The sequence below is a fragment of the Strix aluco genome, chromosome Z (assembly GCF_031877795.1).
Source record: "Strix aluco isolate bStrAlu1 chromosome Z, bStrAlu1.hap1, whole genome shotgun sequence".
In the NCBI taxonomy this organism is placed as follows: Eukaryota; Metazoa; Chordata; class Aves; order Strigiformes; family Strigidae; genus Strix; species Strix aluco.
Genome location: NC_133971.1, coordinates 25,956,985 through 26,028,775, shown reverse-complemented (window position 1 = coordinate 26,028,775; position 71,791 = coordinate 25,956,985). Strand labels below are relative to the sequence as shown.

At 41.9% G+C, this 71,791-nt stretch overlaps 1 protein-coding gene and 1 pseudogene across 1 annotated transcript; one reads left to right on the top strand and one right to left on the bottom strand.

Annotated features, from left to right (window-relative positions):
* LOC141918715 (putative C->U-editing enzyme APOBEC-4) overlaps window positions 1-252 on the bottom strand; it is a 1,235-nt pseudogene extending 983 nt beyond the window's left edge.
* A 14,795-nt stretch (window positions 253-15,047) lies between these two features.
* Window positions 15,048-65,148, top strand: LOC141918770 (ral guanine nucleotide dissociation stimulator-like 1). The gene is made up of 14 exons (XM_074813637.1): window positions 15,048-15,136; window positions 15,203-15,281; window positions 16,329-16,439; window positions 31,732-31,937; window positions 42,940-43,017; window positions 47,178-47,362; window positions 50,640-50,764; window positions 51,473-51,688; window positions 55,559-55,662; window positions 56,830-56,914; window positions 59,315-59,404; window positions 62,471-62,503; window positions 63,991-64,112; window positions 65,001-65,148. Exons 1-14 carry the CDS (start codon window positions 15,048-15,050, stop codon window positions 65,092-65,094), a joined length of 1,617 nt encoding a protein of 538 aa, XP_074669738.1. The 3' UTR covers window positions 65,095-65,148.
* Window positions 65,149-71,791: the final 6,643 nt, after the last annotated feature.

Genomic DNA, 71,791 nt, shown 5'->3' with positions numbered 1-71,791 from the left:
GACTATGCTGCCTGAGAAACTCCTCAGTTCATAGAAGAGGAGGTGTTTGTTTCAGAGAGCTGCTGTTGATCTGTATGGGAAGCCAAAGACCCTGTCAAATTCTGCATAAGGGACTCTTGCTTCTTCACCAGTCCGTATGTGGTAGGGACACTTAGCGCAGATGTGGTTCTGTCTCTGCCAGCAATAGGGCTTTACCACAGTCCCCTGATTTGTCAGATATTCCTGGAAAATCGTTTTCTCTGCTGGATTCATGTTCTGTTGAAGAATCTCCCTGTTTATGTGCTACATAGCTGACAGTCCTGAATGAAAAAGGGAAGTAATATCTTAAGTCAACCCTTCGATTTATTTTGCACTTGAACTGCAAAAATAGTAGGGGACAGTCTCTTCGAAAAGGTACTGAAACTTGTAGCAGCATATAGAAACTTAGGGACACACAGAACAAAGCTCTCTTGCAGCCTAGGAACATTTCTACTTTTCACAAACTAGCCTTTTTGCTAAAAACATAAGTAGAAAATATTTCTCTGGCTCTGCTCTCTTACCCTAGACAGGACAAACTGCATAATAAAACCAGCCATGATTTTCAGGAACTGATTAGCAGATGAGCCTTATGAAATCTGGCAAAGCAAACAAGAAAACACCACCAAAACCCAAAAGGTATAATTACCATCTCAGCAGCTCCAGCTCAGTAAATATTCATCTGATTTCCTTCACGGGCCTTATAGGACGGGTTCAGAGTTTCCACTCCAGTGATATTGCAAGCTTTCTTTTCAAAATCATGTGATGAAGAAGAAAGTTACTATTGCCTCCCCGGTTTTGTCAGCTGAGCTGTGGCAGGATCTTTCCCAAGTACCGTAATGTTGCTCCAGCTGTAATGCAATGGCAGGCAGGCTGCTTTAGGTGTTTACAGGTGCCGAGTACTAGGAGACAAGAATACAAAAGGATTTTGTTCTGTATGGCCAGCCACCTGTGGTAGTTAGGCTTCTGTTCTTTGCCTGTCAATATTTGTTTGCTATCTTAAGTGATTAAGGTTCCTTCGCTTCTTCAGCGCTGTTTTGATACAAGGTTTTTACAGCCGAAAGATGGATGTTGTTCTACCGAATCTAGTACTGAATTTGTTTCCGGGTTTTTGTTATTTCTGCGTGTAGCCGACTGTTGTGCCAGTGGGGCAGAAAGCTCCTGTTGTGCTTCTGCTCTCCTCCGCAGGCAACGACGTTGTCCCTTCTTTAAGAAGTTTATGTGTCCCCCTCACTGCTGCAATTCAAGCAAGCAGTGGGCCATTTCATGAGTAAGCTAAATCACAGAATCACAGAATCATCAAGGTTGGAAAAGACCTTGAGGATCATCTAGTCCAACCAAATCGTGCCTGCTTTGCTTGGGCAGGGTTCCAGATAAGGGCAAACAGGTTGCCCAAATTAGTAAAGACAATTTGAAAAGCTGCAAATCTGGAGCAAGGTTCCCATTCCGTCCCTCCTGGTATTTTTGCAGAGGTGGAGCGGCCGCATGAGGGCAGCGTTGCACACCAGAGATGTTTCCCATTTTGTGCTGCTCGATCCGAGGCAACGGCTTGAACTCTGCTGCAGTGTGTTTAAAGGGATGCCAGCAGAGACGCTTACAGTGTTAGATCTCCCTCTAAAAGCTGCCTTTTTTTGTTTGCTTGTTCGGTGGTTTGACCTGATCAAAACCCAGCAAATATTCAGCCTTCTCAATTGATAGCGTCACATCCTTGCAGGATGGGAGTCAAATCCCAAACTACCCAGTTGGAAGGATTAATTGGAAGAGCGTTCCCACAGCCCAAGTGCATTTCTGTGTGTGCCGCGCCAGCCTTTGGCTCCTCTGCCAGCGCCGTCCCCGGGAGCCGGCTGGGGCTCCCAGTGACAAGGGCAGCTCGCTCGGCCTCCAGCCTTGCCAGCCCCCTGCCAGCTCTGTCGAGCAGAGAGGGTCGGGGAGCAAGGATCCCAGTGGGGCTGGGAAGAGAAATGGCAGAGGCTTCTCACTTGCCCTGTACGTCAGTCTCACAACCGATCATTTTGGGGGTGCAAAGAGGAAGGATGTTTACAAAAAGTGCGAGCCGAGCAAACTGGAAGAAAGCTGACCACTCATTATGTTCTCTGAATGGACCCATTTCTGGTTTATGAGAAAGCAGAAAGTTGGTTTTTCTTCCTTTTATTGCATGACCTTTTCTAAAGTAGAAAAATGGTGCAGATGTGTTACACAGAATCTCTTAAACTGATGTATGCATGCACCTACACATGGATGCGTGTGGATTAAGCAGCTAATAGGCCCACTCATCATTCAGCTCTCTTGCAGAAAAAAGTTTGTTCCCAGGCACGATTTTATTTAGTAATACTGAACAACTTGGTAGCATTTGTCATCTTCAGAGTAGTTTATAAATCTGATCAAGTGGTTAAAATACAGACTGGTCTAAATGGCTCTCTCGCTGGTATTTCTGCTGCATAGCATCACTTAGCTGCCCTGCAGGGAAATTGTTAAAGGGGCTTCTGACTTTCAGGCAGCCTCATTTGTCACAGTGATCCCGATGCATCTGCAGAGGTGGGAAATGCTGCAGATTTTAGCTGAAGTTAATAGTTTATATAAGTTGGAAATGTGGAATTCAGACGGTTTCAGGCTGGGAAGTAAAAAAAAGAAGGTACTCAAAATGACTTCTCCCTTTTTGCTAATTTTCCTCTTAATTTCAGTGTTTGCAATCCTGATTGGGAGGGAGGAAGAATTTTACCTGATCAGGTGCCTAGTTTGGTTCTGTAGTTTGTTATAAGGTGGCTCTCCTAGTGCCTGTCTCCAGTACCTCCTATTGGCACTAACCAGTCATAAAGTGCTTTGAGATCTTCGAGACACACTGTGGACTGTGGTGTATAGCTCATTCTGTTTCATTTTCTTTATCCTTTAAACACAACACACCAATCAAAATAGTCAATGCCCTGGTATAAAAGCGAGGTATCCAAACTGTTCTTTTGCTTTCTCAGCTTGTCCCATGTTTCTGAGCAGAAAGCCTGCCCACATCTTCTCTAATATTAACCTTTTTCCACACACAGCCCTTCGTGAGCTCATAGGCCGTTCCACATCTTCAGCAGAAATGCTTGGTTTTAAATATGCTGCATGAACCCAAGGGTGGGTCTTTTGACACTTGAAGTTGTTAGGAAAAATACCATCTTCATCTATCAATTTCACTGCATGAAAGCATCATCCTGATACAGAAGGTCATGTCTAATGGATACGATTAGGGGCTCAAAGCACATGTGAATGGATCCATGTCCCCCCCAGTTACATTTAAAATTATATCCCCATCCCTCCCAACTATCTTTGGAGGGGACAGGGATATAATTATAAGTTTAAGAACTTGTTTCACTTATTACTAATATGCAGCCATCTTTGGGGCAAAGGGCAGTAGCTGTTTAATAGTGCTCCACAACACGGTATAAATGTTCACAGGAGGAACTGGAGAGGAATGCTTTATCCAGTTAAAACCGCAGGGGAAACTTGTGTGGTCAGTACGTAATTACTCAGGTTGGAAGTTAGCCAGGATACAAGCCATATGTTCTGCTCCTAGGGAAAAAAAGTGTAATGATCAGGGCTGTGAATTTTTTTAATCCAAATATTAGCTAAAAGCTGGTTATCTCTTCAGTCTAAAAAGCACACAGAAATTCTGATACATCCCAATGTGGCCAGTTTGGACCTGACACTGATTTTACTAATTTAAACTTGGGATACTGTGATTTATGAAGATGTCCTCATTAGGCAAAAGCTGTTTTTTCTGACATGTGATTATATGGAAGTGTGATGATTTTTTTTATTCCCCAAACTAAAACATGGTCTACTTGCACAGTCTAGTATAAGTGTAGTTCTGTTTACGTGAGGGGATCTGGTGCTTCTCCCCAAAGCGCTGCACTCAGTACAAGAATGGTTCCCCTTATTCATATCAATGTTGCATTTGTGTGTGAAGCTTTCTGGTCCTGCTTCTTGCAGCTTTGCCTTTGAATGGAGTCAAACTGTATAGGTGAAAACAAGATAGATTTTGTCCCTGTATATATATACTTCCATGTGTTTGCTTTTAATGAACCTATTTCTTTACATTACACAGATTATTATATTTGGGTGTTTGGGGTTTTTCATTTTCTGTTGCTGCTTATGTACAAAATAACAGGCTAATTCTTTCCAGATATTGCTCTGCTGACTCCTGACAGCATGTTTACAATGCCCTGCAAGGTGATATAGAGGAACCCCTCTGTCCTATACAACAGCTGTGTATGTGTCTGATTGCTGAGTGTGTGGTGAAAAGGCAGTCAACGTGGTATAAACACATTACCCCTCTCACAGAGCAAACAGGAGGGCTGGATCTCATGGCAGTGTTGGGTGAGCTGGGAGAGATGGGCTGCTGATTTCCTAGTCCAGTCACCACAGTCTCAAAGGACACGTTTTTTTGGCAGTGTACCTCAAGGACATGCAATTCTTTTCTTGAAACACTGGCCAAGGGGAGGAGCTGTGTGCTTTTTCCTTTCTAAGTAGCACCCAAGTGTTCTCCTGATTATACCCCACTCTGCTTTCAAGATTCATGGTTGGCAGAAGCTGTGCAGAAGAGGAGGCTCTGATCTTTGCTGCCTACCTCACTGTGTCTGGCTGATACATTAGCAAAGTGGATAAAAACTCGCAGGGTGGAGGACCCTGGCCTTAGCAGACATGAATTCAGGTCCCAACTTGCCATTTGGGCTTAGACTTCCCTCTGACACTGTGCTGCGCAATGTACGTGGCATGGTAGCCTGAAAAAGAAAATTTTAAATCAACATTCCTTCAACTGTTAGCTCCTGATTGCTGTTCAGGTAGTGCTATGAAGGTCTTATGGGGAGAGGAGTGCCGACTGAACCTACTGGCTAGAGCAAAGAACCGCAAGTCAGTATTTCTAGGATTTATTCCTGGCTCTTGCACAGAGACAGTCCCTCCCAGTATTTTAGCTGCCAGTGGTTCAGTTCCTGTCTGTAATATTCATCCTCATAACATTCCACCCTTGCCTCTTAGAGACTTCCAGAAACATGTTTAGTAGTACCCATTTTCTTAATCTAGAGGTGTCCTGGTCGAGGAAGTCTTATCACTGCATTTACATATGCAGTGTAAAGAGAGAGAAGTAGATGTGCTGTCTAGGTTACTGGTTTAGGCCACTGCAATAGCGGTACTTACTCTAGTGTCAGAGAAAGCAGAAATTTAAGCGAGCTAGGAAGGGGGCTTGGGTGTATGTAACCATGCCATTGGTTAGATGCACTGCACCTAATCAACATGAATGAGCATCTTCCTCACCTGTGTAATGATTTTAGTCAATTGTTGTGATTCACAAGAAAGAGAGAAACATAATGGATATTAATAGTAAATGTATTGTCATCTGAATTTCAAAACTGCCTTTCTGTTGTTTTCAAACAAGTATGAAATTTGTTCTTCAGGAATCTGTTCCGGAGATTCTGGAGAAGACAGAGTAGAGTCGGACGTGAGCCACAAATTGCCGAAACCAAAACACCGTTGGAGCCTGCAGAAGGAGCAGAGAGCGGGCAGGAGGCAAGTCACTGGTGTACAGACTGTTATATCTGACTATGGGATATTTTAGAGATGATGTAAAAACAATCAAACAGAAAAACAACTCAAAAAACCCAAACCCCGGCCTCCCCAAAGCTGGGTTTTATTACACTGCACTTGAAAGATACCCTTTCTAATTTAGGGATTTCTGTGTTCAAGGCTGTGGTAGTTAGTAAAGCCCTGAAATTGTACTTGTTCAAGTGGTGTGTATAATGAAAAAACATTACATGGTTACAGAGGGACTAGTATATATATATTTCTCAAGTTAATTGTTACATATTTGTTTGCAATTCTCTTGTTCTTTGCTCCTCCCTGCAAATCTAAACAGAGCTCAAAAGCAAGCTCTGGAGTAGGAGTCTGATTTAATGGTGCCTACTTGGCTCTGTAGCAGGGCTGTAAGAGGGTAATAAAATCCTTGTAGGATTTGGTGAAATCAGATAGAATGAATGGAGCATTAAACAAAACAAGTAACCCACAGATAAGCCGAATTCTTGCTTCTCTTCAGGTATTTGCCTTTTAACTGAATGAAGAGAAGAAAAAAGATGACAACTATGTCTTACTGTTACTTGAGCACTGGGGAAAAGTTAGGGTCCCAAGCCAACTGGAAAATGAGATTCTTTCCCATGTCTTTGCTCTCAGCTGAACTGAAGCCTATGTTCTGTTTTCTGTTACACTAGTGGGAATCCTTTGTTGGCTTAGACTAACAGCATTGCGATCTGAGACCAGAGAATTGCAGAGAGTGCCCATCTTCCATGAGCGCTTGAAAGAATTTGTCTTAGATCTGATTGAGAAATCTGTCCATGGTGTTCAACAGTCTTCAGCATCCAAAAGACCTCTCTTACATGACTGGCTTCTTAAAATGGGGTCTAGGAATTTCTGAGTATTTTGAAATGTGTCCTGCAATAAAGGGGGACACAGTTTTCAAGTTTAATATGGGTCATTTCTAATAAAAAATGGAATAGGATCAACTATGATAGTAATACAAGGATTTGTGATTAATTTATCCCTGTTATTTTAATCATCTCTTAGAGGTTAAGAGTGTTGAGTTTGTGCACAACATTCAGAAATGCCAAACTTTGTTTTGAGGTTCACATTTCCCAAGATTGCTTTGTGCAGATTTTCCTCATGTTTTAAGTCTAAGCCATGGAGTTACTTTTGGACATTTTAATTGTGACCTCTAATATACATAATGCCACTGAAAACATGTGATTACTAGGATTTGTTGTAGGAACAGCATTTAAACTGAAACTTTAAAGCCAGAGTCCTCTGGGGAGTGCTTGGATTAAAGGATACCAGAGTGATACAGTCTTCTAGGGAAGGAAATATTTCTTTTTTAAGAGGAAAAATGAAAAAGACTCTAGAGTGAAAGTGAAGGAGATGAAAATCCTCATAGTCAACAGAGATTTCTACTGTTTAAGCACACAGCAACAGGGCCATAAAAGGCATATGTGCAGTATATCTGTAACCAAAGCAAACTGAAACAGAGCAGAAGGGAAAAAGAAAGTTATGTTGGTAAATGGGAAGTTCTGAGAGCTCATTTAATCAAATACTTACATTTCTTGTTCTGGAGACTGAAGCTTGCTAGAAAAGAACATGACCTATGGCAAGTAATTTGGGAATGAGGGGGAGGATTGAGTACCAACTAGCCAATAATATAAATAACAAATTTGTAAATGTATTGAAAGTAAGAAGCTTCTTACGGACAATCAGCCTGTTCATGGAGATGAGAGAGCAATTAGGGAAAATGAGGATTTTGCTAAATCAACCCAGTATCTGTTTGTGCAAAAAAGAAGATCTGAAATACAGAGAAGGCAATCTTTTGAGTGACACTTGTATATGAGTGCCATTTGATTCACAAATCAGGAAAGGGGTTTTCTTTTCCTTAAGTCAGCTGATGCAAACAAAATGACCTCTTTATATCACAGTGTCCATAGGAATTTTTTTCCTTGTGTTCGTTGGACTTATTTTGTGATGCTGTCTAGGAGCTGTGGCAGAAAACTCTGTGGTTACAACAGTGCTGATACTAAATGGAAGTGGGTGTGTATGTGTGTGTAAAAGATGGGAAAATCAGTCCTTTCCTTGAAAAAGGAAGAAATTGGTGATCTCCATCTCCCTGTCTTCTCCTTTACATCAACACTTGCTTATTCCTCTGTGAAGCAGTAATAAGATAAAGAAGCATGGTCCCATTGTTTACAAACAGAACGATCTCAACAGCACAGGCAACTTTCGCTTTGTTAATACCCCGCTATCCCCCAGGATAGCCTTGTTTCAAGCACTGTGCCGTGTCTGAACGCTTCAGTCACTGCCTCTTCGGGCCTGAACCCTTGACCTGTTATAGCTAGTTTGTACCATCTTATTTACAAAGAAATTACTGAGAGACATTACCATGTAACATTGTATTTAGGTTTTCTTTGTGGGTTTTTTTTGAGATATTATTGAATTATCATGAAAGGGTGGTAAACTCATGCAACCCATAGGCAGTTCAGGTATAACTCCATGCCTAAACTATCAGCTGAGCAAGATGTGGGTTGTGCTGGTGCAGAGTCTGCCGCAGAATCCAAATCTCTATCTGGCTGAAGTCACCAGGTTGTCCTGGATCTCTGCTGTGTGCCAAAGACCGGCTGTGTTAAACCTTGGCCGGGGAGGACTGATGAGGAGCCACCGTCCGCTTCAACCTTAAATGCTTCTGGAGCTCTCCCTCTCCACCGCTTTTCATGTATCTTGTGACATGAAGATTTTGGTATGAAGCTTAGAGGTTTAGGCATTTTGGTCTGCTCTTTTATGGTGCTCTTCTTACAGGTATATAACGCTTGCTGGGTATTTTAGCTTTTCAGGCTTTTCAGTCTTCCATAACTTTTTGTTGGAGAAGGGAGTAATAATTTTTAATAGTTCTGCGTAGGCACTGGGGTTGATTCTGGTCTCATGACAATGTAAATTGGGAGAAATGGAATTGACGTCAGGAGAACTACCCACAGTCAAATGTGTTATTGAGCAATGCTTTTTTATACAATTGAAGTATTTATTCTTTGCAGAAAGTTTTAAAATTGTTCAAATGAGGCCCTTGGACTCTGCTCAAAGGTGAATTTTTTGGAAAGTTTGAGTGAAAACATTTCATCCATGTGTGAGTATGAGAGTGGAAAACTATTTTTCCCTCCATAAAGACTTTTTGCTGCCTTCTTTTGAACAGCTCTGCAGCATGACTGGCTGAGCTCTGTGTGCTAGAATTTGGCATTGAAATAGCCATAACTATGAAGTGTCTTAGTTGTGGCTTTGATTTGACTGAGTTACAAGCCTTAGAAAACCATGTACTCAGCATGCACTTCAGGGTTTTGTTTCTTCCTTCAAAGCTTGTGAAGGGGGCAGTCAAGAGGATTTGCTGCGAACACCTGAGTAGCTATAGAGCACGAAACTAGAGAAAGATACTGCTTTGAAGCGGCAGGGACACGTGTGGCTGGAAGAAGAACAGAAGACCTGGTAAAGTGCTTATGGCTGAAGAAAAGTTTCTGTTTTGCGATCTGTGCGACTGAGACTCCAGTTCCTAGGACCTGCTGTCTCTGCTCCTCCAGGTCGTTTCCAAAGAAGCAAGAGAGGTTTCTGCAGGCTGAGCAGGGGGCAGGTATAAGACCAGACTCTGAGGTACGCTGGCACTACTTACACTCCTCTTGAGTGAAAAGGCTCAGGGGACAGGGAGTAAAACACGCTGTTGTTTCTCCATACGATGTTGCAGCTGGTGCAGTTTACCAGTGATGTGACCATGGTTTTGCAAGCAGCATTGCTTTGGAGTCTTAACAAATGGAAGGCTAAGGACTTGCTGTTCCTGAAGGAGATATGCCACCTAGATCTGAGATTATACAAAAGCATGCCATATCCTCTTGGACTGCACAGTTTGGGAAACAGTGCATGCCTATCTAATTGCAATCACATGTGAAAAGAGAGGTCAAGGGAAGGCTGGATGTGCTTCCTTAACTACATAATTTTTTGAATTAGCATTGTTAATTATGCAGCCTTGTGAATCATTAATTTAGTTTTATGTATGGGAGCTTTGTTGCATTTCCTCTGGCATTTTACAGTGAAGCTGGTTAATACTTCCAATTACTTGAAGGCATCTATTTAGTTCTAGTGTCAGCGAAGACAGATTATGATGAACTTGTGTATCTGGTTCTTTACTGAGCTGCTACGGCATTGTCACATCTTTCAACGCTGTTCAGAGTGAGCGGGGAGCATGGCTTTTCCCTTTTTGCACAGGAATAAGGATTGCAAAGGTTGCAGACAGTGGAAGATCAGACATGCAGTGTGTAATGTAACATTTCTTGTGCTTTGATTAGTTAGTGGTTTGAAATTCAAATTTAATTTTTGATCCCAACAATTTTTCTTACTGGCTGACATGCAGTGACAGGGCACTCATTCATTTAAAGAATATAAATATCCAAGTTAATTTATTTCCAAATGAGGAACATGGAGGACCTGGCTCCCCTCGGTTACCCTCTACATCAGCACGCAGCATGTAAAAGTATTGCCCCTGTGCTGATGGAAATGACTGCATGAGGTACGTGCCTGTGAGGCGCTTTGTGCTGTAAAGGACCTTCAGTGTAGGTGAGATTGCAGCACGCTGAATGTTAAGCAGGTCTAAAGCACTCTCTGACAAACTAACTGTGTAACTGAGTGGAAAGCAGGAACTCAGGTGTGCACAATGTAAAGGAGTACTACCAGGTGATTTTCATACGGTAACTGTGGCAAAGAGCTCTCTGCAGCCAAGCTCCAGGCCAGAGTCCACAGTCAGTAAAACACAATATAAAACTGATAAGTGTTTGCCTTTCTATAGTCCGCATTCTGTAGCTTTTGTGGCTCATCTGTGTGTGATTTTTTTTAATAGTTTCAAGAACTGTAGTCTGCAGCACCTGTTAGTTATCAAATTGAGGGCATATGCCGTAAACAGAAAGCAAGAACTAGATGTGGTTATAAAGAAACCAGACAAATAATAATTAATGAGATAGTCTTAATAGAAACAGCATTTATTTCCTTTTGTAAGCATGCACTTCTAATGCCTCATCCATTGCAGGGGTGTCTCTTTGGACAGGCTTTATTCTATATGATAGATTCTCGTATTTTCTACAGGATGAACAGACAGACTGTCTCGTGGAATCCTCTCTTCCATTTAACAGTTGCACATGTATAAGTAGTGTCCTTGAGGTGGTAGCCACTGCTTCTTAAACAAAAACCCCAAAACAGAAAAAAAAAGAAAAATATGTAATATTGTAAAACCGTTTAATGCAAAGGCAGGGTTACTAGGAGATGTCTGGCATTTCCAACATGCAAACAGTTCTAGACCCTGGCACAATCAAGCACCAGACAGTGGAAACTGCTTGAGCTGGCACTGCCATTGAAAGGAACGTCTTGAAACCATGGCCTAACTTACGGTTTTTGTAATGCAAGGAGTGTTCTCCCTCTTTTGGGAAAAAAATAAGGAGGCAGTTGTGTGTTTCTCTTTCCTATCTCCCACTGAGCATCCTTTCCCAGTAAGGCTCATTTGCATGCAGCTCTCTGGTACCTGGCTTCTTTCCTTTTAGGCTGCTCGATGCCTTTCTCTGGTAGCGAAGCTGTCTGGGACGATTCCTACATCACCTGGTTACTTTGTCCTTTTCCTTTGCTGTCCCAAATATTTGCCTTATATGGGTATCTCTGGCTTCTGTTTCCTCTTCTCCTTTTTCTAGGCCCCTAGCAGAGGCAGTAAGACTGGCTGTTCTTCATTTCCAGCTGGTTTATAGGTCTTTTGCTTTGTCTTCTCATGAAAGTGTCTGCATGCCAGCTGTAGCAACAGCTGAAAACAAGGAAAAATCATCACTCTGTGACTAACCTATTTCTCCGTGGACAGTCGGCAAGTTCTCATTGGGCTTAAGTGGTCAATGATCTGCAGTTTGAGAACTTTCCAGACCTCAAAATATTTTCTTAGATAACATTTCACTGTGAGAAGTGTAAGGTTGCATTCACAAGTGGATTTGTATTTCTTTCTTGTTGCAAGGGGGAGGGAATACATACTCAGATGTATTAGAGGAACAATTCTGATTCAGTAGAAAGGGCAGGCACAGAGCTTGATTATGGCAGGAATGTAGCTATTGCATGTGAACATGATTTGGAAAGAACCACATATTTAACACAACGTTAACCAGGAGTGTGGTTCATTGGTGTAGATCGATGTCATGATTAAAGTCTGTTAAAAGAGCAAAGCAGCAGTTCTACTAAACTGAGTTGCAGACTGTTCTAATTCTTTTTCATGCTGTTTTGGGTCCTTGAAATCTTTACAGAACATCTTTCAGATTAATCAGAGCCTGCTTTGTCTTCATGTTTTCCTGTGCATTCTGATCCTGTCTCTTGGTCTCAAATAAGGGGTTGAACACTATATAATGGTCTTAGAATGCAACTAAATGGAAGTTAAATGTTACATATACTTTTCCTCCTTTTCAGTATTAAATAATCAGTATTTGGCTATAAGTCAGATTTTTAGGAGCCTGGACTGAGCATAATCCTTTCTCTCTGAAAGATCAAATAAACACATACATGTGATGTATACATACACAGACATGCATGTTTTGGTAAAAGTTAATGACAAGAGTTGGAGTCAAAATGGGTCCTTCTGATAAATTTGGAGTCAGGACTGTATATTTCATTCACTTTGAAAGATTCTACCAGTCTGAGAGAAATTTCTTGTATTCCATGTAACAACATTGTTGTAGCTATGAGATCTGATGATATCAATATGGACAAGGTCTGTTGAAAGAGGTAGTATATTTAAATTGACCTCTTTGTTTAGCTGGAAAGCAAGCAAATACTTGTGGCATAAGAAAGGCACACTATGTTGGAAAACACTATCCCATCCCCTGTCAGCTGCTTTAATGAACAAACCACCCCAATCTACAACTCTCCCTTTCCCAAGTGAGACAGTTATCAATGGAATCCAGACTTCCAAGGAAGTAGAAAACTGCAAATATCAGAATTGGCACAGGATTTGGATAAACAGGTTTTCACTGAAAATGTGTTGCAAACGTGATTGCTGGGCTCTTGGCAATGCAATGTTTGATGTAATTCTTGTGGGGAGAAGACTCAGTCCCATGGAGGTTTGAACCTGCAACTCATTTTGATTTCAGGGTCTAGGCTCCGGTTCATCAAAGAATCTTAAGAATTTAGTTTCTTTGATGTGAATGTTTTAAGCTCATGCTAAAGTAAAGCTACTGCTTACATGCTTTTCTGGACTAGCATACTAGGTAGGGGCTAAAGAAAGATGAAATTAATTTGTCAGACTAAGTTGCACTGTGTATTGTCCTGGCCATCTTGCAGTTTTCCTCTTGCAGCTAAACTAGTTAATGGAAACAGTTTCTAGAAGCTTAATCATGTAAACTAATTTAAGGGATAAGTAAACAAAATAACTAGATTAGGATTTCAATCAAGTAAATACTGAAGGTTTCTACAAAACACAGACTATTTAATATTGGGTTGGGGTTTTTTTGCCTCATCCTTAAAGAGCAATAACTCTCAGCACAGACAATGAGTTTTTTCCTTCAGGCTAATCCTGATGCTTCCCTCCCGGACCAGCTGACTGAGGACAGTACAGAACCAAATATCCCATTGTAAATGTATCATCTTCAAGGCTCCCTCAGAAATCTCTTGAGCTGGGAAATAGCTTAAGTAAATCTGCCTTCACAAGTGCATTTAGCACCCATGACAGCAGAGGGGGGATGATGCTGGCAAAACCCAGATAACAACAATTTGCCATCTCAGGTGCATGTTGGCAGAGCTGAGATCTAGGGGTAAAGATTAGCATGTGTGTGATTTAGACTGTTGAAAGCTCCACTTCAGATCTGGAAGAGTGTAGGTAGCTCTTTGTTCTTGTAAAATACGTGTATCTGCTGCCATATAGACCTCATCACCTTGGCCAAAGTTTCTGCCTCCCCTTACCGCCCTGCGTGCCACTGTGCGTGTTGCAGGTTCTTGTTCAGCAGCCCAGGTGTGACCACACGCCCGGGGTGCAGTTTATACAGTATCTTGTTTGTGCAGTCCTTGCAGTCTGTTAGGGTGAAAGACAACGTGTAAATTCAAAATACTGTTACAGAAGTACGATGCAGTTTAATGTACTACAGAATCGTACGCCTGATTACTGTCCCTCCTGTAACCTTTCACTGTGATTTTGATTTTTTTTTCTTTTAGAAAGGTGTATCTGTGTGTAATGTTACAAAGTCTAGGCACCACATCTCACTAAAAATTATCTGGAAAATAGCCTAACTCTCAGCAGGACTAATGGCAAACGTCATTAATAAAAAGGTAGCTTTTTGCTGCTTGCTAAACTGGATGAGTTCATCTGGCACTCTTTCCTGACGGAGCTTCTCTCTGTCACTTGTCAGTGACCAAGAGGCTTCAGAAACATCATCCACGAGAGGGCTTGTGCCCTGCCTGGAATGAAAAGTCCTGAGCCTGTCTCTCCATAAGGCGTTCCCTAAGGATCCAGTCTGAAATGTGTGATTCAGCAGAAGCTAAATGTGCTCCTGCCCACTGTACTAATTCACTGCCATTTTCTTCTTTTTGAAGAAATAGTTAGAAATAATTGTCATTTTTTGGTGACTGCCATCCAAAGTAATGGTAGTGGCACAAGTGCACTTACTGCGGCAGCAGAACGTCATACCACGATAAAGCTTTTATTTCAGTACAAAAGAATTATTTGGCTTTAGTGTTACATTCCTTGTAGCTGGATATCCACTTTCGTATGTTTGTCCTGTTCAATAGCAATTTGTTCTGAAACTGCTTGCACACCTGCTGGGCCAGCTACATGAATTCAATGCAGATTCTGTTTTTTGCACCTAAAACTTACGATGTGGAAAACTGGTTTGCAAAATCTAAAGCATTCAAAATGCTCTGTGGGGGTTTACGAGAGAAGCCAAGGGACTTTGGAAAATCTAGACTTTGATTTGTATTCTACAATACGTTTTGGTCAGATTAATAAAGCTTGTATCTGCCTCAGCATATTCTGGATCACTTCAGTGTTACACAAATAAAGTAAATGCACAGCCTGGCAAATAATCAGATCAGTTCAACCGTGACAACACAATGCAATCTTGGTTTCATAGCTTAAAATAATGTTCCTTGCTTTCATATGCTTCCTCATGTTAACAGCTGCAAGTGATAACAGTCTCTCTGAACCAGCACTGCTCCTGAGATAATTGGTAGTAACACTTGTGTATAAATATGTTAATATACTGGCTGTTAGTGCGGAGGTTCAGGAGGTCTGAACTTTCTGGTTCAAGTCTTACTGCTTTCATTGACTTGCACAGTAATTTGTGCATTCAACTGCTCTGCTTTCCTTTGTAAGTCCAAAAAACCAGGTAACTAGAGACAGCTCAATAGGCAACTTAAGTCAGTGTTTTTAAGGTGGTTTGAGATCCTCGTGTTAGCATGCTGATGTCTGCAGCTAGTGCTTGTATAAGAGGATGGTCACGGTTCAGACAGGCTTGTGTGTGAGCAAGGGGCTTCCACAGATGAAAATTAAGGACATTGTGGGTTTAGTCTATGTAAAGAGGTAGGTGGGAAATGTGATAATCTATGGGTTACAGAATCAGTATGAGAAACTTTTCTTCTTCAATAGGAAGAGTCATTCTCTTGAGGTGAGACAGGTGAGAACAGTCAAGGTTTGTTTCCCAGTGCCAGCTGTACAGGTCCAACGGGTAGGAATACTTTCCCCATGCCTCCTGTTTCCCATCACCCTAAACCTTATCTCCCAAGAGCAGGAGCTCCGCCCCGTGCCCCTCCACATCTCAACCTGCACAGCCCCCGTCTCCGCTCCTCATGGCTCCCCTGGTTTTCTTGGGTTTCTTATCTGCTGCTGCATGTCTGCACATCCCCTGTCCCTGCTCTTGCATCTCCCTGGCAGGGGGAGGAGTTTTTCTGCTGACGGTCCCAGGGGTGCGGAGAGCCGCGGGGAGCCACGGCTGCCCCCCAGCCAGCATGGTGGGGGCTGCCTGCCCTGGCATGGCCTGCCTGGGGTGGGCAGGAGGAGGAGGAGGAGGAGGAGGAGGAAGGCCCTTGCTCTGCTCCTGTCTGAGCCCCCTGAACTGCCTGGTGGGCAAGTGCAGAGCAGGACCATGACAACCCCGGCAGGGGGGGGGCGGGTAGGGGCGGCTGAACCCACCGTCCCTTCTCGGCTGGTGGTAAACAGGAAGCCCCTCGGTGGGGCCGAGGCTGAGGCCGAGGCGGGGCCTGGCGCAGCTGCCCGCCCTCCAGCCTCCCACCTCCCGCTCCTGGGAGCCGAGGGGCCGCATGGCGTTTAAAGGCTGCCTGCCTAAGTAATTCTACAGTTTTAAAAAGTGCAATTCCTTCCATAAATGAAAGCCCAAAGAGATTAATTGCTTTAGAAAAGGGAGGAGGGGGAGGGAGAGGGAAGAGAAGTCTGCTAATCAAAACCAAACTATTTCCTTAGAAAAGACTTTATACAACTATTTAAAATATGTGCTACTCTAGAAAAAATAGTTAAATGGAAAGTCAGGGTATCTTGATACCACAGGAAAGGACAGTTTGCCAAGAATATCTCCAGTGTTCCCTCAATCTAAAAGTGTCCCGTATCGCTTGGATTGTTGTATTTACTTTGCGCAGCCCATCTTCTGCCCTCAGCTCTGTGTGAAGCAGCACAGCACCTGATATAGATTGTGGTTACAGAGGAGTGAAAATGTTCTTTTCTCTCTCTTTTTTTTTTTCCTTTCCCCTTTTCCTGGCAGAGCACAATTCAGGATGGAGGTGAAGAGGTAGAAGAGGGAGCTGTTTACCATGTGACCCTGAAAAGAGTAGAGATTCAACAGGCTGCCAACAAAGGAGCGAGATGGCTAGGCGTAAGTAAAGCTGGCGCGGTGGCATTTTGGAAGGCTGCTCATGGACTGTGGACCCTGCTCCAGGGAGCTGAATTCCACACGAATCATTATGATATTAACTTTTAGCACTGACTGCTCTCACTCTTCAAAAAAACCCAAACACTGAAGTTGTCTGCCTGGGTCATCTGAAATAACTCTCTCCTTGTGTTGACTCTTCCTCTTTTCTTGACGTGTAAAAAAGATTTGACCAGTTGTGGCAAGGGGGTCAGATGATACTTAGTGCAGGAATAAGGATCTTAGCTTATGGCCTGAGCAGTTGAACATTTAACAGTTGTTTCAGACTGGGCTGTGGCTTGTTTCTGCTGTTAGGAACCTATCTCAGGTCTCCCAAATAGGTAGTGATAGTATTTTGACTAATGAAGATCTGTCAAAAGTTAGCAGAAACTTCCTGAAAAGTTAAGTGAATATAGGTTTGGGTCTTATTTTTGTAGTGCTTTCTCAGCCAGATGAGAAATTAATTGTCTGCATTTCTGCAAGAATTACAGCTCTGTACTGTTTTTCAGAGGTATATTTCAAAGCACGAAGGCTTTAGTGGTAAGTAAAACGAGCTTAAATGCACATGCACTCAATTTGGCATGCTGCTGAGTGCTTCACCTTTGTCAGACCAAGTCCCCAGCTGATATAAAATGTCCTCACTTCACTGGAATCAGTGCAGCTGTGGCAGTTTGAGCCAGATCTTCAGGAGGTGGCTATAACTTTCATATTATTTTGTTATGTTTATATGTTTTCTTCAGGATCAAAGGCAATGGTGTAAGAACTTGGTTTGATGTAGTATCCAGATTGGTATTTTAAAGGCTTTTAAAACTGCCCTGAGATTTATACCAAATCATGTTCTTGTGAAGTTGCGTGACATAAAGTAGTGCAGCAGCGCTGAAACCACAGTCAAGAAAGATAAGCAAATTCTGTCCTGCATGCAGATAATGCTTAGAATCTCCCCTTCCCATGTTTCCAAGAAGTACACAGAGTTCCAGTCAGAACAGATAATTTCAAATGTGCTTCCTTCGAGTGGTAGATTTCCCATCTCTGCCTCCTGTTTTTCCCAGGAAAAATATTCGAAAGTATTTTTGAGCTCCTGTGAATTTCCCAGCTGGTGGTTTTGTGTAAGAGGTAGAGATGATTTTGAAGATGTCTGTGTCCCATAAACATACTTTAGAAAAGTAGAATTTTTTCCTGTGTCGGCTATGTTGTTCCGAGTCTGTAGAAGGAATTTGCCAGGTCTTGGTGATATTCTCAAAGGAAGAGTGCATCTATGTTCCTGAGATATCACCACAGCTGATGGTGCCAATCTTAATAGGAGGGCAAGGGACTTACAAGGTCACGGATGTGACTTTTAGCTTTCTGTGGCTAGCATTAGTTTTTTCAGGTCAGAATTGAGCCCTGTTTGTGGGGAAGGACGCAGCGTGTCAGAAGTCTGCACCTGTTCTGGGCATAAATTGGTGACTTCAGCTTCCAGGCTGGTGTCTTTCATGAGCAAAAAATCTCATGCATATTACTTAAACACATTTTTAAACATATGGGCTGTTTGTTTCCCTTAAGCTCTTCAGAACATGAAGTATTTTAAGCTTTTTTTGTGATCTTGTTTTATTAATGACTTTACTGTGGTCCTAAAGTCAATAAATAGCCTCTAACCCAGAACATTATTTATGAATAGCCATTCCTGCCCCCAGCAGTTTTGCCTTGAAAAGCCTAATTGTCTCTTTTATAATTATCATCAGGTGACTTTTTTGTTTTTTAATCTGGAGTTTATGGGGTTTTATGATTTTTTTTTTTTTTTCCTATGCTTTGAAATCCACAGCACTGAATTCATAAAGTATTGGGTTTATGTATGTTGGCCTTATTTTTTTGATGGTGCTCTAAGTCACGCTTAGGTTGAAGATGCAAGGTCAGCTGAAGAGTATGGGAACAACCAATTGTACATCAGCAAGTATTGAGCCTTTCTTGTAACAAATGTAGTACCTCTGTTCCTGATTATATGCGTGCCTGGATTTACTTTTTAAAAAGTTACTTTCTCAGTGTCAGTTAGTGTTCTGTAGAGGTCTACTTAACAGCTTGACCTTCACAGAGGCACTGAGCTTTTCGTCCTTTCTTGGTTCAGGTCAAGTTCCTTGTGACTTGGGAAGCCCAGGTCTTTTAAAACCTTGATGTTGCATGTGGCTTTTAAATATTGTGTGGTGTCAGAGCAGGAGCTTGATCCAGCGGTTCCAAAGTGCTTAGTTCTTAGTGATGCTGCGTTCATAAAGTGATTTAGAGGCTTTTCAGCTGAAAAGCGTTAGATGGTAAATTGCTTGATGTGTCTGAGAGAAATGCAGATCTAACTGAAAACTTACAGAACCTGTGTTGAAAGGAATATAACACGTCTTACTTATTCTGAGTGTGTTGGGATATATTACCAATTCCTTTAATTACTGAGAAGCTTGAAATCTTGCTCAAATATGTTTGTGTACAGGTACCCGTAAGTGAATGAACCTCTATCTTTTATGTCTCGAAGTCTAATAAACATTTCTTAAAATTCTCTATCCTAGGAACCCATCCAGGGTTCTTGGATGGTTGGCCCTGTTAGGAGAGAATGGTCTGTTGAAAAGCCAATCATAAGATTACAGCTTAAGCACTGTAAACACTTGCTTATTTACATACAGAAGTGTCTTCCTTGTGTTTCAAACTGCTACAGTTAATAAAAGAAAAAGACAAACAGGCTGTGACATATGCAGTCATCAGCAGTCCTATAACTTTCAAAAGTGTGAAGCTTTTGTATAAACACCAAATTTCTTAGCTTTAAATTTAATATTAGACATCAAAGGATGCCAATAATAGCTACTGGTTTTGTCACTAAATCCTTAGTCACAAAATATTTAGCGAAGCTTAAGACTTTAGGCGCTACAGTATTATGAAATATTAAAAGCTCTAGTGGTAGCTCAGTGTTGTGACAGATGCTGCACAAAAGCACTATCCTGACTAAAAAGAACTTACAGCCTAAATATCAAGGCTTGTCTGTACACATGTGTTGTCTCAACTGATGATTTACACCCAAGGAATTGGCTTTAAAAATAAGGCAGCTAGAACAGAGTATGGTACTCTACATGTGGTCTCATCAGACCTTTTATGCAGTGGAAGAATAATGTCCTTTGACTTGCTTTGGTACCCTTTATTTATACTTTGCAGAATTGTTTGCTTTTTGTTGCTGCTTCCAAGCGTTGTGCTGAAAGATTGAATGTTCTGCCTACTCTAACCCTTCAGCTCTTTTCTCTGATCTGTGTGCCACAGTGTGACCTTTGAGGGTAGTACTTTCAACAGACTTTTTTGCTGGCCTCTTACATTTCTCTACATTTAGTTGCATAAGCCATCTGTTGCCCATCAGAGTGCTTTAACAGCTTTGGCAATCAAAATTAAACTTTGGCAGCCTCCATGTTAGGTGTGAAGCTTTCGGCCATTTTGCATGGTAGCACTCAATAACCTTCTGTTCTGTCAGGTTACTGGGTTACAGTCTGGTGGAGATTGTACTTGTTCCTCTTTGCCACCAATTTGTGTCCAAATACCAATTCATGTCCAAATTTTTTGCAGTCATCTCTGTAGCTCAGCCCTGCATCAGTGCAGAAGTTATTGCATACTGCAAAAACCACTGAAATTTGTGGTGGTGGTCCTGCTGCTGCTCCACTTGTCTCCCATGGCTCAGAAATACCATGAAGTCTTCACTGAGAATAAACTGGTTGCTGCGTATGGTATTGAGCACGTGAATTATTATGTATAATGGCCCCATCATACCAATTTGAGCATAATCGTGATACTGGATTTAGAGAGGTACTGCAAGTCAGGAGTCCTGTGCCCAGTATTCATTTGTTAATGACTCGCCCTGGGGCTTGAACTGACCAACTTAACTTCTGAGGGTTTAATTTTCTCACCTGTAATATAGTCACAATTCGTTTTCAGATCTAGTGATCTGAGGAGTGTAGAGGCAATCTCTTGTGCTTTAATATGAATGTATAACATTCAAAGCTATGAGAGCAAAAATTATCCTACTCTGCTGGATATGCAAGAAAAGTTCCGTAGCAGAGCACGATCCTCCTGATGTGCCCTATGATTCTGTTGTCCAGTCTTTACTGTTGACATTTTGGAGAGCAATATACTCTGCTGCTTACAGAGGCAGGGGCCTGGCACTTCTAATCCCTTCTGTGAAGAGAAAGGGTGTTGGGTGAGACACTGGAGTTTACCTCCTTCTTCTTAAAACCTTCCAGCAGGACCCCGGGAGTGTGCCACGCAGCACGTGGAGGAGTGGGTTGCTGTATCGGAGTGGGTTGCAGTGGCTTTGAGTGCTGCGTGGGTCTCCAGCACACGGCCTGTGGGCTACAGCCAGTGATGCTGCCACTGGGCCACAATGGCACTACTAAGGTGTAGGCATTTTAAATGCTTTTGCAGAGTGATCCTGTTATTATATTCTTTTCTTTCCACTATTTTCCTCTTAAGTTCTTCCCACCTTTGTGTTGTGAAAGCAGTGTGAAGGGTTATTTTCTTTTCCTCTCCTACCCCCTCAGCTGCTTTGAACAGTTGCCTTTCTCCTTATGAAGGATCAACCTTTCTCCCAGTCAATAGCTGTTTCTTCCTTTCTAGGGAGTCCATGGACTCTTTGTGCAAGTAAAACAACATGTTTTTATTATAAAGTGTCATTTTCTGTTGAAAGGTCTCAGAATGATTGAACAATATGGAATGAATGAATGCTTTGAGATGTGTTCAAATTATCACAGCTATTGGGCTTCAAACTGAAGACTTGTGATATATCTCATGTGGTAGCTTAGACTTCCTGATCTCAGTGACTCCTTCTGACTCTTAAAAATCAATAAACTTCTGAGTATCTATATATCCTAAAGCAGAGATAGCCCATCGCATATTACAGAGCTATCTAGGATTTTATTTCCTCCTATATACGGTTTATGCCCCGCATAAAATCTTGCATGCATTGAATCATATTGAGTTTCTGTTCTGAGTTGAGTCAAGTGCAGAATGTCCTTCAGTTGTTTATAGTATTCATGCGGATAGAACTTATTAGATGAGGTTGGTAACGTTTCAAGGCTTTGTTGGTGTTGGGATGCAAATGACAAGTCAGCACACCCTTCAGGATTAAGTGTTGTCTTCAGTGCAAAAGAGATTAGTTAACTAAATGCTCCTGAGGTGCATTTGGAAGCTAGTTTAAATATTACATGCAAATATACAACAAGTAAACGATTATGAAGATATGCCTACGCATCCTTTTGTCTGTTTGCTTGGTTTGTAGTAATCTCTGGCTCTACCTGCGGTCCATTTTGTATTTTTAGAGTAGAAACCCTTTAGGGCAGGGATGGTTCCTTAACGTTTTGACATGGCAGCCATTGTGCTGCTGTTGGAAATGTTTCATAAGTAACAATAATATGTTTCATTTGGAAGTCAGATCTTACGCTTTTGCATTCCTCCCATTGAGTGCTTCAGACTGATTCTGGCTGTGCTTTCGGTCTGCTGGCTCCCTGTAGCATACAGAATGTGAATGAACTCTTGCACACTTACTTAAATCATGAGACTTGCATTCTTTGCGCGAAAACAGTCATTTTGTTCAGAAAACATCAGGTGGAGGACAGAGAAGAACAGAGCTGTGCTATTAACTCCTGATGGGTAATTAAACAACATGCACACACGCACACACAAAACCAAATCCCCAAAACCTCCCGAACCAAAACCAGACAGTAAACATGAACGACTTCTGTTTTATCTTACAGCCTGACATTTTTTGCTCTTTCTTTCCCCGTTACTTGTAAGCTATACTTATTTTGCATTGTGACTCAACACTTCCACATAATTGTGTGTGTTTTGATTTGTGTCCGTTGTCTAAGGATTTAAGTTCAGCTGCCACATAACATTCTTAAACTGAAATACAAATGTCTGCAGCGTGTTCAGTGCCAGCTCGTGCAACCCGTGCTGCTTTCTGCTGTGTCAAAAGAGGTGGGTTAGTGGCCAGGTGCTGTAGTTACAAGAATGCAGTAAGCTGTGTAGGTATGCAGTATGTTTATGCCATCTGCTTATACAGTTTGACATACAAAATGCAGAATTTGACATAGAGAAGATACCTATAGAATCGGCACAAGGATGTTGCCATCACAGGTACAGTACATACAGACACACATGTAGTCATACATAGACACTCTTTATATGTGTGTGTGTATGTGTACAAGAGAAGAATCCAAAGAGATTCTGTATCGGGTCCCCTGTGATGTCTAGATAATATAATAAAAATGAGTTGGGCCTGAACTAATGATTGCACTAATACTTTTGGTCTCTTTCTGCTCTTAAATAGATGTTCAAGCTGGTAACTCTTAATATTAGGTTATATTAGCTTATTATTACTGTTTTTTCTAATCTGACCCCACCCTGGAGAGGTCTCTTAGTTTCAAAACACAGGGCAGTAAAAAGCATAGCCATTGAAATGAAGTTTATAATGCAGTTAGGTATGTATTCGTGCTGTGGCCGTAAAAATGGTTACTTACTGCTAACCTATTTTTTTAATAAAAGATTAAAGAAGCTTGGCAATAGAGATTGCTCACAGTAATTATTATGAAACATGTAACAACATTTCCTGGATATTTTTTCTTTCACAAAAATACTTTATGTTTCAAGTTCAGTTTATTTTAAAATCTGAATTAGTCTTCTGCTAATTATTTTCTCCTCTGTCAGAATGTATTTAATCTCCCCGCACCTACCGTTTCGTTCTCCAGCTATTCACGCTATTAAAATCTATCACTCTTGCCTTGTTGTTTACACTGAGTGTGGTAGCAGTTTACACTGGTTTCCTGAGTCAGTATAATTTTAATTTCTGTGTGCTGTTTGAGCAAGCTTTGCAGTGTGAAAGGAGAGCCAACAATACAATCAGGATGAATCAAACCAGTTTGGGTTATATAATGTGCATTCATGCTACTGTTATGCAACAGAACTATTACTTGTGGCATTCTAAAATACATTTTGAGTTCAACAGTGTTGCCTGCTGTCTCATACAGAATGTTCTTTGTTTCTAATGACTGAGCAGAAAGTGATGATGAGCTCCACAATGAAATTAAATTACATTCCTGGAAAGGGAAAAGTAGTGTGACTTTTCCCAGGTACTGGTGAAAAATGGTCTTTATGGTTCTGAATGGTCAAAATACAACTTTTGACTGTTTCTGAATGGTCAAAATACAATTTGTTCATGTTGATCTATAATTTTCATAAACTGGTATGACTCTTACATGTTAAATCTGTCTGACTGTGTTAGTGGTAATATCAATCATCCCTTCTCTTTGCTATACCTGGCACATTAAAAAATGACAGCATCTTTTGGTTTAGCATTTTTCATGAAAGAAGCATAGCAGATGACTTTACTGATGAGTGTTTCACAAACAAAATTTGTATAATAGCTTTCCTCTGATATTTCTTAGGATAGACATAGAGTAGTTGTCATCTTTAACATCCAGACATCTTATAAATATGAGGATAATTGAGAATTTTCAAGTTCTGTGTGGTGGTGATGTCACTGGGCTGATATAATAGCAGTATGAAGTGGCATCAAAATTCAGTTGTACTGGAAATACTCCTGTGATGTCTAGCCTTGTGTCAGAATAATCAAGGGTCATATAACGATAAAATAAGGAATTAGGGAGATGGGAGGGGATGCAACATTAAAATTGCAGTTATGCAGTAACTGTAGCATAAGCATTAAGGTGTATGAGACCAGGAGATGAGTCTTGGGAAAGGGTTACATAGAAACACTTGAAGGACAAGGTTTTCTATTTCAAGGTAGACTATAAGTTATTTATGAGCTTGGACAATGACTTTAGCAGCTGTATATTTTTATATCTGGGAGGATATTGATGTGGGTGACATGGGGAGAACGGTCCAATTTTGTAGGCCTTCAAAATCTAGATTAGTTTACAATAGGAGAAAGTATTCTGTGTAGAGGCCACAGTGTTCTTACATGTCACTGAATCAGGTAACCTGACTTTTTCTAGCTTATACAGTCTGTCTTGTTGTATAAAGTTCTTTACTATTTGCGTACAAAAGGAGTCCTGGAAGGACAAAAAGGGACTAATATGTGCTTTTATGTCAGTAATTTAGCTTAAGATGCCTAGCTTATTAGGGTGAGGAAGGTTTATACCTGTACATGTTCGTGTTTGTTAGAAATGCTCTTAAAGTTGGGAAGTTGACATGGCCTTAGCCATTTATGCGACATTTTCAGAGTCTAGTTAGTTCTTCTGTAGGAGATTTACACACTGATAAGGGAATTCCATTATCTGTATTCAACCTGGCTACTTACAATGCATATCAGCATGTCATGTTATTTATCAAAAATATCACAATGATTTTTGACAGTATTCTTTATTCAAAGTGTTTGTTCATACCTGTGTTTGTCCTACTCCTTGCTTGCTGTGCCCTTAGTTGTTGGCTCGTGACAGTATTCTGCAATCACCCGGTAACAATGCAAAAGCTAAAGCCATGTGAAGGTCTCTTCTGGTGAACACTCTGGTGTCTCAACCCTCTATTAAGATCTAGACTGACTGGTATTGCATGACACCAGCAGGTGACTCTTCCAAAGGTGGTAAAATGTGTGAGGTGGAACTGGGGAGAAGTTTTCATTTTGGTAAGAGATGGTTTGTTTTCAAGTTCCCAGTAGACCTTACAAAGAACTGAGCTGGGATCTGGCCTTTTGAGCCGAATATATGAATTTGTCATGTTTTCAGTTGCCATTTTTAGCTTCCCTCATCTGCTTGTTGCAACAAAACTGGGTTGGTTTGGTGGTCTTTTACATCTTTAGTGTAGAAATTAGACTGCTTAGTTTTATAGAGTACTTGTCCATCTACGGACTCTGAAGTACTCTACAGAGGAGGTTGGTGTTAACTTGCCCTTCCATAGCTGGGAAAACTGACGCACACATAGGTCTTGCATAAGGCTCTACCCAGGGCTAATGTTACCATGGTGTGAATTTTCAGAGTTCTGAGACTCTCTTGAGCCACCTTTGAGGGCCTCCCAGGAGGGACTCTTCTTCCTGCAAAACTGTCAACTGAAGAGCCAAACTCCCAACCATCTGTAGTTAACAGATGTTCTGCTTTGTGCAGGTAAAATTTTTGAAATTAGTTAAAATCTCTAAGCAGAGCAAATAGTTGCACTTCTTGCAAAGGTTGGCCAGTAGTTCTGGCTAAACTTAGTGGTGGCCAAATGCATATTTGGCTGCATAATCTGATTTGTCTAATGTTTTATAGATATGGATGATGTTAACTTCTGGAGTGGTGAAGAGTAGAAACATCCTGCTTGATTATGCTGTGTTTTCAGATAATCATAATTAAGGTTTGCATTCTGTATGTAAATACAGTATTTCCTCTTCTGTGAGCTTGAACCTCTAAGTATTCCTCCTATGGAAGGTGCAGTATACCAACCGTTGTAATCTATAGTCAGGATTATGGAAAGCTGTTTCAGAGTCAAGTGAAGTTTTTGAGTTCTCTGCCACCTTTTTGTACTATTTTTCCCAGCTCAACTCCTTTTCCTTTCTCCTTTTGGTTCCTAATAAGTAACTCAGCCTGGAAACTATAAGCAGGCTTTGGCACCCAAATTTCCAGGCCAGACTGGAAGCAGTGAGAGTATGGGGAGGTAGGAAGAGAAGTTAACATAAGGGTTGTTAGCAGAAACAGTAATTATCATATATCATAAATTTGCATAACTTCAGAAGGTGTGAGAATGCAGAGCTCAGCGCCATGGTATGCATGTTGTTTCTTATTTTCCCCAGAGTGGCTTTAAGTAGCTGCAAGGTGCCTGAGTGAAAGGGTTCTAACTGAGCAACAGCATTTGTGTAAGAAGCTTTTTTTCTTTTTTCTTTTTTTTTTTTTTTTAACCTCTAAATCTGACCCACATCTTTTGTTACTGTTTGCCAGCTCTTCAGACAGATACCAGCCAGGCTGTGAGCTCTAAGGATACGAGAAAACGAGAATGCTTTTTGTATAATAATCACAGAATTAATTGGTCCTGGAAACTTTGGGCTGCTGCCAAGAAAGGTTATTTATGTGTTAAGAAAGCAAAGGAAAAGGGTGGAGCTTTGGAAATCCAGGAATACCCCTAGCTGTTGGATCGTAGGAAAGAGCTCATAAAGTTATTTTGGCTTCTGAGATTGGTGCAGTCAACATGCAGAATTGTGATTTTTCAGCAGCATCCAACATGAGGGAATGGGAGTTAGCGAGGTGGAGGAGCTCTGCAGAGAGCTCCATTGTCTTTTTATTTCCAAGTGCACTGTACGATACAAACAGACGCTCTTGCAAAGGCAAGCATCTACGCTGTCTGAAGTCTGCAGGCTGCAAGAGATCCTACCTCTGATCACCCAAATCCTGCATTTCAAGCCACGGTTTCCTAGACTGGAAATTCTGCTTCCAATCCAGAGTCTTATCTCATGCAGGCTGTTTTCCAGGCTGACAGTTCTGCAGAGTGGAGGGCAAGGACAGAGAGGAGAGTGGTGGGATGCAAGGCTCTTAAATACTGCCAGCATTGCAGAACCCATTGCAAGTGGAAGCACGGATGTGTACACCCAAATGACACTTGAAATTGTTGTGACTAATTTGATAAGCTCAGTCCTGTCACTGCTTTTTCTAATGTGCACTGTTAATGTGGTATTGTTAGTGCAAAATTACCACTTTTTCTTTTTTTTTGTGGGTTTTTTTTTTTTTTTTCTTTTAATGGTCATGTGCTGTGGACGGGGGAGTCAGCACATTGTGTGCAAGTTTGAGTCAGTTCAGCATGATTGTCAGCTGCTGTGGATTTTAGCTGTCAATATACACAGGAGGCAATCTTGCTTTCTTTTAAGGGGAGCAGGCTCAATTACAAAGTTCATTAAGATCTTTGTTGGAAGGAAACACTATGTCAAATAAGTTAATATCTTTGCAGTTATTTACAAAGAGAGTAGGAGGCTTACGTAGCATCTTGAAGACGTATTAAGTTTGGCGTTTTTGCCAAAGAATCCAGTTGTTCTTCAAACTTCTCTGTTTCAACTGTCTTGCTACTTTAAGTGATGTATGACTGCATGTTTAATGAAGGATACCTTAGCTTTTTCTTCTCTCAGGCTGGTGTTATGGATGCTTGTATTTCTGGAGTTTTTGAAGCTTAATCTTTTCATGACTTGATGATTATTCCCCCCCCCCCCCCGCCCCCCCCCAGTCAAAGATGAGTGTAGATATTAAAGGCTTATGCTAGAGAGCCTGTGTGTAAGAAAGCAATATCCACAAAATAAGGACAAAAGCATCTTACTCCTGTGTTCAGAAGGTTAAAGCTGATTCAGGCAAACAGTGAAATGAAACACTCTTGATTAGAGTGCCCTATTTTTAGTTAACTTATAAGTTACTGCACTTCAGACACTTTAGGCAGTTTTATTCCAGCATCAAATGTCTGTCCAGTAAGTTAATAAAAATAGGTAGAGTGGAAGACTCCCCATCTGGAAAAGCTATAGGTTTCAAGAAAAGTCAAAAGCATTTAAAAATCCATCAGAATCAGTTAAAATGGAGTCTGAGACACTAGCTAGGTGCTCTTGAAAATAATTTTGCAGAATTTCTAAATAAAGCAAGTCTTTAGTGAAGTGGTGATGTTTTAAATGACTAAGCCTGAAGAATATTTGATATCTCATTTACTTATTGTTCATCCCAGTTGTTTTCTTTTGGTATTTTTTTCCAGCCTGCTGCCTAATGAAAAACAATTCTACTGATTTCATTCCACAGTTCTCGCTTTCAGAATCTCAACAGATAATATTTGCGCTGGAAAAAAACTGCAGACCAGTGTTTTTTTGGGTAAAAGCGATTGCTTCCAGTGCTATTTCTGAAATAATGACTACAATTCTGTATGTCGTTATTTATGTAACAGCCTATTTTCGTACTGTTCAGAATTTGAATTATTTTTTTACCTTGAGTGTCTACTCCCTCTTGCTAGGGTGTATCATTAATTTAGGAGATGGTGAAGTTTATAATTGATTGATAATCCCATTGAAGGTTAACAGGTAGCATTTGTACCTTTGGCCCATGAGTCTGTGGGATCTAGATCTGTATTTTAGCTGTCAAACTGAGTGAAATACCTGGCAACTTTGGGGCATGTGGAGGTTTTGCTTTATTTTCCTGTCACTGGTAGGCAAAATGGCAAGAGATCAGCGTATCTTGGCCAGTTCTTGCAGAGAAGGACTGATAGGAAATGGAAACTGTGGTATCAAAGGTTGCACATGGTGTCTCAGCAGATTCATAAAGGAGTGTTGCTTTTACAAACCCAGTAACAAGCTGTGCTGGTAACGATGTGCTTGTAACTGAGGACCTGCTTACTCAAGCGCTGTATTGGTGGCTGTAGCAGAGAGAAGAGGGCTGTTGGATATTATGCCGATACTCGTATCTTTTCCTCATCCTGCAATTGTGCGCGTGGCTATCTTGCACTTTCACAATGCCTTGGTGAGTCAGTGAGATTGTGTGTGGGTTCAGGAGCCAGCCTGCGTGGGGCAAGGTCAGGACCTTAATTGTAACCAGCTTGGAACCGAATTACAGCTCCTTCATCACCAGGGCATCTGCAGCCGGTTTTGCAGTCGGTTTGTGTTTGAAGGAACTTTTTAGCCTGAGTGTTTTTAGTCTGCATGGATTGTTTCAACAAGAAGTGTATATGCGGGTAATGTTTTGTGCTGTATAGCAGTAAGACGATCACCTTAAAAGAGAGTGGGCCCCTCTGAAGGTACAGCATTGCAGAGGATTAGTAAAGATGTTATAATTACACTAGATCAGTACCTGCACAACCTCAAAAAATAAGGACTTGCAAGAATATACCTCAGTTCAATCTTTCTACATTTGCTTTTGAAAGATGCTGTCTACCTGGTAGGAAACTATGTGCTCATCAGTTACATTTGCATATTGTCAAGACCATAATCCATTGCCTGAAAAAATCAAAGTAAGACTGTTGAAAAACCATAAAATAAGTCAGACTATAAAATGCCATATTTCTTTACTTTTACCCTTGTAGAGGACCAAGAAAATCTTACTGAAGCCCCCAGATGTTAGGGTCTAGCATCTTTGTTAGACAGCTAGACACGTTGTTGGAAGAGATGAACAGAAGGAGCCGGAGAGCCCTTTTTGTCTTTTTGATGCACAAAACAGTGCAAAAGTTCTGGTGGCTTTAATTGGTACCACGTAACAGTGATCACCACGTGCTGCTGTCAGAACTTGCGAACAGCTTTAGGAACATCTTTTAATAGCAGTAGATACAGTATTCCTCTGATCAGACAAAGCAAAAGCAAACATGAAAACTCTTTGCCTTTGGGTAGCCTGGTTATGTCCGTGAAGAGATGGCCTCTTGATTAAATCCAGACTGAGCAGTTTCCTGTTAGCATGCTAACTCAGCCCACAATGTCTTATTCTGAAAGTCTGTTACTGAGCGGGTCTGCCAACTCCTTTCTCCTTTTAAACTTACAGGCAGCATTGCTAAAATAATACAAACACAGACAATCCCTAAAAGTCTCTTAAAATGTTTTCTAGCAGTTTAATGTTTTGCTGACAAACTCAGTTTTAGATTTCAGTGTTTGGTGTTGTTTTTTTGTTTTGCTTTGGTTTTTGGTGTAGGTTTGTTTTTTTTTTTTTGTTTTTGTTTTTGTTTTTTTTTTTTTTTAACATTCTCCCAAAATGATAATCTTGGGGAAGTTGCAGTGTTGCAATTAGCAGAAAAATTTGTGCATGTATCAGGCTTGGAAGCAGATTCTGCCCTTGTTTGGTACACATTCACATTAGCGAATGAGATGTTTTTGCACACACTGAGTAGGACATGGCCATAAATCAATACATCATGGGTTGGACAATCTGCTGGATAGAAAATTAATAGTTAAATACAGTGGTGCAGACGTTCTTCCCTGTTTGAAAGTGGTTGTATTGTGTAACTAGTTATTTTCAAAAGTATATTTTAATTGTAAGATGAAAAGTCAGCAAGAAAATTTAGTATTTTTTTTTCTCCTGAGCAAGTTTTGCTTAGGGAAAATTTGAATGGAGAAGATATATAGCACTAGTAACAGTATTCTTATAGTGTTTCTGTAATGGTGATGTCATATATAATTCTATATATACCTTAAAGTCAGGTATATAACAAATTATACACCTTTAAAACAGCCGTAAGATCCATGGAACAAAATTTTGCAAGTTCTTCTGGTGTAATTTCACTCATTCCCTGTGGGGTTGCATTTGGGGTAATGGTGGGGTTTGGTGCAGTAGTCCTGTGCATTGCCTTCTCTGTTTATAAAAGGCATTAATGGGTTCATGACACAAGCCCAAGTTACCAGTCTGTTTGAACAGATGTAAACCCACGGTGCTTCCAGAAATTGTCTTACAGCGTGCACCCAAGCTTGTGTTTCCTGCATCAGCCTGCGTGTTTCTGCAGCTGTGGGTGAATTTGTGTGGGTTAAACCTTCTGTTTGATTGCTCTTGTTGATGGTTTTTATTTATGATCCCATTTTAAAGTTTTTATCACACATACTTAACAAGTAAGTATTTAAAGTAGTCACAAAAATAATTTTCCGAACCGTCCTCTAAATAATGGCAGAATTTAAGGGAATGTTTCTAGTTATTTCAGACTTAAACCAGTCTGTAAGCATTAAAACCAAATGCTGTTTAAAAAACACACACACCCCCAACACCAAACCCTAAATTTGTTGACAAATATTGTGCCAAACGAAAACCGTAAGAGAAAATTGAAATGTTAGAATGGCAAGTTTGCAAGATGACGTTGACATCCTCCTTGCAAAAGTATCATGAAATGTTTCACATCCAAATGTGTTCATGACCTTGGGTTCTGTGTGGGAACCCAAAGTTGGTATTTTCGGAAAGGGAATCGCAAGTGCTGATGCTAAAGTTGTGGTCAGTTTTCATGTTTATTCAGAAGTTAATGGGGCACTGAGTTACCACTATTGTTCCTTCCAGTAATATTATTATTTGTGGGATAATGGATTTTCTTTTAGATACTAATATATGATGGGATCATAAGATAACTTAATAGCAGTCGGACTATAAAATGTTTTGTGGAGCGTGTCAGAGAAGTATCTGAAAGATAAACTATTTGGTACAGCATTTGGTGTTCAGATAGCCAAAATTGACAAAATCATTTAGTAAGTAAAGGTGGAGTATTCATGTGAAAAGATGGAATTTAATCTGTGTTTCATTGTGAAAGCTGTGTCAGGGATCTGGCTTCTGTCTGATTTTTGTGATTTGTTTTTGTTTCAACTTTGTAGGCTGAAGGGGACGAGTTACCTCCTGAACATACTGTCAGCCAGTATGAAACACAGAAGATAAGATCAATAAAAGCTGGCACTGTGGAAAAACTTGTGGAGACCCTTGTCACAGCTTTTGGGGACAACGATTTCACATATATCAGTATCTTTCTGTCAACGTACCGTGCCTTTACTTCTGCTAAGGAAGTACTGGAACTTCTTGAGAGGTAAGAGCCAGTATGTAATGGAAACTGAGCCATCATTTACGTGATAGGGGGATGTGGTCAGCATTTTCTTCCATTACTTTTAGGGGACATGGACTTAATAACCCAAGGGACAGATGTCAAGAGTACTGCAAAATTCAGAATTTCAGCATAAACATAAAATGTGTAAATACATGCTGCCCACATCCCAGCTGTCATTAAAGCATAGTCATCAGGCAGTAAAAGTGTGCCAGTCTGACTGCTAGGGAGCCAAACTAGGACCAACACAAGCAAATGAATATAGCTTCCCTCCACCCCCACCCCCCCCCCCAAAAAAAAAAAGAATGCATGGGCTGCAAAGTCATACCTAGAATAGATTACTATGTTTTTCGGGATACTGATATTTTCGGACCTAACTCTCCTGTTTGGGGGCTGCTGATTTGAGACAGGGGTTGTACAAAGATAAGAAAGAATTCACTATCCCCTTCTAGTACTTCACATGAGCATGCAGTCATAAGTTTTTGCAGACAGCACAAGAACTGGATAATGTTACAAGAATAGCTTATGGTAAGACTGTTAAATCACATCTGCTATGTCTGTATAAATGCTTAGAACCCACAACATTAGTTTTCTCACCCTAAACTCTAATTGACACATGACTGGGTCGGAGATGATCTTATTTTGGGAGGACTGTATTTATTGCATTTTCAAAATCAAGTGATGTACAGAAACAGTTATTCTGGCATATAGTAATTAGAACAGAGGAGTAGCATAAGAACTCCTAGCTTTTAATTTTGGCTCTCCCACCAGGTAGATAAGGAACAAGGCATGGATAAGCTATCTGTGCTTTTCTTTTGTATCTGGAAAGGAGATTAATAATACCGCTTGCTTTGTAGGGATGTTGTTATGTGGCTCAATTAATAATGATGTTGAAATGCCTAACTGCCAGTCCTACTGTGATTGTAATAATAGCTGTGGTTGCTCAAGTGCAGTAACTTCACAGCCAGGTAAGAAGTCAGACAAGGAAAGAGCAGCCACCCTGGGGAGCAGACCGTACAGTTAGATTTACTACTGTGAGCTTTACCTCTCAGTCCGTACTAATTCTGACATAGAGCATGAGGAGCAATAAAAATTGACAGTGCATGTATACAAGAAGGTAAAAGTGTTGAGGAATTCGTTCTTTTGAATGGGTAATTCTTGCTATACCCTCAGTTTTGGATTCTATGTTTTGGACATACGTATCTTTGAAAAATAAAATACGAAAGGACACCAAGTTTATGTGGATTCTAGTAACTTTAAAGAGGAGTTGACAGTGTGTCATGAGAATGTCTTGCTCCCTAAGCATGTAAATTGCCAAAGAGCCACAAATTTATCAGAGGAGCAAATAGTTGCACGCATATACATTGCCACTTTTAGCCAGTAGTATTTCATGTATGGTTTATTTTACTTACTTTTATAAAAGATACATTTTTAACAGGAAAAAGTTGGAATAAATAAATAGTAGCCTTTGCAAGGATGCTTTGCCTGAAATGGCTATTTTAAATACCATTCCCCTAACAGTGCAGTTTTTGTTGCTCTTTGTTGGTGGGTTGTCAGACTGCTCTTTTGGGGTTCTTATGTATTAACTGACATGCACCTGGGGAAATTTTCTTTCTGTAATCAATGAGAACTTGCGAGTAGCTCAAATAATGTGAATCAGGCAAAGGTGGCTCTAAACCTGAAGATACACACCTCGTTTTTCAATGAAAGGCTCTCAAGTTGTCTTAAGACAGCTTATTTTGTCTTAAAGTACATTCATATATCCTGTTTAAATGCCCAGAAAACATCTTTATGTGCATTCCCCACCCAGTTCGACAGTAGTTTCCATTCTTCTTTTTTACTGAGGTACTTCACTAATGCAAGCAAATGTCCCACCTGAGACTGTGACCATTTTATAAATCACTGTACAAACATGCCTAGAATTGTTGCAACAGCCCCCACCCTGAAGACACTCTACTGTCAACAGATGATAAAGAAAACCAGTGAGATGAATAGGCTATGATGCAGAGACTTAGGAGGAGTGTACTAAGGCAAAGAGAGACAGGCTTTAACTCACAGTGACAGTTTTGGAATTTGACCTGGGTTGTCACTCGTTCATATTTTTACATGTCCATTACTGGTTGTTTTTTGCTGTCGTCAGGAGGCAGAAGGCCATCATGCAAAGAGCAATTCATATATTGTGCTTATTTAATTTGTATAGTTATAAAAGATCCTGTGTATCTGACAAATAAGTTTAAAAGCTCCTATGAAATCTGTTAAGCTGGGTGATCACCAAAGTGATGTTTTTGGAGAAAAGTTCTTGGTGCTGGGAGGCTGCCTTGGGTCCTTGGTGTTGGGCTGGCTCTTTGGTCAGTGCAAAGGCCCTGGGCAGCTGTGGGGCTCTTTTGTCCTTCTGCACAGAGGACTTTGCATGTATAACCTTTGTGTGGGACAGGAGATTATTTCATGTGCAAGTGTGTGGATCTTGGTCTCCTTACCTGGCTGGATTCAGTGGGAGCTCCAGGTGGTTGTGCTCAAGAAGGTGAGCTGCAGGTACTGCTGGGGGTCTGGATGAGCTGAGGCAAGGGAAGGCATGTTCAGCTGCAGTGTCCCTGGTCGTGCCACTTAACAGGGGACATAGGTCTCCAGAATTGTCAATTCAGCCCTTCAGTGACTACTGAAATAATTAAATCTCTCTGTAATTGAGGACTGAAGCAGTTTAAACTTGGGTTTGGGGACAAAGGGGTAATCCATTGAAACAGCAGTCCATTTTACAGTCAGTTAGCCTTGTTACAGTTTTGATTGTTTTGTAGTGTTTCCTCACTAGCCATGAAAATGTTCAAACTCTGTTTGACTGCACTGTTAATAAGGATGATGAAAAAGTCTTTTGGGAATCTTGCTTTTGCACTGAAGTTTGTAGAGTCCTCTAGATAAATGGATGTGTTTTCTTCCCCTATTTTCCCCTGGTGAAAAGAATCATAGCAACCTAGAAATAGAAATGTACAAAATTAGTGAAACATTGAAGTTATAAAATGAGATTCTCAAAGATCAGGAATTTGAGAGGGGGAAGAACTCAACATCTTTATGAAGTCCATTATGGGCTTTAGTTTCTACTTCTGTATTGTCTTCTTTAATGTAGGTATTAATGACAGGATTAAAAAAAACAGCCTGAAGAAAGTAATTACTCATTCTCTGAGAATCATTGGTCATGAGACACTTAAACTCTTTGGGACCCTGTGAAAATGCAGCTCCATGCAGTAAAAGTTTCTGTAAATTGTACAGCTAGTGCAATTTAGCTCAGCTAACTCTGCAATTAAGTTCTTAATATTTTCATATCTGGGAATAACATCTGTAATATTACAATTGGATTGCAGCACAAAAGTGCAAGTCTGACTTATGAGTCTGTCTTACATTTTCTCAGGAGTGTATCAGAGGAGAGAAAACCAGCCTTGATTGGAAAAGAAATTGAGCAGACAGGACTAACTCAGCTCTGAAATGTGCACCTAGCCAGTTTATAAGGGATTTCATTTGAGCATTGAGTCAGGAATGAACAGGAAAATAGGTGTCCTCTTCTAAAGATGATGTGCTCGTTATTCACTGTATTGTTTGCTGCTGACTGAGGGGAATGATCTTGCGCCAGACTTGCGCACTGCTGTGTTCTTGTGGTCTTGATGAGAATGAGTTCCTGTCCCATTGGGTTTTGGTGACATGTTGGCATGGGAGAGGACCTGCTTTGGGAAGGGATATCCTCCTGTGGTTGGCTTTGAGGGTAGGAAGGGAGAATAAGGGTATTTCAGATACTGCAGCTTTACTTCAAACAAATAGCCTAAATGATATTTCTAGCAGTGTCTCAGGTAAATTTGGGTAGTCAGGTTGTTTAGAGCAGCAGCAAGTCAGGAGCGTACATGACTCTAAGGACGTCAGCCCTGCTCCTCTCCTCTGATGCTGCTTTAAAGAGGTGAAAATGTCAACAGAGGGCAAGAAAGCACAGGGGAAAAGTCTCCGTAGAACAGAACTTTCTTTTCTGAGCCCAATTATGATCTCACTGGCTTGTGTACCTCTCAGAGCAAGTTATAACATCTCCCTCAGAGGAAGGGCATGTTGTCAACATTATCCTCAGTCTTTTATAATAAATGATAGAATCCACAGGAAATCCTAGGAGGTCACCACTTCCTTCCCCTCTCACAAATCTGAGGAGTGTAGTGCTTAAGAATCCATAGATGTTTCTCTTGGCTTTTCGAATATCATGGATAATCTAGAATTTTATGGCTTGGGACAAAACACAGATGAAATTTAAGCTCTAAAAGTTGGCATGATTTACATGCAGCTGCGGAGTGTGGACTTGTGAAGAAAAGCAGATGTTATAAGGAAAAATAAAAGAAATGAATAGTAATAAGAGAAATGGATAGTAATTTAATTTAACCAGCTTAGTTTTCATTGGTGTAGCATAAGTAGCAAAGAGAGTGCATTTTTGCAACTTTCTTGGTAGTGATACTTGTTAATAGTAACAGTACAGAGACTAAAGTAGGTGTCAGTGCATAATCTGTGTTTTATGAGTACTTGTATTTTGTTTTCCAGTGAAGTAAAAAAGTAATGAAAAGGGCGCTCTTAAAAAAGCAATAAGATTTTGGCATTGGTTGTCAATTTTAGTTTCATGTGAAGAGCTTGAACCCTGTTTCTTATTCCTGGTGATAGAGCAGGATCGTAGAGTAAGGGAACAATCGTGAATGGCAGTGCTGAGCTCTTGTTTGGCTCTTGTTTGGTCCAAGGGAGAACAGTGATGTGGTCAGATCAAAAAAGGCCCTTTCATCGTTTTCCAGGTGAGCAGCCCCTTGACATAGAGTAGGAGAAAACAGCATCTCCATCTCCCAGTTGTAGGATGCGTTTTTTTGTAGGAAAGTACACATTGACAAACTTGCTTCAAAATTTCTATGTGTGGAAGCTGGGTTGCCCCCAGTGTATTCAGTTTATGTTGGATTTGCTTTGGATACACCCCTCACTGTGAGTGCTGCAGAACTGTCTGATGTATGCAAACACAAATTCAGATTAGACAAAGAGAGTCTGGGACTCTGGAAAAGTGTCCTTGGAAATCTGGATGTATTGTAGTCTAAGTGTGGGGGGATACCTGTTGGTCAGTTGATGTGGTCTGCAGAGTATCCTGCCCAAGCAGTGCAAGCATTAACTAAATTTGGGACATGAAACATTTATTCCATCCAAAAAAGGTGAGATGCTTTTCCCTGAGTGACAGAGGCAAATAAAGAGGCAGATGCTGTACTTAAGAGAAACTGAAGTGTTAGGGCGGGAAAAAAAAAGAACTTTATATAGGTGTGAATAATTCAGAATAATGCGTGCTTTTGTTAAATCAGTTCACATTGCGGTGAGGTGTTGTGAAATCTTCTGGGCAAAACCTTTTTCCTTGCTTGGACCTTACTCTGTTAAAATAAGCTGTGATCTGCCCTGTGAACATGTGAGGCCCTGCAGCCATCGGTAGCTCCAAAGAGCCCTTTCTGGGCTGCACGCTCTAATCTTCATTTCCTGCATGGCTGTGGAGGAGTTGGTAGTTTTCTCTCTCGTGGTGTGGCAGGATGGACCAAAGGGACACGGGTGTTGCTTACACTGCCTTTACTCCTCTTCACGTGACGTCGGGAAGCAGGAGGAAGTCCTGCCAAAGCCAAACACCCATGGCTGTGGTCATGTCACAGCAGGAATCGCACGTTTCACGGCGCTAGTCCTTGCTTTGTTTTTGACTCCCACAGCCCGGGCTGGTATTGTCGTCACAGCAATGCCCAAACCAGCAGGGCAGAGAGGAACAGGCCTAAAGGTGGTTTCTGCCCTATCATCTAGTGCAATGAGTGGACTTACAGAAAGTATCGAACGAGGCATGTGTAAAGGTTTAAATTGTTAATGTACAATTCAGAATATTTTAAGACTGATGTAGTTCCCTGTGGTTCAGTCGGAAGATACTCAGCGGATTTTGAGTGCTGTGCTACTTATTGTAACGGACTTTAAATTGGGACCTTTGATAACTTCTGTCTTCAGTAAAATCAGAGATGTGCTATTTGCTCTCTGAGTAACTTTTAACACTTCTTGGAGATTGTGAATAAATCTGTTCTTCCCCCCCTCCCCCGACTTCAAATTAAGCTTTTGCTTTTTATTACAATTGAGACTGGAGCCCTATTCATTCTTGTGGTGGTTTAGTCCCTGCCGGGGTCTGAGACCACGCGGCCGCTGCCCCTCCCCCACAAAGGGAGTGAAATACAAAGCCCCGAGACTGAGATAAGGAGAGGTTTAATACAGCAGTGCAACAGCAACACAACAAACAATAACAATAACAGTGATAACAATGAACAGAGCAAGATATCTACCAATACAGCAGTGAGAGGAGCGGTTGTACAAAACCACGTGCTCCGCGCTCTCACGCCAGGATGTGACGTCCGCATGGTATCTGAATAACCCGGCTAGAGCTTCCCCCCCACTGCTGGGGAAACTTAACCCTATCCTGGCTAAACCAGGACAATTCTTTTGGCTGGATTCAGCCTATAAAGGTTTTCTTTTAACACAGAGTAAATGTCAAACTAAACAAAATCTTGGGCATAAGCTGGTATGTTGAAAAGTGAGGGGGATGACTTGTATTCTCAAAGCTATTTAAGAGTGATTGGACATCCGTATCCCTTTAGTATTCATGGAAGTTTGGCGTCTAAACGCAGCAGACAGCTTTGAAAACCTGCCAATTCTTTAACACTGTATGTTCTGATATTTTCTCTTTGTTTGGTAGAAGTGGGTAATGAGATTTAAAAGAAAAAATCTTGTTGGCATTTTGATGTGAAAACACTTGATGGAAGTTCCTGGAGAGAGGAAGAAGAGACCAGCTCCTTCTGCCCCTGGGTGTGAGATACAGCATGGTGCCTCCTTGGAGATCCTTCGATATCCCCAGTGTCGCTGGGTGCACGCTGGAATTAACCGCTCACAAGCATGATGGAAGCCAAAGATGTTTATCTGTCCCTATGAGAGCAGAAGCAGGCCGATTTCCTCTCTTACATATTTTATTTTGCCCTGGTAATCACATTCCTTGCAATGGCACTTAAAAGTGGGGCCGTGCTGTGCTCGGAACAGTTGCATATAAAGTAGTAACCGGTCCCTATCTCGAGGAGTACAGAGAAGGGAATTGATACTGTTGGATGGGAGAGCTAGAGCTGGATAATGACTGTAAATAGCAAGTTAGTTTTACATTTTCAGTTCATGCCTTTTGCTGGAGAATGGCTTGATAGGGGGTAAATGGAGAGGAAAATGAAGGTAGAGAGGGGACATGGAAGGAATGGGTCCTTTGGTAGCAGAGCCACGTGTCCTGGGACAGCAGCTTTATATGGCATCTGGCTCACTGTTGTTGCTGTAGCATCTATTCTTTCCTCAATTGTTTTCCTCTATACCAGGTGGTTTGTCTACATAACCACAGAAGTAATTTCATTTCCATGATTCTGTGTGTGTATAATTCAGAACACCTTATGGTTCTTGCTGAGTATCTGTGCTGCCAAGTTGCTTGTGTCAATGCTTACAAGCCTTATTTAGGGCTTTGTTTGGGGCTTTTGCAGAGAACCACCTTTCCTTATTATTTCTGAGTTATTCAGAGTATTTTCCTCCCTCTTCTTCCCTTCCGTTCTTAACAGAGATGCAGGGGTGCATTTTCTACTCTATTTTTCAGTATTTAAATATTCAGTACTACCCATTGCATTCTGGTCTCTTTTGCTTAGTCAGTCCCTTTGAGTGGAGTTTATAACTTCCCAAACGCCAAGCAAGGCTGAAAAGTTCTGTGGGCTACAGGATCCTTTTGTTTCTCATGTCCCTTTTTGTATGCAAAGCATTCATACAAGGCTGGGTAGTGAATGGCTCTTTGTCCAGGAGCTGGTGAGAACAGAGCAGTGGAAGTCTGCAGCAATGCTGTTCTTTACATCAGATGTATCATTAACTCCTCCTAACCCGTATTTAATGACCTGTTGTTCATGCAGAGGTTTACATCCGGCAATATAACGAAGTGTTATATACTTACCCAATTTTGTACTGAAAATTTGCCTGCTCTTTATTACTGTTATGCATTTATGTTATAAGGATCAGCGTGTATCTCTCTAGTGGGATTTAAATGCAAATGCCTAATGTTCTGCAAATACATATTTTATATTTCATACAATACTAGGACAGTGACACTGAGTCATCTCAACAAATTTTGCTTGAAGAATTAATGGCAAGTTTTGAAAAATGAATATAAAACTGTAATTGTTATTCAAAAACTGAAGCTTTCTTTGCAGATTTCTCCCAGCAGGGGAAAAAAATGTCTTTTGTCTATTGGCTAAGAAGTACTTGAGTCATCTTACCTAGCAGATGGCAGTGGAGAGTGAAATCACTAGCAACAGGACAGGGGCAGCCATCATAGCATGTAATGTACGTCCTGTCAGCAGCATGTCTCGATTCTGTCCTGGGCAATCTCCACTGAGGAGGCGTCAGCATAGTTCTCTAAATATCCCTCTTTTGCTCTTTTTGTGTCTTCTAGGTAAAATGATATGTTACCCAGCATTATAATATTTAGAAATGCCGGACAATCTACAGGTCTGCAAGAGCAAATGTTGAAACCAATAGAATTAAATCTAGTAAAATTAGGCTGAACTTTACACTTCAGTTTAGCAAAGGGTTGGAAGCATTGTTCTTAAGGCTCTTCTCATGTATTCCATCCTTGCAGTAAAGCAGTGGGAAGTATCTCCAATAGTTAATTGCATTCACTTTGAATTGCAAACACTAGTAATGAGCGTTTAGGGTATGACTGAGAGCTGAGAGAGGCCAGGTAGGATCAAGTGGTGAATTTGGGCATAGCCGAGAGTTGGAAAGAAGGTATCTACTCAGATTTACAGCTTCGGTAGTGCTGATCCCAATAAAAAAGAAGTACAGGCAGGGTGTGAAATTGCTTGGGAGAATATAGGAGAAAGCACAGAGGCCATTGATTCACCAAAAAAATTTCAGAAGAAGATTGACAGCCATTCTTGTACCAAGCAGTGGTGGTTCCTCTGTGAATGCTCCTGTTGTGATTCACTGTGACCACGGAGGGACCGAGGTGTTGTTCAGCATGTTTGGAAGTGGATTCTTACCCCACTGTCAGTTTAGCTAAGCATATTTTTCTTTAGATGTTTGGATTAACTCTGTGAAACGGCAACGGCAAAATGGGTTATCCTGTATGTACCTCTAAGGACCCTTTCTGTTAAGTCCTTAAAACCTGCTCTTGTACTTCTGCTGTCTTATAGGACTAGAAGGACTGTTTCAGAATAACTGAGAATCTGGGCCCTTTAAAACATATGTTTGCAAGTTCTTATGCATGCGCTATGCCTTTTTTTTTTTTTTCTGAACAGATAAAATGCTGAGATTTCTTAAGTCTTCACCACTGATGTGGGAACTTGGGTTGAACGAGAGACAATGTATTGGTCAGACTAAGCTGTTGGGGTCAAGCAGTCATATTTGTCACAGATATGTGGTAACAACTGAAGCAAATAATTTTTTGTTATGTCTACCTGCAGTTTAGTTGGAGATGCAAGATCTGGTTTTAAATGAGCTGTTTCAGATAATTCAAGTGGTCTTAGCGCAGTATTCTCAAGGCTAAGTAAGCCCAAGCTGACCTCCTCATGACTGTGGCTATGCTGCTCCTATCAGAGGGATTACTTGTTTGCCTTCATTAGTTTGGGTTTACTCTGCAGTGCAGTGGAATGTATGCAAACCGTTGATCTCGCTCTGCCTCAGCTTCCCCATCCACAGTGGAATTGCCCGGCATTAAGCCCTTGTCATAAGATTGTTGAAATTTAAGTTCTTTTCTTTAAAGTATTGTGGAGTTCTGAGATTGTGAGCCATCGTAGGGTAGAATATCAGTATGAGGGTGATAGATGGTGGTGCAAAAACCTTTTATTTATAATCTAGCAGATCTGGTGTGAGCAAGCTTGAATTCAGTTACACTAGTTGACTTTCTGTACAGATCTGGGATTCTTGCATATGAAGCCTTGGACTGATACTTCAGCGGAGCATAACACTACCACCTCTTATTTTTGTCCTTTGAAACATCTTGGATGAATTTGTTACAGTTCTGACATGAACCTCCTGGACACAAACTGACAGCCTGCTCCATGTTCTCCGTCTGATGTTACCAGGATGTTGTAGCACAAACACTTAAAGATGCACTTATTCTCCTAACTATTCAGATTAAATTCAGGTGCCTGACACAATTAGTTGAGCACAGAATGTGTAAAATCAGCTTGCCTTATTCTGGACTGTGAGTAATTGTCCGCCCTCATTAAAGCTGGCTGTAAGGAACCATGAAATTCTTTATGGAGCTGTATATCTGAAGCAGTGGGCACTCCCATTGAAAGTGAAGTGCATAATCCTGCCTTCAAGGCACACGCGCTGCCTCTGTAGGTAAGAGATTTTGCTTTGCACTTTTGGATTTGTGCCCATGGTTTCCTCTTTCCCAGTGGTAATTTCCACAGTACCGTGGGCCATTGCCACTCGTGACAACTGTGTCAGTAGTTTTGGCACAAGTGGGCACTTGCCACCTAGAAAACTTTGTGTGAAATCACTCTTGGAGTTAGAAGAAGTGACAAATACTAGAGAAACAGAAGCTGTGTTGGAGAAAATGGTTGTGTTACAGCCTCATTGCACACTGGAATATGGCTCTGGGAAAGGATGGAGTGCAAACAGGCAGAAAGGGTCTTGGAGCTGTGGGCAAAGAACTGTTGATTCCTCCTGTGTGCAGGCTGCTTCATATAAATTAACAAATTAGGTTGGAAGATACTGTCTGTCTCTTTAGGATTTTTTTCCTCCTAAGTGAAATAATTTTCTAGCCCCTTAATTTCACCCAAGTGTTAGATTCTGTATTTGTAGTTTGAGCTTTTTAGTTGTTTATGAGAACTGTATATGACTTATGCTATTTAGGATTTGCTTTTATTCAGCAGGGGGTCCTCTAAACACCCATCTCATTTTTCAGGCACGGAAACCTGGAGACCCCAAGCTGTGAAGAAGATGGAAGCCAGAATTGCTCCGAATCCAAAACAGTACTCAGGACGTAAGCGTGGTTTTGCACTGTTATTTTGCACAGCAAGCCCCAGTCAGGATTCGGTACTGGGGGAGGATGTGGGCAGCATAGATGTTGTTTCCTTTGAAATTTCACAGGTCTGCTTGTTTAAACAGGCTTGTGTAAAGGCCAACTCTCAACTGTCTGGTAACATATCCATTCATATAACCCAGAGATCTTTCTGTCAGGGAAATTGTCTCAGAATTAAACATGAGATGAACACATCTAGGCCAACAGTTTGCTGATTAAACACAGGAGGAGTGTTTGTTTCCCCTGCTTTATCTGTAGTGGTAAATGATTATTGCTTATGACTGATTTCATTCTGCATAACAACAGTGTCTGCAGACCAAAGCTGAGGTTGTTTCAGGCAATGTGTGTATGCATGTATCTTTGCCATTAGTGCCCCTATGATTTACAGTGTTGCTTTTAAGAGTGAGATTTAAATTCTGAAGTCATCCTATTTGCAAGAAAAATAGCAAAGCTGTTTTGAAGTGCAGGTAAAGGGGAAAAAAGTGGTTTGGTTATCCTCCTAGCGGCATATGAAAGTGCATTTTATCTTTAGACATCGGGTGTAAAATGTGCCTTAGGTCATCAGGCTTTGTTCTTTGACATCCACATTCCTTGCGCCTTGGGATGTGGAGCTGAGCTGGCGCTGTTAGCTTCGCGGTGGTGGTCGTGGAGCACTGGCTGTTGTGTGACACCTGTCCTGACTGAGAAAAATAGTCCTGAAGCTCCAGATAAAAAGTTTGGCCACCACTGACCTAAACTATGAAGGCTGTGCTTGTTGCACGTATGGTGGAAGCTTGTCTGAGCAGAGTTGTGAAAATTCGGTCCAAAATGGGTTTCAGATGTGAAGAGAGTCTTCCAAGCTACACAATCTGTGTTTCATGTTTGCAATGAAACCTGAAATCCAGAACATGTTTGCATGTTAATTTTTGGTTGTAAATACTTTTTGTACAACTGTAATTCCAGACTTTCTCCTGAGAGCAAGCCTAACCAAACAGTATTACTGATGGATTTCCAAATACTCTAATTAGAAATTCTAAGTTGCCACAATATCAGGGAAAGAAACAGAAGAAGCAAGAGACTAAACTGGATAGGACTTCTAAAGTGATATCTATATGGGATTGAAAGTTAATTGAGTTTTGAGGAAAAACCAATACAGCTAAGATGAGACAAGGAGAGTGGAAGAAACTATCTTTACTCTTTCTTAACTATTGGTTTATTTTGAATGCCACTGAGCAGCTGAGTTAACCAGATATTACTGTGGTTTCCCTACTTGCAGAACAAACGTGCCAGTATTTGTTTGCAACTCTGATATGGAATTTTGTGGGTTGGCTTTTGGGTTCCTCGTTGTCTACATGTGAAATCTATGTTCATATTTGAACTCCTCTCATGATCTCATAAATTGAGGAGGGAGAGGTCCTCCTGGTATGCTTGTCCATGTGCAGCTATTAACACGATAGACATGAGCCACTCTATCTGTCTTTTTGAGGATTTGAACTTTAAAAGCCAAGTGCCTGATTGTCAGGAGCACAGAGCACAGATGTTCTTTGAGCTGACACATCAGTGTGTCTGACTGGATACTCGTGGTTAGAGGTTTCTACTGAGAGCGTGGCCCTTCTCTTCATGGAATATCATTGGGAGTATGGGATACTGTTATTGCACGAGGGTCTTGTGAAGTGGGGTTGTTGGAACAGGTATCGGGGAAGGTTTCTGTAGGTGTGAAAAATACGGTCATTGGAGGGCTGAGCTCTCACAGCTAACTACACAGCACGGCCCTAAGCATTTGTAGAAGTGAATAGGACCTGCTGCAAACCAGGACTGTTGTCACTTGGTCATCTCAGCTATTTTCTGGTGGCAGTGGAGCTCATGAGATCTGCTTCTCTATAAACCTGTTTCTTCTCTCCTAACATCTTCCCCCGCTTTCCACGACAGCAATACCTGTAAGTCACCTCTCGTGCCTGCAGCAGCATTTACGGCTACTGGCTGGAAGAGATTTGAAATACAGGGATGGTTTCAGTGTCACAGGGGAAATCGTCAGGACTTTCTTTTCTCAGGAAGTTTAGAGGTTTATTGTGCCTTTTATTCTGGAACAAGGGGCTTTTTCCCTTTCACTTTATGTCCTACTCTGTCACAGTAGGTGATTAAGAGACTGTGGCCGTGGACAGTGTGTCATGTTATGTGACTGCACACAAAAGTCCTTTTCCCTAATCTCTCTGTCAGCTCACGTGAACAAAATTCTCTTTAAAAAGTTTTTTGACATGCTGTTTTCCCAGCCTGTAATATGTGCTATGGCCAGTGCTCATAGTGCACCAAAATATACATGCTGATTTACCGGCACATTGCTATGACGAACCAAAGATCTCAGAAAATGCAGCAGGAAAAAAAAAAAAAGTTGATTGTTACTTTTTTTATCCAGGCTTGAAGTTTCTTAAAACTTGAAGAAATTTGGTTATTTTTGCAGACTTTGTCCAGTTTTTTTCACACTCAGTTGAAATTTGTCAACAACTGTAGGAGTCTGGGCCGCGCTGGGAGAAAGTTAGTGCAGACAGAAGAGTGCAAGGACTAAGACAAGGCCAGCAAAATAAGGCTGGCAAAAACACACAAGGTAGCAGATAAGTGAGAAACACCTGTGGTCAGCAAAAGCACACAAGTCTGAGCAAAACAGGGTATGAGATAAGGGAGTTTTGGCAAGTTTTGGGCTTTACGTGCTAATTGCAATTAACCAATGCAAATGCTTGTAGAGGCGCGTGAACAGCGCGTGTAGATGACCTGTAGCCTATTAGAAGATAGATGAGTGCGTGTACGGAACTTAGAAGAGTATAAATGTAACCAGAAAAGGAATAGAATACGATAATAATAATATATAATAAAAAAGATGGACGACCTGATCATCACATTGGTGTTGCGTCGTTTGTGTTCCCGCACGGAGAAATAAGGACCCCGGCTAATGGTGACTCTGACAAACAACATTGTGAGTTATTTCTGGAAAACCATGTTACGCATTTCATCCTGAGATTAGCAAGGCCAATCTGTCTTCTGGGTTCAGTTATCTTGGCGCTTCAAGCTTGATACTGGGCACTGGCAGCACAGTGCTGCCCATGCTGCACGTGTCACGATTAGGGTTTTATCTTCACAGATGAGGCAATCTCACTGTGTGTGTTCACAGGGGTTAGGTTCAGGTTTAGACTGCTTTTTCACAGAACCCAAGGTTTCAGTCTTTCTACTAAGACAGCAGATCATGAGTAGTACGGTGTGGAGGATGATGCAGCTTCAGTTTGGTCCCTAGACCTGGCAGCAGCAATTGATGGGAGGAAGGGCAACAAAGGAAGTGTTTGATTTAGCGCTTCCACGGGGAAGCTGCTGCCCTGAATGTGTCCAGAGGAGGGCAACCAAGGTGGTGGCAGGGCTGGAGGCATGTCCTGTGAGGAGTGGCTGAGGACTTTGGGCTTGTCTGGTTTGGAGAAAAGGAGGCTGAGGGGTGACCTCATGGCTCTCTGCAGCTTCCTGAGGAGGGGACGTGGAGAGGGAGGTGATGAGCTCTTCTCCCTGTGATCCAGGGACAGGACGCGTGGGAATCGTTCAAGGCTGTGCCGGGGGAGGTTCAGGCTGGGCATTAGGAAGCATTTCTTTACTGAGAGGGTGGTCAGACCCTGGAACAGGCTTCCCAGAGAGGTGGTTGATGCCCTAAGGCTGTCAGTGTTTGAGAGGCATTTGGACAATGCCCTTAACAACGTGCTGTAACTTGTGGTCAGGCAGTCAGACTAGATGATCGCTGTAGGTCCCTTCCAACTGAAATAATCTGTTCTATTCTATCATTATTTGATGTCCTGAATTTAATAGAAGAGTCTCAGTATAGCATAAGTGGACTTGATTCTTCATTAGTTTTCATTTGGGGACTATAATGGGATCCACTTGGAGGAGGGCAAATCAGGAGCAACTTCACTGAAGTCCCTGGCAAAATCTGAGTGACATCTTAATAAGATTCCATGCATAAAAATTAAATTCCTTGCTCAAAAAAGTCTTCATACTGCCTTCACGTGGGGTATGAATGTCTGTGTTTTTATTGTTGTATTAGATACCGATACATGCGATTGCATCAATACATGCTGTTTACAACCCATGTGTTCTTGTGTATTTGCTCTTAGTGCAGTAACATCAATCTTGCGAGCCTGGCTTGATCAGTGCCCAGAGGATTTCAGAGAGCCACCTGACTGCCTGTGCTTGATCAAGTTGCTGGATTACCTGAAAAGGAATATACCTGGCTCTGACTTGGAGAAGAGGGCGCAGAACCTCTTGGAGGAGTTCCAGAGCCAAGAAGTTGAAAATGACAGTAAGTTACCTTTCCCTTCTGCCTTCCTGTTCTCCCGGACTGTATGGTGATGCAGGGATTTGTGTGGAGTACACTTCATTAACTCGTATGCTAATTGATTATATCGTGAGGCTCACCAGTGACTTTTTTCTTGTTTCTTTCTTTAAAAAAAATATCTCTGTGAGGCTGCAGGTTCTGTGTGGGATGAAATAGTCCTATAGTGTAGGTGCCTATGCGTTTATTGTGGGGTGGATTGGGAAATCCAGCACTTCTCTAATAATTAGCCAAAACTTTGAGATTGCTGCAGCAATTAAGTCGTTAATTGTCAGCGCACTTCCCATGTCGTGGAATTAAAACACACAGCTGGTCTGTAGCTGGTCTTTTCATTTCAACCCCCCCACACATACACCAAGAAAAGCCCAAACCAACAAAAAGAAAAATACAGAGCTGCGACAAAATACAGCTTGAGTCACAAACCTTGTTATCGTGAAGCTTTTCTTCCTAGTTACCATCATGACAAAGGAAGTGTCTGTGGCTGTTTTTTCCTATTTGAGTGGTCGGCTGCTGGTATGCAAGGACAGAGGAAAAACTTACGTTATTGGGGGTCACAGACTACTGAAACAATAGTGAACTATAGTAACACAAATACGCTGCATGCAGCGTCAAGCTTGACGCATACCCTTATCCTGGTCAGAAAGCTTCCTGTGGCATAAGCTGAAAAATCATAGGAGCTCACGTAGTATGTGAATGAGAACTAGACCAACTTCCAGCTTTGGTAGAGGGGCAAGAGGGAATAATTCATGTAATAAAGGATAAAGGAAATGACAGCGAAAAAACCCATTTCATCCCATAAAAATCATGTCTGACGGATGTTCCAGAAATACCATGTCAATGCATAATGCTGTGAAATGCCAAATTAACTCGGTCATTAACACATACATGAAAAGAAGTACTGCAGAGAGCCCAGGCATTTTCCTTATTGAACATGGGTAAGTGAACAGGATTGCTGATATGTGCCTATTTGTGTCCTTTCCTGGGTTTGATTCCCCCAGGTCAAACAAGGAAAGCTCATGAGAGCTATATTTGAGTTCATCTGTTGTTCAAAGTGAACAGAAGTTCGCAGCAGCACTGCTTCTGCATTTGTTTCCTCACGTAACAGTTGAAAAGGTTCTTTTCTGAGTTATAGATGGGTCAGTTTGAATGATAACAGTTTCCAAATTGTGGCAGAAGAGAGGCTGTTAATTATAGAATAAAATAAAGAGGAGGAGAATGCAAGTAACCTGTGGGGTTAGAAGAGTTTTAGAATTGTCACTTACTGTATCAGAGCTCCATCTTTGCTCATTTCAGAGATTTCTTTCAAAACTCTTAATGTGTTGTCTGCCATCAAGACTTGCTGATAATTATTGTTCCAAAGCACTCATATTGTGCTATGAATTTACAAATTTGGGTCCTAATCCTACAGTTTGATTTGTGTAATCAGACCTCCATTCAGTGCTGCCGTCAGCCATGCCAGTAGATTAGACTGCAGTACCAGATACGTAGATAAAAGCTGTTTCTGGCCTCAATTCTTGCTGCTTGAGCAATACAAATCAAGGTGAGTCAGAGATTGCAAATCCAAAAGGGGCACGTGGTTGCTCTCAGTGAAGTCAAGAGGGCAGCTGGGCTTTGAGGGGGACCTAAATGGATCAGCAATTTGAAGATGATGAGATACTTGAGTACAAGAGAATTCCAGCTTCTCGGAGAGTAGGGAAAAGACTGGTTACACATTTATGAAGGTGAGGGAGAAAAGAGGAAAAAGAGGCATGAAAAAAGAAAAGGAAAATCTTGCGTAGCCTCCAGGACCTGATTTTAAAGGCACTGTGAGATTTTGAGTAAGGTTGCAACTTGGTGATGAGGATTTTCAGCTGAATTTCAAGGCTGAAGGGAAAATGAGGAGTTACATAGCCAAAAAGAGAGAGAAAAAAGCGTAACTCTTGTAACAGTTTGGTAGAAATCCATTTAATTATGCGCATTGTTACAAAACAGGCACAGAAAAATAATGGTGGAACAGAGGTCTCCATTTATTCCATTTAGCTCTGTCAATTGTGCAATTGGCATATACAGATGGAAATCTGGATACAGCCTCTGGTTATAATTTGTTGCATCAGAACTGTAGCAATTTACATTGATGATTAGGTTTTGCTAATTAACAAAGAAAGGAAAACCAAAGTATTTCGAAAAACAATGATAAAATATCACAGTCTGCTTTTGTCGCTTTAATGTCTGTTCTGCTTTAACTGGCTATGAAGTATTGCATAACATACTCTGAAATGCACTGGTTGTTTTTGTTAATGAAATCTCACTAGTAGTAAACTCAGTTCTTTCATTGTTAGTCTTCAACAAGTCCAGGTTTTTTTTTCTGCCTTCTTACGGAGTTACTGTCGCCTTACAGTAAAAGGGATTAGGAAGAGTATTTATTTTCAGAGATTTTCTGTTTGACTTTCTCCTCTACCATGGGAAACAAGGGCATATTTCATTGTGTTTTAATGTGGCTCTGTTCTCAACCTGTGGGAGCCAAAAGGTGACATGGGAAATTCTGTGAAATCCTTTCCCTTCTGCACGGGATCTGGTCCCTTGATGAGGACAACTCTCCTCTCTCACCTCTTCATTGCTGCCCAGTGCAAATTTAGAAGAAGCATTCAGCTGAATGCTGTAGGTGCTCACTGTTCTCCCTTTTCTGGGAAAAAATCCCAGAGAGGGAAGGTGAGGGATGCTGGAATAAACTCTCTTCAATATAGTTCATGTAACCACAAATGGTGCTAAGAAATCTGATATCTCCTTTTAGTTCCACACATGGGGGATGAAATCTGGCTATAAGAGCACTCCTAATGCAGTATTTTGGGGATATAACTGCAGTCTTGTCCCTTTTCAGTTTGATTTATTTTTGTTTTTTCAGATTATAAAATGCATAAATACTAAGAATTAGATTAACAAAATTCTGCAATGTTAATAAGGAATTTTTGTTGGGGCATTCTTTCAGAAGAATGGTTAGTGAATGGGTTAAAGCCACTTCTCTGCTAAGAGACCCTGAACAGCTCAATTCTCTCTATTTCTTTTTCTTCCACCTTTTCTTTGCCAATTTAATCTTCTGGTCATCATCTTTCTCACTAAAATATGCAGCACAGTGGGGCCATTAGGTCAGGCAGGACTCTTTGGGCGTTCTGCTATAATATATACAGTGGTGGTTTAAAATAAACATCTGCTTTGATTCACTGTTTGCTGTATAAATTTACTAAGTGGTGCTTTCCATCCTGGACAGATGGGTTCGGTATCACTTCCCTCTGTAACCTGTGTGATGAAGAGGAAATGGAGATCAGCAGTCCAGAAGAATTCTCTTTTTTCCAAGCAGACCGTGTGGCAGAACAGTTGACATACATTGATGCAGTACGTAGAGTACATATACTACTTGAAATGCTAGGGTAAATGGTGCTGGGCTTCTAAAAATCTTTTTTAAAGATATGTCAATGTAAGTATAGTGTTCCAGAAAGGGTCTGTGTTGGGACACAGAACACAGCTCTGCCTGGTTATCCAAACTTGCTTCATTCATTGGGCTTTTTCCTTCAGTCATTCCAAAGATTTTTTTTTTTTTTTTTTTTAATTAAAAGAAGTGTGAATGTATACTGTAGCCTTTTTTGCAGAGTTTAATATTTGACACCTGAGAAATAACACATTTTTAGGATATTGCTACCTGGCCTAAAGATGTATAGGTACTATTAAATGCAGTGCTCTGATTTGATTTGTCTGTATCAATCTCCTTCAAAATATTATTACGTAAAAAATTTTCCCCTTGGTTATGCAACTGATATAATGGTGTCTCTTATTTTCCCAGGACTGTTTAGCTGACAGTTCTTTTAGGGCATCAAGCCTTTTATAAAGTGTATATTTCTGCCAAATATATATTAAAGTATATACACTTTATATATAAAAAATATAAAGTGTATATACTGCCAAAGCGTATATTTCAAACAGAAAACAAATATTTACCTTTTAATACCATATTAGATTTAGATCCATGTAAACATGCATTTCTTCTTGTGAATAGTAGTGATTTAGGTGAACCCTGCTGACCTAGACACCTCTATTTCCCTCTAGAAACTCTTCAAGAAAGTTGTGCCCTACCACTGCTTGGGATGCATCTGGTCTCGAAGGGATAAGAAAGAAAATAAGCACCTGGCGCTGACCATCAGGGCTACTATCTCTCAGTTCAACGCAGTTACCAATTGTGTTGTCAGCACTATCCTGAAGGACAAGAAACTCAAAACACGGCAAAGAGCCAAGATTATTGAGAAGTGGATTCATATTGCACATGTAAAGCATTTATTCTAGACTGTTTAATGTTTCTCGTGTGGGTGCCTTGGAGTGAGGGAGTTGGAAGGGGAGGAAGGGGTTGTATGCATTGGTCCCAGGCCAGTGAACATCTTAGCTCTAATTCTATTTTTGACTGACTTTCTTTGTAACAGCAGATGAAGTATTGCCCTTCCTCTCCTTAGGTGCTTCCCCACCATGGAAATGGGGTTGCTGCTTGTCTCTTCACAGGTTTGGGAGTGCTAATTAATGGGTGAGGCAGATACTGTGTCTTGCAGATGGGGAGTGCCATATACTTGATAATGCAACATTTATGGTAAGATAGGTATCAATTCAACCAGTTCACTTCCCTAGAACTAAACACTGCTCATATCAGGGAAAGAAGAGAAGTGATGGTTGATATCATCCAAAGGTTAGACTTGTTTGCAGAAGAAGGTTTAACAAGAAAGGAGTAGGACTGGCAGTGGTGCAAGCAGCAGGCAGAGTCAGAATAAGCTTTGCACTTGCCTGCCTTTGGCCATTCATGTTCAGTCAATGAGCATCATGCTCCCTCTCCTGCGTCGATGAACGCCATGGAACTTGAAATCAGATGTGGTGGAAGACAGCACAACTGTTTGTGTTTTATACATTTATGTATGTGTGTGGACATATGAAAGTAAAGTAAATACGAGGTTTTAAGTAAGTGCAGACAAAGCTAACTTACTTCTAGGAAGTACTAGCCTCTTTAACATGGAAAAAATGAAATTATTGTTTGTACTCTTTTGTTTTGAAAAATTCTTGAGGCTGAAAGGTCGTTTGCCTACTGAGTTATTCATGGTTCACATCATGTATGCAAACCAACTGAGTTGGGAGGGGGTGAGAGGTGCAAGCAGTGACCAGAAAAAATAAGTAGAGTTACAATATGGTACCAGACTCCTCATCATCTTACCTTTCTGCTTTATCATTGTCGCACGTGTTTCTCTAACACATTTTTACTCTTGGCTTCAATTCCTTTGTCTTGTAGCAGATTGTGTGCTTCTTATCTTTGTGCGAAAGGGTTTTTCATGACTTCTTTACATAACTCTGGTTTGCTAATTTCTTAGATTTTATCTTTAATGTTTTACTGTAACCTTTTTAACTCCCCTCAGAGCACTGGGCAGCTGGCAGCAAACTAGATCTCTCTTTTGAAGAGAACGTTTAAAGCACTTTCATATGGCTGTGTGTTGACTTTTAAGAATCACATGGATTCTTTCCGAGCTATACAAAATAAGCAGTCATAAAAAGCTCAAGCCAAGCAGAGGCTTTCCAGCCTTGACAATGCACTTCTATGCTTCCAGCGGCAGCATTGCTAGTCCTGGCACCTAAGCTTTGGCAACTGCATGGTTCAGGAAACTGGTATGGGGAGGAAGTCTTTCACCTCTCTTTTGGCACTTACATTGACTCGTTTTTGTTATCATCTGATGGCTGCTTTATAGCCCCTGCGAATGGATTAGGAAGTTGGATTCCTATTTTCTGTGTGCAGACCTTTAAGTTGCAGAGGGTACGAGCTGAAGGGGCCTTTATGGGGCAGCCTGGGCTGCAGCCTGGGCGAGCAAGTACGAAGCAGCTTCCTGCTCGTTCCAGGGAGCAGGGAGGCCCGGGAAGCCAGGACAGGGACTGCTCTCATCATACTTGTTGTGTGAATGGAGAACTTTGTTCTCCACCTCTGTTGATTCAGTGCTTCTCCCTTTACTTAGTTCATACACATAATTAAATACTCCAGTCTTAGCTAAGCACACGAAAAATGCATGTACACGCTCTACAAAATAATTGCACATGTAGAACAGCTAGTTGCATGTATACTTAGCTGCCCACTTCTGAAGAAAGTTGCTTGCTTTCTGCATGCAAATGAATGTTTTGAATAGTTAGATGCCTCAATTAGAAAATAATCCACTCATTAAAGTGCAGTTATTCACTGACTGCTAACTCTGTAACTAAGCAGCATGGAGTTCCACGTTTGTTATTTGTTCGTGACTTTTGGATCCAGTTTCTTGGTTTACAAGATAAACTGAATACTTTTCCTAACTGCCAGCCCTCTCTGCTCCACCTAGATCTGGGGTTCCTGAGCAGGAGCAGCCAATTTTACTCACACAATATTTTCTTTAAAAATAGAAAGTAAAATTGAAATCGTTAATATCCTGTTATGCATAATCCTTTAAAATCAAAGTTGCTTCTGCACAGGATTCTTTCTGGCTTTCCTCTTGTGAAGGACACAGCATGAAACAATGTTATTCAGAGCAGTCTTAAAAATTCTTCTTATATATAAATGAAAGCTTGCTAAAGTTTAGTCTGCAATCAGTTAAATCATTGAGAACACAAAATCCAATATTGAATTCCTAATGTGCTTTAAATTATACAACGTGCAATTAAGTCAAGATGGTTCCAAATTGGATCTTCCAGTACAAACTCCTGTTGTATTTGAAAAAACTAAATGCTGAGAATTTGTGCCTCTCAATCCATGTTCTCCCCAGTCTGAATTTCAGGTTGAACTTAAAGAAAGAAGGCTCTTCTTCTTAAATGTGTCAGTCTCTGAAGAAGAGCTGTTATGTGGCTCCTTTGGCTCCAAAGTGTGCAAGAATAGCTTTCAGGTCTTGCATGTCCTACCACGTGATCTTGAACTTGGTCTTTATCTAGCCTAGCTGTTAACCTGCTTCAAGTGCTGTGTGTTTAGTCAGTCTTCTTAAGCCATACTTTGTTAAATGTAGCCTCCTAAGTTGCTCAGAGATTTTTTTTTTTTTTTTAGGTAAAGAAATGGGAGTAAATGTACTTGCCTTAGTTGTTCAGTCAATTTTAATGCAACTCACGAACAGAGTTGCTGATATACTAAGGTCTGACTTTTGTTTATGTTAACGTTGCTTTACATTGAATCAGTCCTACAAAGGAAATAAATTATGTCTATTTTCACTGTAAAGATCCTTTACATAATCAGCATTATTAGTGTAATAATCAGTCCCATAAAAATTTGCAAGGTGGAATTGTAGTTTGAATATATTCTCATCTACATGCAACAGTCAAATTGGCACGTGTTTTGTCTGTTAATGTTTTGTTTGCATGTACAGACACCTGCTAGTGAGAGCTTGTATTTGCAGGAGTGTAAGTCTGTGGTGCCCGGGCTCTAGTTCATGAGCCACCAACAGATTTACAGGAGTTCCTTGAAGAGTCACAGGCCAGACTTTCCCTCTCCTCCTTGCTTCCATCTGCTTTACCAGGAATCTGTGCTATTTTTTTGAGAATTAAGTTTTTCAGTATCCTTTTCCATCAAATCTTTTGCCCCAGAGAAGCTGTGTAAGAAATATCTATGAACCAGTCCCTCTGTTAGGATTTGATCCTGACTCTGGAAAAGCTGGGAAGGTTTTTCTCTTTAACAGTGTGCACGTACTTGAATAACAGGATATTCCTTTGCATGTGTCTATTTTTAATTGACACTTAGATGATTGAGGGTTTACATTTTAAATACCACACATAAAGAGGCAAAGCCTGTTTTTTCCCCTTAAGGGTAAAAGGGATTGGTAACTATAAAGAGCTTTTTAAGAAGTGTAATATTTGTGCTTCTTAGCCTGGCTTCATGGACTCAGTTCCACTTTTATTTTTACTGGGACAACTGGAAACTGTAACACTGCAACGTCACCACAAATACATGAAAGTGAGGAAAACAAGATATAAATGCCAAAGCCCATAAAGTGTTTGTTGGCTGGTGGGGGGGGGAGTGATATTTTTGATGCTCAGTATTTGTACAGCTGCCTGCTTAGCAGTGAGAATGTGTAGCAAGCATGACACCAGTCAAACAGAAGAGCACTAACATATTCGTAATGCTGACATTTAATGCTCCTGTATTTCTAACCGCTCCTTTCACAGGAATGTAGGATCCTGAAGAATTTTTCCTCCTTGAGGGCCATCACTGCAGCACTGCAGTCCAGCTCCATCTATCGGCTAAAGAAGACCTGGGTGTGTGTTTCAAAGTAAGCATCCCCCTCTGCTCCTGTGGCTAGCCCCAAACAAAGACAAAAAGCTCAGTGCTCTTTCTTTTCATCTTGTTCTTCTCAGTCTTCCTATTCTGCTCCTTCATGGACAAGTGCTCTCTTAGAAGATAACTCTCATTCCTGTGAGGCTCAGACCCCTTTTTTGGGTCTGACTGCTGTGAGCTCCTCTTTCATATTGATTGGACAACCTGCCCTCAGGGGTACTGGGTCTCTTCTGTCCTTTATAGCGTATTGGATCTTCCACAACCTATTTTGAAGAACTATGGGACTAGCTACTCACCCAGCACAAGCACACAGTTCTTGGAAGGTCAGCAAAAGGGCACCATGATACTTGCCAGTTGCCTACTCTACTGTGAAGTTGGAGGAGGTCCAGGCTGCTACAAACCCTCACTAATCATCTCTTGGTCCTGACATTTCCTTAAAATATATCCCCAAACTACAAAATCCAAGCCTGTATTGAAGATGATATTTCTTACAGGGGAATACCTTTTTGTGCAACTGGTATATTTACTGCATGCCAAACAGACACCAGAAATCTGTGTAGGAAAGATGGTGTTCTGCTCATTCAGTTTGTGAAGAATAGATTCTTTCCTTTGTCTTTGATAAACAAAGAGAAACGTCACTCTGCCACACAGTATACTTCTGCATTTCCACTAGGAGAAGTGGGTCTTTCCTTCTGCTGCCCCATGTTCCTGTTCCTGATCAAGATGTTGCCATCTTGTGTTTATAGTGTTGGGTAATAGAAAGGGGCTCATACACTTAAAGGCTTCTAGCTTTCCAGAGTACATGGCACAGGGCAAAAACGTACTACTTAGGATACCTCTCACGGCTATTTTTCTGTTTCTTTGTATCCATTTACCCGCTTTCTTACAACAATCTGATACCCCTCAGTGTGACTGAAAACCCTGCCCAGGTTCTGCGTACCTGTGGCATTCCTTGTGATGCTGTCAAATAAGGCTGGTGTTACTGGGGAGCACCAGAAGATCCCAGGAAAGTTCCTAGTTGATGTGCAGCATCTCACTGGATGTGTTTTGGTGGTGGTATCTTTTATATGCCCAACTGTTAACGATTCATGAGGAAAAAAAACAGTGATCTGAATTAGAGTGCTTACTGATAACCTAAATGATTTAATCTTTTCCTGTACAGGGACATGATGCTGATGTTTGAAGAGCTGTCTGATATCTTCTCAAACCGTGTCAATTATTTGACAAGCAGGGGGCTGCTAATGAAGGTGAGAATTAGCTTGAGTTGCAAGGCTTGTGTTCGCAATCAAAGCTGAGGTTAGCCCTTTTTCTAATGAGCTGTCAAAGCTCGTCTCTCCCTGAACTACTGTATGCACTGCTTCAGGGAAGAGAGGTCTGTAAAACCTTTTCTGCTGGGATGAGAGGTGATTCTGTTGCTCCTGAAAGCACCTATGCCCGTGTTAGCCTGCTGAGCTTGGATACCCACATACAGCAGGGTGCAGCAGCACAGTTTCTGTGTGGACATGTTCACAGGACAGCAGGTCAGGAGCCTTGGAGCCCCCACTGCTGTAGTTAGACATCTCTTGGGCAGGGTGATGTCTAGCTCAAGAATAGCTGTGATCGTACCTGTGGTAGTGGGATTTTACTGAGATGAGTTACAAGTTAGCTCTTTGGCTTTAGACTGGACTGTACAGAGAGATGAACTGCTAGCTCGTGCACCCTCTGAGCAGACCGGGAAAGGCTCTGGTTTGCACTGGTGAGTGCCGAGCAGCTCCAAATGAGATTCTCAAGTGGCCTGCACTGCTGTAGTGCTTTTGACTTCACTGGAACAATGCCACTCGGCTTCAGCCGAGGAATTAAACCAAGATGTTTATCCAACTGTCCCGTACCTGTCTTGGAACTAGAAAACAGGGCTGGGAATTTCGAAGGAACAGGCTTCCTGCTCTGTGTGTGGCCAGATGGACAACAAAGCAGGCTCTGTCTGAAACAGTTTGACTTGTGCACTCGCCTGGGCGAACCCCAACAAGCGCAGGATCTTGACAGGGGTGAGGAAGAATAGCAGGGAAAGGTTATATTCTGTAGAAACTATGGAATGTTTGTGGCAGTTTTTTCTGTCTGCATAAAAATATTTCTATAAACTGCCTGACCAGTTTATTTTTTGGCAGTTCTATCCAGTCAGTCTGGCATTTGTACCTTACCCCCTTGCCTTGGTATTTGACACAGTGTTTTGCTCAGGAATGATGGGTGAACACATTCAAACCTGTCAGTCTGTTTTGTTTATCATCCATTTATCAACATCTGTAGCTAAATTTTAAAGCAGGTGAGACAATAATAAGCATAGAGGGAAAATGTGTGTTCACAACAGCTTATTAAACTAAATATAAAAAAGACAAAACAACAACTCAATCTGAGCCCAGACCTTCTGGCTCCCAGCAAATCACCCTCTCCAGCTGCTGTAAGTAGATTTGCAAAACATTTTGAAAGCAGTGAGAGGAGAAAAATTCCACAGAATAGCTAGAACCTCTCTCCTACTTCTCCTTTTGGACTGTTTTGTAACAACTGGAGGATTAATGTCCACTGAATCCCTAAAGTCTTTGTTTTCTTTCACTATAAATAGTGTCTCTAGGGAAGCCGTGTTTGACCTTGCCTATCCATCCTACAAATTTAAGTGTAAAGCAGACAAAATGCCATATGAAACAGGTTGGTTGGCATGGAGAGGGAGCACTGTGTTCTCTCCTCCCCAAACAATGGCTCTGCTGCAGGCTGCAGTTTTAGCTCCTGTGCCTGCCCGCCGGCTGCTGTTAGAGGATCTCCAGTTTATCTTTCAGTATCTTGAAGACATTGAGACAACACTTGTTTTTCATTTGCTCCTGTTTTCCAGCCGAGGAAGGAAATACAATTTGAGTTTGATCTCTTCCTTAACTGTGACTGAGAGAAGTAAATGTTGTGATGAAAGGATCTTTACAAGTGCAGGCTGTTGTTTTGTGCCTCTTAAAAAGACTGATAATGATTCATGCCCCATCTGTCCAACCACTGGAGAAAATAACAGTAACTCCTAGCATCCCATATGGATGCAGGGAAATAAAGGCTACAGATCTATTGTGAAATAGCTCATCCATTCACAGGAAAGCTTGAATTGTGGAGATGAAAACCTATTCCTTTCATTTCCTGCATGTTTTTGGATTAGTCAATAAGCCACAGAGGGTAGTTGCTGGATCTCTGTTGCGGCATAAGAAAAACAACAAAGCATTACATAAGATAGAGATGTTTACTTGTAGCAGTCCTGATTAGGAAATTAAACAGAAATCCTGAGGTCAAGAGTGTCAGGATAGAGTTCAGAGAAGCATCTGGCCACCTGAAAGTACATCTAAGCTTCTCTGATTTAAACTCTCAGGAGATTTTCAACAGCGCTTAGCTTTGACCAGAGTAGAGCCACTTTGCTGAAAAAACTGCCTTATAGTAATTTTGTGGGATTTTGTCCACAATTCCCAATCAGTGTACAAGTCCCAGAAGTTTAGCACGTGTATGTACACGTGCATGTACCTATACAGCAAATATACTTGCTTGCCCCATTAAATGTATTTGCAATTATTTTACACAAACATAGTTGCCAGCTTATCACTTATAGATCCTTTGTTAATTGCCTTTAATTCTCTTTTAACTCACAGGAAGGAACACCCAAATTTGCCAACCTGGACAGCAGTGTGAAAGAAAATCAGAAAAGGACACAGAGGCAGCTGCAACTTCAAAAAGATATGGTGCGTTTGGGGTCCTTTTCCTCCCCGTTTTGAACTGATAACATGATTAACCCTAACTGGTGAATTATATAAGGAGCAAAAACTGGAAAGGTATTTAATAAAGAGAGCGTGCAGTAGGTAAAGCTCTTGAGTGTGCCTCTGTCAAGAAAAACAATCGTATCAATGCTATTGATTAGCTGATGCAAAGCAAGTGAAGCGAAAGGTTTAGACTGAACAGGCAGTCAGAATGTTTGTTCCTGTAAATATATGTCCAAAGCTGTATTTCACTTATGCTGTGCATCATAGTAAGCAGGTAATACCCTCTGTGTGTGTATATGAAGTGCATATATATGTAGATGATCCCCCCCACACATACATCTGTATATAAAGACAGTTCCAAAGCAGGATTCGTGCTGCACCCCGCTCAAGCTGTATGGCCTACGCTGAGCTGCCACGCTGTAACAGCGATGGTTTTTAGTGCAACCCAGCTGTCCTTCTACTCCAGTAACACCCGCCTGTGTACTGAAAGGCTGGAGGAAACGGATATGCAAAGCATCAGCATAGCCAGTGTGTTCAGAGATCTGATGCTGGGAACGCTCAGAGATTTCAGGATTGGGTGGTTGTACGCAGGGGCCACGTTATGTTTCCTGGCACCAATCTTCCCCTGTCCCCTGCAAGGGGGTAACTGGGTGGACAGGTTTGCTGCTCCCGCTTGCGTTTCCTTCCCATCCCAATCAGCTGTTGGGGGTGGACACTGAGACAAGGGTTTGGCCTCAGTTTCAGGTCTTCCAGAAATGTACTAAATCTGTCATATAGAAGAGTGATAAATGGTTGATGAATATAAACCTGTGTTCTTCGTTTTCAACTGTCTTGTTTCTGTCCTGCAAGAAAGAATTCCATTAACTACTCCTGCTACCCTTTAGAGAGAAATACAGGGAGACTTTTTCATGTAGTAAAATACATAATATAAATACTGGAATTCTTGTGATAAAGAAAATTAGCTCTGGCAGAGCAGAAATCTCATTTACTTTTAAGCAAGCTCATGAAGCTTCTGACATACCAGCTTGAAAATTGCACAGACTTTTACAGACATTGCTTTGTAAAATGTGTCCGGTTTCCAGTCTGCTGGTGCAAATGCCTTTTGTCTCAAAGTTGGCAAAGATTTAAAAGGACAGGGGGGAGAGAAATCTGGGATAGGGAGGCAAAAGTGCTGAATATGATTTTTTGTCTATTTGTTTGACTGGAAAAAGTATGGAGCCTTTTGGATGGTAGAAACAAGCGTTTCCTTCACAAGTGTAGAAACAGCCTGAATACTACAACTTCTAGCAGCCTAGAAAGTTTAAAATTTGAATAATTAGTATTAAAATGAAAGGAATGGCTGAGGAAGATGGTCACTTCTTAGAGGAGAACAAGTGTGACTTGATTTGACTTGACTGTCACATGGCATAACACCATTAAGGAAAAATCCACTGGAATGAGGCAGAGCGAGAAACTGCTTACACAGGCTAGCCGGGACCATTCCCCGGCTGCTCCTCTTGTAGCAGAGATCGTCCCTGCTGCTCAATGCTTCTTCTACAAGTGGGGTTTCCTGGTGACCCACTGTTAGAAACCAGGGTGTGGTGGCAGTATTGTAATATAAAACCACTTGGCAATATCTGTGAGAGCATCCCACTCTCATTAGAATTTGATTTGAATTCTAGATTAGATACTGAGAGGATGCAATGAAAGAAAACATAAGACCACTGTTTGGTTAAGCAGACTGCTTTTATTTCATTTTCCCACACAGGTGTATTCTAGCATTCTAATTATTACCATTTCTCAGTCATTTAATCCAACGTTGCTCTGATCATTTGCAGGGAGTAATGCAAGGCACGGTACCTTATCTTGGTACCTTTCTCACTGATCTCATCATGCTTGACACAGCACTTCAGGACTATATCGAGGTAATTTGAGGCAATTTTTTGAATCCTAAATATCCTCCCTGCCTTCCTGGCACTGAGTGTGTCTGTTCCTGTGTCTTCTACCGGGTTCTTCTGCAGTTCTTAAAAATGGAGGAATCTGTTTTCAAAAAAAAGGAAGCAATACGCAGTTTTATCAGCAACAAGAATCTTGTGTGAATTCAGGTGCTGTTATCTGAACGGACAAGCTTAGCATCGTGTTTTGTCTTGTTTTCTTAGGTTAGAAAATGTGAAGAAAGTAGTCTTTCCATTATTCTGTTTTATTTTTCTGAAAACAACATATTAGGCATGAAGATTTATGTGAATAATTGGGAAAATACACAGAATCAACAATTCAGCACTTCAGACTGATCACTGAAGTGCTTCCATGTTGACTCAGGTGTGTCTGAGCCCTAAGGTGATTGAGGACTTGGTTTTTTTCATTTGTCTTTAGCTGAACAAGCAGGGGGAACCAATTTACTATAGGAAGGGGAAAAGGACTGCGAGAGAGTCTGGTTGTTTAACAGAGACTGAGGATGGGGCCAATTTTCAAAGGTGTTTGAAACCATTAATAGAGAGACTGCAGCCTTCATTGTGCTGGTGTTGGTATTTATGATAGGAATGGGCAAATACAGTTCTCCCTGGGCTGGCAATCGTTGCTGGGGTCTTTAGTGGTGGTTTGTTTTGCAGAACTGCACTGAAGCAGGCCTGCGTAAGGTTGCTGTACATCCATTTTCTTTTTGGCAGTTTCCCTCCTGTCCATGCTTTGTGTTCGCTTGGTGTTTCTGAGACTCACTGGGAACACTGCTAAACTCACAGCACAGGCAAGAGCCAAGTTTGTTTCTTGCATGCAAAATCCCACTAGCATTCTTCAGACCTGATCTCAACACAGCTTTTATGAGCATTCTTGTATTGGGCTTTTTTTTCTCGGGCAGATTGCCATATAGGCCGTGAGGACAGATGTCCCTTGGAGACTCAGATGTATGAGCGCTGGGGTTTATACCAGATCTGGGAACAGGTTATTTTTAGAAGGTCCTTGCTCAGGGCAGGTCTGCGCTTTACATTAGCCTTGCGACTTCATCCTGTTCGTGATTAAGTTCAACTAAACATGTGTTCCTCTATTCTGATCCCTTCTCTTTCCTTCCAACAGGGTGGCCTGATCAATTTTGAGAAGAGACGAAGGGTAAGTTGAATGTTCTGTGATTTTTAGTTTACTGATACCCTCTTCTAGAGCGTTCTCTTGGCGAGGCCATTTGTCATTGCTCAGGCATATATAACAGCTGTGAATTTTAATGCAAGTTCATGAGGAAAGAACATATCCCTGAAATGCTGTGGGCTTCTGCCAAACTGTGAACAAACTGCAGAATGAGAACCTACTTTTTAGATGTGTGCAATAGGGGAAGAGGAGCTGCAGGCCACTTACTTTCATGGGAATTACATCCAGGGCATGCACACTCCCTCCATTTGGTGTTCATGGGAATACGAAACATGCGTATGACCTGTGTGTTGAAACAGAGCTGGTGGCATGAGACCTTTGCTTTCCAGAAGATAGAGTTCATAAGTATCTTCCTTCTACTGCAGTAAACTATTTCTAGGTGAAAGGCTGCAGATGAGACAGAGGAATAAAAGCTATCAGTCTTCCCTTTCAGCCTGATCCTTGTTGGTCAGAGATAAGTAATGTTATGTAGGAGTAAAGGTTCTAGGGTTTCATCTGTCTGAATGAAGTCATGCCAAATCTCCCTTCTGGGGTCTGAAAGCAGACTTGGACTTGGCTGGGATGGAGCCATTTCCTTCCCTTAACTGCTCCCAGCTCTACAAACCACCTCTTGGACTTGCCTTGCATGTACAACTGCAGGGCTCAGGATACTAATAATGGGATACTGGAGCTTCTGGTTGGTCATCAGTCCAGCTTCATACAAACCAGTGGCAAAGCTGCCCTCTGAACCATGCTGAGTACTCAGCTCCATTCCCACATCCTGATTCTATACCCTGCTCTAACACGAGGGGGTATTAAGAATTATTGTGGCAAAGCGTGTGTGCAAGTGGAGTTAGAGAAGAGCTGCAATTCCAGTCACACGTATTACGGGTAGCATTTTATGTTCCTCTGGTGCAAGTGTGAGTGCACAACGTGAAAAGCCGGGGAGAATCAGACTCTCTGCTTTCATCGCAGGCCCCCCTAATTATTACCCTCGCTTGCTGTCTGAGAACCACCTAAGCACAGAGCATGATTTTTCTCTCACAGCTGCTCTGGCCAGAGCAGGGGTCAGCAGGTAGGGTAATCTGAAGACTTTATGACCCTTTGCTACCCTCGTTCCTAGAGGAACAACCAGCAGTGCTGCCATTCGGCGGGTTTGCACTGGCGTTCCACTTCAGTTAGTACTTGGGAAAAGCGCTGTGGTGAAGTATGATTCCTTGTGTTTGTCTTCTGATTTGTGCTTGTCTGAAAATGTTCACACTTCAATAAACATTTCAGATGCTGGGGGGGCGGGGGGGGGAAGACTTCATTGTTTGAAAAACTGGTTCTTGAAATAGTCACTCAACTGAAACTGAACTTCAGGTCAAATTAAGTTTGTCCTGGATCTGTTGTTGCATGTGTTTAGTATATGAATGAGTGAATTTGGCTTTATGTTGTTTTCTAATTAGAATTCCCGTTTGATTTTTTTTTTGTAGGAATTTGAAGTAATTGCCCAAATTATGCTCTTGCAGTCTACATGTGACAGCTACTGCCTGACACCAGACCCAAAATTTATCCAGTGGTTCAGGAAACAAGAGCATTTAACTGAGGAGGAGAGGTAGGTTCTCAGTCCAGCTGGCAAAGCAGGCTTTTCTTACCCCACACCCACCTGCAGGTGGGTTATGTCAGCCTTCAGCTGTCCTCTTACAGGAACTTACATGTACTGCTGCTCCAGGAGGGTGGAAATACCTCTGTCTTCTGCTAAACAGCTGTAGAAACCCTGTTGAACATTTAGCAGGGTTGTTTTGAGACTGGATTTTTTTTTTCTTTTGAGATTGGAAATCAGGCTCCTGACTCTGAAATCTGATAGTCTATTGTGTCTGGGCTGTCTGTATGCCCAGACACACGCTCAGAGGTCGATCCTAGGGGCCGTCAAGATGCAGGCACTGAGCGTTCGGCTGGTGGATGCGGGCAGCAGGTAGCCAAGGCAACACAGAGCTCGCTGAGCGCTCACCAGATAAACGTCTCCCGGGTGTTTGGGGTGGGTTTTGCAGCTCTGCTGAGTTTTGTGCTACGGCACATGCTGCTAGACCAATCCAAGACAATTTCTTTACAGCATTTTAATATTTCCACTAGGTATCTGAATACCACTCTGCTGCACTAAGAGTGTAAGCATAGATACATACTGCATTGTACTGAGTCATAGTAAAAAAAAGTCAGCTTATCCAAGATTCACATGCTAAGTATTTTCTTGACTATTTTTTTTAAATGAAATGATGAATGTCATCCAAAAAAGCACTGATTTTAAAAATTATTATAAAGAAGTGAAATATCCCCTTCATCAGGGTAAAATGTAGACAGAGCTATGTTCCTCTTTGTGGGGTTGCAACCTTCGGTGAAGTGGGAATAACTGAAGGTTTCTCAAATTTCTTGAATATTACTGCTTTGAGATACATAATTAATAGTATTGCCTGTAAAAATTAACCCAGTGCCCTCTGTTCTGCAGTTACAGCCTTTCACGTGAGATCGAAGCAGCTGCTGACACCAGCACCACACTGCCGAAATCTTGGAAAAGTGTGGTGAAGAGGTTGAGCCAGTGAATAGGATGGGGCAAAGTCTATCTACTGTGTTAATATGAACCTGAATAAATCAAATGTGAAGAATATGGTGGTGATTCGTGTTAAGAAAATATAATGACTTTAATGTATTTTGCAATGTATATATGTTAAGGGAGATTTGTCGTGGTTTTATGGTTAAAAGGGTTTGGGGGTATTTTTTCCTCAGTGACTGTTGTTATGCAAGTGGAAAATTACTGGAGAGACCCCTGTCAGAAGTCCCCAGCAACACCGGATTGCGCAGGTGGAAAATGATTGGAGGGACCCCTGTCAGGAGCCCGAGCAACACCAGAAAGCCCGGGGAAAGTTTGAGGGGCCCTGCTGCGCATGTGAAGCCCAGGATGGGGCTATAGAAGGGAGTGACGCAGCACCACCTGGTGTCCGTCGGTGCGGAGCAGAAACCCCCCCATGCTCCCCGGCGTACCGAGATTGTTCTTATTGCAATCAATTTATAAAAGTTATTTTCGGCTCTGCCTCTGCATTTATAACAATTTGGTGACTCCGACGTGATACTGCGAAACCCGTGGAGTATTGGATTTTTTCAGGGGAGGCGCCCCACCTTTTAGGTGGCCCCTGGACTCCGGTGCTCTCTCGGACCGGCAGTATCACGAACAAAAAGGCAATAAGAACAAGCAAAAGAAAAGCGAGATCCCAGGAGAAGCTCCCAGAGATTTCCCCGTAAAAGATCCAGGTGAAGACCTCGGACTGTGAGTGCTGCTTGGTGGGGGAGGGTATCTGCCTGAGTGTGCCTGAGTATGCCTGAGTGAGCGTGGTGTGACTGAGATGTGACAGTGTCACGAAGTGAGTGCGGAGCCCTTCTAGCCGCGGTTCCAGAGTTCTGCGAGGAGCCTGGCCAGTGAGGGGCGAAGTGAAAGGAAAAGTTTGAAAGGACTCAGGCAGGTTTTGGACTCAGGAGGTGCTCGGGATAGGTTAGATCCCAGGACAGGGTACTTGGGATAGGTTTTATCCCAGGGACTCAAGCAGAAATACAAGGACTTGAGCCTAGGCAAGTCTTGATTATGGGCCAGAGGGGAGTAAGTCCCGCAGCTCGGGGAACCCACGGAGAGGTTCCGAGAAAGGGAGCGATTTACCCGATATTCCCCAGGACAGTCCCCTGGGTTCCATGTTAAGAAATTGGGCTAATTGGTCAGAAACAAAACGAAAAAGTAAAGAAAAAATGATTCAATATTGTATGGTCAAATGGACCAAAGAACCTATTAAATCTAATTATTTATTTTGGCCGAAATTTGGAACTTCTGACAATTGGGCATGTCAGGCACTAAATTTATATGTAAAAAATAAAAATCCTTATAACCAAGAGGAATGTGACTATGCACATGTGTGGAGAGATTCCCGGATCATATCAAAAATCCTATTATTGAAAAATAAAAATGCAGAAAAGAAAACTTTAAAAGACAAAGAATGGGAACCTTTAGAGAATCTTCCTCCTCCTTATGAGGGAAGCTCAGAGGATGAAGAACCAAAACCAAGCGCTCCTTCCCCTCCACCAGCTAGCAGAACCAGTAACCAAGAAAAGCAGAAACAAGTAGAAAAGAGTGGGGCAGAGGTTTGGGAAGGCATTGGCGGCGGCGGGCGGCCCCTAGGACCGCAGCATGACCCCGCGCCAGGACCCGGTCCCCCCGCGGCACCGCAGGGAGGGGGCCCGGCCGTGGCTGCGCCCCCGCAGGGGCTGCGCTGAGCGCTCCGGTCTGACCACGCTGCTGGAAGAGCCTGGCCAGGGAATACAGCGGCAAGCGAGCAAAAGATTTTACAAATGTATTCGGGAGTAGACCCTGCATCCCCGGTGGGGGAGGCTTTATTAAAAACTCAATTCGTGACCAAATTATGGGGAGATATTAGAAAGAAGTTAGAAAAATTCGATGATTGGCAAGAGCAGGGTCTACAGGAATTGTTAGGAGAAGCGCAGGAGGTGCATGTTAGAAGAGACGAGAATAGGTTTCAGAAACTAAAAGAAACACTGGCTGAGCCTCCAGTGTTAAGTTTACCAGATGTTAAAAGGCCTTTTCAGTTGTTGATAACCACCTCAAATCAAACTGCTTATGGGGTTCTAACCCAAGATTGGGCTGGAAGTAAAAAACCAATTGGATATTTTTCAAAATTATTAGATCCCGTAAGCAGGGGCTGGCCAACATGCTTACAATCTTGGGTGGCAGCCACCTTACTGATTGAAGAGGCACGAAAGGTAACTTTTGGAGCTATTATCACAGTGTTTTCCCCTCATGATGTGCGTGGGGTACTGCAGCAAAAGGCTGAGAAATGGCTCACTGATAGTCGACTATTGAAATATGAAACTATCTTAATGGAAGCACCAGAATTGGAACTGAGAGTAACCGGTGCTCAAAACCCTGCTCAATTTTTGTATGGGGATCCTAGGGGTGAATTAAATCACAATTGCATCGAAGCAATAGAATTACAAACCAAGATAAGGCCTGACCTTGAAGAAACTGAACTATCTGGAGGCAAGAGATGGTTTATAGATGGTCCTCTAGGGTTATAGAGGGGAAACGAAAATCAGGATATGCAATAGTTGATGGAATCAAGTTAGTAGTCAAAGAATCAGGCCCTCTCAGTCCTGCATGGTCAGCTCAAGCATGTGAACTATACGCTTTATATCGAGCTCTTGAAATTTTAAAAGACACAAAAGGCACTATATATACCGATTCCAAATATGCATTTGGGGTGGTTCACACATTTGGAAAGATCTGGGAAGAAAGAGGAATGATTAATACTCAAGGAAAAGATCTGGTGCATCAGGAATTAATAGTTCAAGTATTGCAGGCACTGAGAGGCCCTGAAGAAATTGCAGTAGTACACATAAAAGGACATCAGAAGGGAACAGGATATCAAATCAGAGGTAATAATTCAGCAGATGAAGAGGCAAAGAAAGCAGCTTTAAGGGAACCAATAAAATTGTATGTAATGGAACAAGAAGTAGATTATGGGAAAAAGATAGATAACCCTCAGGAGTTAACTGAGATTCAAAAATTGGGGACCACTGTGGTAAATGGGAAATGGATCCTTCCAGACAATAGGGATACAAGGAGAATTGCAGAAGACTCTGCAAGCCAGACCAGAATTGAAACTTTTGGGTGATGGGTACAGTGTAAAAGAGATTAATGAAAACCAGTTAAGTATTCAAGCCACAAACAATAAGAAAGATCTTGATGGCTGTGCAGTGCATACCATTAATGGCACATCATGGATAAAAAGCAGGCACTCTGATCTTTTACCTGGTGACACAAATGTTAATGAATGTGACCCAAAAATCAATATGTTTAAGAAAACTGAAATTATGTCATGTATTTCTACCAGCAAAACAATTTCTGCAATGAATGAAAGAAATGAATGAATTACCCACATAGCCAAATCAGGTTCAGGCTTTACGAGTCATATAAACAGATGTAGCAGAATACACCAAGAGAACAAAGGCTCCCCTGATCACCAGGACCCCGTCGCTCATGGTGCCACCCTGGCAGCTGCAGGCACAGGGGTTGCTGGCTCTGTGAATAACACGGACACTGGCTAATTAAAGCACAGCAGATCCCTCTCCAGCCTTCTCCCCTCAATGCTTGCTCTCTCCACAATGTGTGGCAGGGACAGGAAAGGAATTTCTGCAGGATCCTGGGGCACTAGCAGTGTCAGCAACCATCTTTCTAGTTCACTTAAGGCCCTAGCAGAAAAATGTGGTGACCAAGCAGGGCAGGGGGAGAGCTGCCACAGTAAGGACACAGCACACATGATTTTCACCACCCCTGGACATACCTAGCTTGGGCTAGATCCCATCTGTGAGCTGGCTCCCCCAGCTGCTCTAGGCTCTCCAGTGCGTCTCTCAGGTGAGAGAAATTGTTCCCTTCTGTCACTGGAAAGCAGGAGAGGTTTCCCAAAAGACCAGTTTTTGTTGCAGACTGTCAAGCTGCTCTGCAGAGTCAGATGTGGAGGAAATAGCACAAGAACTGGGGAGTTAAATAACATGTTTTTCAGCCTCACTTCTGTCATCTCCTCCTGGCTGGATTAAAACATCCATATCATCAAGGCAGGAAGCCCAAAGATTCGCTGGGCACTGCCCTTGCACACAAACCTGCACTTCTGAACAGGACTCTTGTACCAGCTACTAAGTGCCCACAGACCTGACTGGCCTCATTTCTCCACAGCAAATGCCAGAGGGAAAGAAAGCTCCTTGAGCCCTTTCCCTTCTGCTTCCCTGAACTCGGCAGAAGCCCTCCCCACAAAAGGATGTCCAAAAAGTTTAAGTCCAAAAGATGAGTGATTGGGAAAGAGCTAACTACATGAAAAGATAATATATTCCAATGGAAACGGCTGGAAGCTCAGCTACAGGGAGAACCCAGGTTCTCGAAGTGATAAATAGGAAGACAAGACAAGACAGGGGCAGCAAAATAGGTTCCTTACTTCATCAAATCCCATCTTGTCAGGATTCTTCGGAGGAACAGAGACATACTGAGAGGGTTCAATGGGAGGATGGTCGACTGAAAGAGAGGAAAGATCCCCAGCATCACCCTCATGTACAAGCTGCACTGATATATCTGCATGCGTTTTCATCACGGGATCTAAAAAGCCCCAGAGAGCTGGGTTATGAAGTCAGTGCAGGAGTGGGTGTAGCAGAAAGCGTCCATGTTGCAAAGCAGAAGCCAGCAGCCATGTGCCAGACAAACCTCATGACAAAGACGAGGTTCTGCAGCATCCTTTCCACATTAAAGATGCATTTTGGCATTTAATATGGGGAGATCAAGGGGTTTTGTGAATGGGGTTGACCTGACTGTGAAGTGATTACAGCCCTGAGTAGAAAAGCGGTGGGAAATGGAAAACTGCAAGTCAAAACAGTAAGAGAGCAGTCAGATCAGGATGCAGATTCCCAAGGGGAAGACAGCTTGGCTGCTGGCAGGAGAGCTCTACAAACATGAACTTGGGGGGTCCCTCATGGCAGAGCACAGCAACTTACTCATAGCCTCGATTAGTGTGTGCACAAGGTTCTCGGTTTCTTCTTGTAGCGTCTGGTGTGATTTCAGGGGCATGGGAAGGAAGCCATAGTGTTCACAGTTGCACATGAACATCTGTATTCCTGGGGATCACAGAAAAACAGAAATTACAGTCAGGTCTTCTACCAGCGGATTTTGCTGCTCTTTTGCTGCAGAGCCACAACCAAACTTGGGACCTCAGTCCCAAGAAGTTCTGCTTCATAAGCAAACAGTTCAAAAACATCACAGTACCATTTTCTGGTTTATTTGGCTGGCAGCAAGTGGTCTTTCCTATGAAACCAATTCCTACTCGCTCCCTAACAGTGGGTATTTTTAACTGCAATCAGTTTTCTCCTAGGAGAGACGGGGGACAGCCCTCTTAGATCAGAGAAAAAGGTTCTTTTTCTGGCCTTTGCCTTCACGCTATGAAAACAGCAAAGGGCAGAACTGGCCTTTAGGAAAAACAGTGTCTGATACACACAGCAGGACTACTGCGAGTAACTGGGGAGTACTGCAGAAACCCTCATCCCCAAACCCCCTCCCTGCACTGCTCAGACCTGGCACCTCACCTGACAATCCCTTCACAGACCCAGAGCCGACAGCAGGACCAGGTTTTCATCCTCTGAGTAAGCCAGCCTCAAGCAATGCAACAGCTGGTACGGGAGCCAAAAGGGCTTCCACAGGAAAAGCAGCAGCGATCCTGGGACATGGGGCCTCTCTCCCCACACAGACTCAGGGCTCAGCAACAGCCTCCAAACCAGGGAGGGGGGGGAAATGGGGCTCAAAGGTGGGGGAAACACACAGTTTTCAAAGCTTGGGGTGAAGGCAGCCTTAGAGAGGGTAAAACTCAAACCCAGCGTGGCTAGGGGTGACGGAAGCTTTTGTCTGAGCTTTGTGAGGCTTCTCTGTCAGACTACAATAAATATGGAATGACTCTTCCAGGGTGGAGGAGCCAAGTCTAATCCCTGGCTTCAACAGCACATGGTTGGTCAAATGTGGGCCCGAGGAGTTCAGCTCCCCTGGGATCACACGGGATGAAGCTGCAAGGCCCAAGGCATCAGCATAGCTGCGGGGTCTGTTACTAGCCTAGCAAGGGATTCAGTCTGGGTTTTGTAGTCAAGCATCTTCCTGCTTCTGTTTGCTTTAGCTAGAAAATAAAGCCAATATATTTTCACCTGTGCTGGCAAAGGGCTTTGAGGAATATATATGATAACCATCTTGGAAGCACCAAGTCTTCCACCAGACATGGTCCTTTCCTCTCCAGGATTAGTTTTTATAGTGCCCTGAAGATTAGGAAAATCCTAGAGAGACACCAGCAAGGAGAAAAGATGCTTTCAAAAAGAGGCAATAAGGTAACATCCTTCTAACTCAAAAGCTTTTGCAATTGCTTCTGCAGTTCTGCAACTGCTTGTTCAAGGAGCTGAATCTGAAGGTGCAAAACAAAGAGAAGAAAGATGCAAAGCCTCTCCCGGGACCAGATGCCTTTGCAAGGGAGAGACCCACCCACTGCTGAGATTGTTCACCAGGAATGTCCCAGCAGATCAGCAAAGCTCTGCTCCCTCTGCACTGACCAAAGGTTTGCTCACTCACTGTCAGCTATAATGGCAGCAGCAGCACTGGCCCTGGTGGCACATCAGGCACCATACTCAAAAGCTACATCCAGAGAAGCCAAGGGAAAGTATTTCCAT

What these genes read in the sequence shown, in the direction of transcription:
- LOC141918770 (XM_074813637.1), top strand. Translation starts at nt 15,048, where the DNA reads ATGGTCACGGTTCAGACAGGCTTGTGTGTGAGCAAGGGGCTTCCACAG. An exon ending in ATTTTGAGAAGAGACGAAGG is followed by an intron (nt 62,504 to 63,990) that starts GTAAGTTGAATG and finishes TTTTTTTTGTAG; the next exon opens with GAATTTGAAGTAATTGCCCA. An exon ending in CATTTAACTGAGGAGGAGAG is followed by an intron (nt 64,113 to 65,000) that starts GTAGGTTCTCAG and finishes TCTGTTCTGCAG; the next exon opens with TTACAGCCTTTCACGTGAGA.